Source organism: Carya illinoinensis, chromosome 12, assembly GCF_018687715.1.
Source record: "Carya illinoinensis cultivar Pawnee chromosome 12, C.illinoinensisPawnee_v1, whole genome shotgun sequence".
Taxonomy (NCBI): Eukaryota; Viridiplantae; Streptophyta; class Magnoliopsida; order Fagales; family Juglandaceae; genus Carya; species Carya illinoinensis.
In genome coordinates, this window is record NC_056763.1 from 28,211,361 (window position 1) to 28,264,353 (window position 52,993).

The 52,993-nt window shown below is 32.1% G+C and overlaps 4 protein-coding genes across 6 annotated transcripts in view; 3 read left to right on the forward strand and 1 right to left on the reverse strand.

The window, feature by feature from the left end:
* LOC122289042 overlaps positions 1-6,294 on the forward strand; it is a 7,542-nt gene extending 1,248 nt beyond the window's left edge. The window contains exons 2-7 of one of the 2 annotated variants that reach the window (XM_043095945.1): positions 1,241-1,480; positions 2,141-2,230; positions 3,502-3,651; positions 3,841-3,965; positions 5,103-5,232; positions 6,002-6,294. In XM_043095945.1, the coding sequence (XP_042951879.1) occupies positions 1,241-1,480; positions 2,141-2,230; positions 3,502-3,651; positions 3,841-3,965; positions 5,103-5,232; positions 6,002-6,127 (861 nt within the window). In that variant the 3' untranslated portion in view covers positions 6,128-6,294. The remainder of the gene's footprint in view (positions 1-1,240; positions 1,481-2,140; positions 2,231-3,501; positions 3,652-3,840; positions 3,966-5,102; positions 5,233-6,001) is intronic. The other variant, XM_043095946.1, reaches the window with a different exon arrangement.
* A 12,143-nt stretch (positions 6,295-18,437) lies between these two features.
* LOC122289039 (probable leucine-rich repeat receptor-like serine/threonine-protein kinase At3g14840) lies at positions 18,438-30,151 on the forward strand. Its single transcript, XM_043095937.1, has 25 exons — positions 18,438-18,771; positions 18,922-19,078; positions 19,800-19,838; positions 21,889-21,960; positions 22,052-22,123; positions 22,229-22,300; positions 22,401-22,472; positions 22,662-22,733; positions 22,881-22,952; positions 23,067-23,135; positions 23,368-23,442; positions 23,566-23,640; positions 23,838-23,906; positions 25,012-25,077; positions 25,690-25,758; positions 25,866-25,904; positions 26,276-26,316; positions 26,706-27,094; positions 27,212-27,410; positions 27,835-27,972; positions 28,134-28,252; positions 28,378-28,588; positions 28,739-28,976; positions 29,120-29,270; positions 29,608-30,151. Exons 1-25 carry the CDS (start codon positions 18,675-18,677, stop codon positions 29,986-29,988), a joined length of 3,054 nt encoding a protein of 1,017 aa, XP_042951871.1. The 5' UTR covers positions 18,438-18,674; the 3' UTR covers positions 29,989-30,151.
* A 2,253-nt stretch (positions 30,152-32,404) lies between these two features.
* On the forward strand, positions 32,405-34,824 carry LOC122289047. Its single transcript, XM_043095966.1, has 3 exons — positions 32,405-32,651; positions 33,315-33,404; positions 34,649-34,824. The coding sequence occupies exons 1-3, from the start codon at positions 32,406-32,408 to the stop codon at positions 34,802-34,804; spliced, it is 492 nt and encodes a 163-aa protein (XP_042951900.1). The 5' UTR covers position 32,405; the 3' UTR covers positions 34,805-34,824.
* Positions 34,825-35,801: 977 nt separating this feature from the next.
* LOC122289037 (probable LRR receptor-like serine/threonine-protein kinase At1g53430) lies at positions 35,802-50,772 on the reverse strand. 2 transcript variants are annotated; one of them, XM_043095933.1, is made up of 24 exons: positions 50,538-50,772; positions 43,664-43,838; positions 43,350-43,421; positions 42,715-42,783; positions 42,528-42,599; positions 42,378-42,449; positions 41,574-41,645; positions 41,418-41,489; positions 41,230-41,301; positions 41,067-41,138; positions 40,890-40,961; positions 40,587-40,655; positions 40,383-40,448; positions 40,233-40,295; positions 40,034-40,072; positions 39,888-39,937; positions 39,429-39,796; positions 39,096-39,291; positions 38,882-39,016; positions 38,233-38,351; positions 37,762-37,972; positions 37,425-37,662; positions 36,803-36,953; positions 35,802-36,686 (listed from the first exon to the last, which is right to left on the reverse strand). In XM_043095933.1, the coding sequence occupies exons 1-24, from the start codon at positions 50,647-50,649 to the stop codon at positions 36,258-36,260; spliced, it is 3,066 nt and encodes a 1,021-aa protein (XP_042951867.1). In that variant the 5' UTR covers positions 50,650-50,772; the 3' UTR covers positions 35,802-36,257. The 2 variants fall into 2 exon arrangements, with proteins under 2 accessions (XP_042951867.1, XP_042951866.1); XM_043095932.1 differs by lacking the exon at positions 50,538-50,772 and adding an exon at positions 45,129-45,485.
* Between the last annotated feature and the right edge of the window lie 2,221 nt (positions 50,773-52,993).

Here is a 52,993-nt window from a genome sequence, read left to right on the forward strand (position 1 = left end):
TTAAGTCAGGTAGACTAAGCAGTTCTTACGTCGACTTTGGTGAGGAAGAAGGTAGTTGATTATGTGCTTTTAACGGAGCATGCTACGATTATTGTAATGGAATTTTTATTTTCTAAGTCCATACTACCACGCATTTTTCAAATTGCACCCCAAACTATCAAAATAAAAAATTTGTTACCGTAAATTACCATTTTTTTTCCCCATTTTGCACCCTCCATCTAATTGAGCCGAAATCCTTAAGGCCCCGTTTGGTTATACAGGTGAGATGAGATGAGATGTTTTAAATAGTAATGAATAAAATATTGTTATAATATAATTTTGTAATATTAATTTTGTATTGGGATTTGAAAAAGTAAAGTTATTTATTATATTTTGTATGAGGAATTGAAAAAGTTGTAATGATGAATTGAGATGAGATGAGATGAGTTTTTTGGTTTTGTGTTACCAATCCGGGGCTTCAAATGAGTTTTTCTGAAAATGCCTTAGTTAAGATTTTAGTAAAAATAAAAATAAAGAAATGAAAACTTTTTTTTAAAGAAAAACAAAAAGATGGCCACTATGGCTGGCCACACATTTTTATTTTTACTCAATCTGAACTAAGATTTACTTGAATTGACTTGAATGAAACAGAAGGATTTGTAGATCACAAGTAAATTGGATAGATAAGACTTTTAGTTGGATGCTGTTTTTTTTTTTTTTTTTTTTTTTTTCCTTGAGGACAAGCTTCTTCCATTTGGAAATTATTGTATTGATGCAAAATACATTTAATCACATATGACCGTGAAACTTTTTGGCAATTTTTAGGTGCCCTCTTGTATCTATACAATTATTTGTGTTTTCCAATAATTTAATTGCATCATAGTGCCATTTTGTCACGAACTTTGTTTTCACGTGTGGTGTTTTTGGAAACTAACTCCCAAATATTTAATCAAGTATGTATCTTTCATCATGGAAAGGATTAAAAAATCTAGATCATTTAAATTCCCTGAGAAATGGGCATGACAGTTTCATTTATATGTGAAACTTGTAAAAATTGTAATGACCATCCTGCATGGCAATTGTTTTGTCTATTCTTCGTTCTAAAAAATTCGTCTGTTTGTCATAGCAGTCTCATTTATGAGCTTTTTTTTTACCAGATGTATGTAGGAGGAGGAAGTCATTTAAGATTTTCTTTCTTTAATTTGATGGCTGCTGTATTTTTTCAATTGTTTTGTAAGTGGTATGGTTTTATTTGATGCAGGGGATCATAAATATTACATCAACCTATGATAGCAGAACACATGACGTAGAAAGTTCTTTGGTTGCACGGGGAGATTTATGGAGGGTAGAGGCATCACACGGCAGTTCTACATCTGGAAATGACAATTCATCTCTCTTTCTTGTCCAGCTTGGACCAGTGCTCTTTATTCGTGATACAACTCTTCTTTTGCCTGTCCATTTGTCAAAGCAGCATTTGCTTTGGTATGGCTATGATAGAAAGGTATGATCAGCTTTAATTGTACTATTTTTTATTTTTATTTTTAAATTTATTTATTTGTAATGTACAACTTAATTCATGCAAGCCTAAATAAAGATCCTGTAGGCTCCACCCTACAATGCTGTTTTCATGGTGATTTAATGAAATTGCCTTCAAAGATATCCTGAATTTGCAGCATTATGAGCATCTTCCACTGATTTAAATTCAGAGTTTGCTACCCTACTCTGTGTGGGTGTGTGTGATATTATAACAGACATAAAGGGTGCAAAACTAATTGTGTAAGAAGGCAAATGCATATGTAAGCAACAAGTTTTGGCAACTTTTCTGTGCGCTTGTATTGTCACCTAGAAACAAGTCTTTTAAATGATGTTTTTAGTACTCTTAAATGAACACAATGCACTTTTTAACACTGACTTTGCATGTATTATGTGTAAGCTGCCTCATCTTCAACAACTTTTTAATGCGTGTGATGAATTAAATTATGACATTAATGGATTCAGTGGCTTCGCATTTCCTCTACTACTATGTGGCCTTTCCCTGTGATTCGTTACCATGGTATGATTGTTGTGGCTTAATTTGCGATATGAAGGAATTGCATCTTGATGCTTCTCCAGATTTTCCCTCCCTTGGTTTGTACTCATTTCTTATTTATTTAATTTTCAGAATGGAATGCACTCACTTTGTCCAGCTGTGTGGTCAAAGCATAGAAGGTGGCTGTTAATGTCAATGCTCTGTCTCAATCCCTTAGCTTGTGTAAGTTACTAATTTCTATTAGAACATTGTAATTAATTAGTGAAATTATTTATTTGATGCCTCCTTTGCAGGGTAAGTCTTTGGACAGTCTTCCTTATAACTACTTAATTCAAAACAGAATTTATGGTTTGAGTTTGTTTATCATTAATGCTTCCTTTTCATTTGTAGGACTTGGATGGTCTTGCTTTCTTGCTTGCCTTGCATAATTGAGGTTGAGAGTTCCAGTGAAGATTACTTAGGGCTCGTTTGGATACTAAGAATATATCAGAATAATAGTGAAATGGTTTGTGAATAGTAGTGAAATAGTTCGAGTTAAGATATTTTATTGGATTTTGGTAAACGAGAGAAAAAAAATTGAATAAAAATATTATAAAGTTAAAATATTGTTTGAATATAATTTTTTAATATAATTTTTGTTTGGAAGTTTGAGAGAGTTATATAGGGTTTTGTGTTTTTCTTTTTGAGAAAGTTATAATGACTAGGTAATGATTAGATGAAAAAGTTGAAAAGTTGAAAATTTGAAATTGAAAAGTGTGTTGTGTTTAAGTGATGTTTGAAAAGGAAATATATGAGAATACCTAAGAATAGTTGTATTCCCAAACGGGCCCACTAGTCTTTTGCATGGTACAATTGAACTCAGGACCCATCCCAACCATACCCCTCCCATTTACCACTTGAGCTAACTCAGCATGAGAGGCATGATTACAGAAAAACAACATACTCTAGATTGTAGAATCTAGTAATAAGTGGTGTGATTAAATCTATCAAAAAAAAAAAAGTGGTGTGATTAAAAAAGAAGTGTGAGCATTTATTACCCGGTTATAGTTTAGTGAAATTCTATAGTGCACTGAGTCTGAGGATATAAACTGAGCTGAGTTGGTCTCTATGTGATACTGGAGTCCATGAAAGTCATTTAAGTATGCTATCACATGGAAAGTAGACTAGACAATTTTATTGGAGTGCTAGCCTGAAATATTAATTTGATGGTATCAAATTAATTTTTTTTAAAAGGATTATCCATCAATATTCATTTATTGACTTCTAAATTTCTTGGAGATCCACTAAAATCTTACATGCCAAGTTTACTGATTGACTAACTGAAGGCATGAATGAAGTCCTCATTTCATTTGAAAATCAATTTCTATTATCATGTTCTCAAGTTGAACCATCTTGAGTTGGGGTAGCAGTTTGCTCATAATAAATTACGAAAATACGAGTAAGCTGCCAACTTCTTTGGGCGGAGATTGACACAATTTTTCTTCTCTATCTAGTCGTTTGTAGATTTACAGTTTCCAAATGGGAAGTTGACATATGTATCTGGAGAGGGGCTTACTACAAGTGCTTTCCTACCTATTTGTGGAGGCCTTCTACAGGCTCAGGGTCAATATCCAGGAGAAATGAGATTCAGCTTTTCTTGCAAGGTGAGATCGCAAATTCGGAACAAGCTATGGAAAAATAATTTTGGCAAAATTCATCTCATTGAATCTAAAAAATGAATTCTTACACTTTTTTCCTGTAGAAGATTGTGTAACAATTTGTTAGTAATTCTAAGTTGGTGCCAATGTGAATGGGCCCTAAGATTTCCATTTGGAATCCTTTTTATTTTTCAGAATAAGTGGGGAACATGCATCACACCGATGGTGCAATGGCCTGACAAGTCGTTTGCGTTTAGTCTTGCACAAGCCTTGGCTTGGAAGAGATCTGGTCTCATGGTGAAACCGACCATCCAATTCAGGTTAGATTATCTGCCTTGGCTTTTTTAAGTTTCCAATGGATAAGGCAATTTAATTTAGGCTAAATACATTTTTTTTTTTTATTTAAGTAAGAAAATTTTATTCATAGAATGAAATAAGCGAAACTCATATACACAGAAAGTGTACAAAAGAAACATCTAATTACATTTCAACGGCTAAATACACTAGTACTCGTTGCAAGTCTATCGGCTGGCACTAAAACTCCCAAGCTAAAATTTTAGTCAATTTTACCTTGAAACTTTCAAGAAGGTACAAGTAGACCCGTAGGTTAGGTTTGCATCCAACTTGATGTCAGATATGTCAATCTGTGAAACTAGATAATATTATAGAAAAACCGAAAAAAATAATAATAAAATTAAACGGTATTTAGATATGGTTTAAGTATGTTTGCTCAAATTATTATGTTAACGGTTATTTATAAAAATAGGTGGTAAGTTCATGCTATTTCCTTAATATCCGGCCGGTGTAGTTTGTCCATCTACCCTTACCTATATAAAATAAGAAGTTTGTCCATCTACCCTTACCTATATAAAATAAGAAGTTTGTCCATCTACCCTTCTGGGTAACCCAGGTTGCATGAATATTGCTGTCAAGATAATCTTAGTTCCACACGAGAGCCATTTTCCCAACTCTCTTCGAGAAAAAGATATAAAGCTGCAAGCAATGAGAGAGAGAGAGAGAGAGAGGAGCGCCATCATTTGGGTTCTGAGCTACTTGCAGAATTTAAAATCAGCGATGCAAGCATGTACAAGTCACTTATTAAAAAAAAAAAAGAAAAGAAAAGGGCAATGCCATAGTTTCCTGTCTCATATGTACAAGTCACTTATAAAAAAAAAAAAAAAAATCGGCAATGCCATAGTTTCCTGTCTCATATTGCTATTATGTATATGCCTTCTTTTGCTTTATGAGAAGATATACGCCTTCAGATTAGATATTTCTCTTTTCGGTTTTGGTTTGGTTTCTTAACTGTACACTGATTACATATGCAATCAGTTTTAGCTGTACCCAGTCAGTAGCATGCTAATGCTTTGCTTCCATATTTTTAAAGAAATTGATTTGCTCTCAAATCATAAGACTTGGTGGTTCACATATTTCTTGTTAAATGTTGCAATGGCCAGTTTATGCCCCACTTTTGGTGGAAGCAGTCCTGGGTTGCGGGCGGAGCTTATTCATACGGTGAAGGAGCAACTGAGTCTGATATTTGGATGTGCATTCATGACTCATCCTTCTGCATTTGCGTCTATTTCTGTAAGTCAGTGTTTCACAGTAGTGTTCTATCGATGTCTTGAGGGTATGGGCATTAGGTTTTCTCCTACCATTGCAAAAAATAAAGCACATATCACCTTTGCTTTTCTGAAGTTTTACTTGGTAAATTTAATTGTCAGAAGAGTATAATTTTTGACAAATAAATCTTATCAAAAAAATTTTGACAATTAAATTTCGTGTATGGAAACTATTGACAGCAAAGGGATTGACTTATAATCTTTAGTGGTGTTTTCGAAGGTTGTTATATTAAGATCTTATATGATGCTTATCATTATATCTGGTAATATATGGCGTGCTATCATATTTTCCTTGCTTTGTACTGATCTTGCAACTTGCTTAGGCTAAAGACTCGCTTCCAATACTTCTGAGTTGTTTAATTATATTGATGTTGGAGTTTTTGGTCTAGGTTGCTCTTCTCTCAACTCTGCCTTTAAATTATTGATGAGTAGGGCAATAACAACCCATTCATGCCTCATCCACTAGTTCTCAAGAAAATATTATTTTAAATTTATACACAACAAATTAATATAAAGTTCAAAAGAAATTTTGTAAAAAATATTATTTTATTCAACAGTTGTATAAGACCTTAATTAGCTGTCAATCATTTCTCTGGACTCTTTTTTTTCTCTTTTTACCTTTTTAATTATTGATATTGGACGTTTATTTTGTTATGACATTGCTCTGCCACTGTTCCTGCTAGTATAATTGAATTTCATTTTTCCTCTTCTTGTGGTGTATGTTCTATGCACAGCTTGGCAGGTCAAAGTGGAACGGAAATGTTGGGAGTTCTGGGATAGTTGTGAGAGTGGATACCCCTCTTTCCGGTGTTGGTCGACCTTCCTTCTCTGTTCAGATAAATTGTGGTGTTGAATTTTAAACGTGATCCCACATAAGCTCCAATCAAAGTGTACAGTCTCCAGCAGCTCAGAAACCATACAATAATACCACTTGTGAATATTTGAATGTTATTTAATGCCAGTTACATTGATATCATTATCTTTGTATTTGGAATATTTTAATACATTATCTCTCTCTTTTTTCCTAGTCCACTTGGGTAATGGGTTGCATTTTTTGAAAATTTTTTGGTATTTCTAGATATAGATGTTCTGTACATGTACAGATATACTACTCTTTTGTATCTTTGGAGTTCAAAAAAAAAGCCCAAAACCCCAAAAGAAAGGCCAAGATGTTTGAAGAATTTTTGGGGATGAGATTATGTGGAATGTGTTTGATAAAAGTCATGAACTGGATCTTTTTTATTTCGCATCTCTCTTGTAAATCGCAAGTGATAAAATTGGTAGAGCACAGTACTCGGTAGTTTCAACAGTATCACTGAACATTGGAAAAATTATAAATGATGGACGAATATACTGCCTGTCTGGTTTAAACTTGGCAATGTAGACTTGTGCTAAAACTTGTCGATTATTATTTTTTTAAGAAAAAAAATCTAAGAACTAAACTATAAAAAACATTGAATATGCTTGATGCTGAAAATAACTCGACATTAGTTGAGTTGAGATATTTTATTAAAAGTTGGATTAAATATTGTTATAATATAATTTTTTTAATATTAGTTTTATTTTTAGATTTGAAAAAGTTGAATTGTTTATTATATTTTATGTAAGAATTTGAAAAAATTATAATAATTATACGAGATGAAATGAGATAGATGGTTTAATTTTGTGTAACCAAATTAGCTTAAATGTCTTGAAATTGTCTTATTTTAAGGTTTGGACTAAAAAAAGAAAGAAAAAAACAAAGGCTAGAGCCACAAACAGCAAAAAATTTAATAAATTCTGAATGTTGAGTTCAACTCAGTATTATTCCTTCAAATCCTTTATGTTAGTAAGCCTTCTCTTCAGGTTCTTGTGTTCGGGAAGATGGTGTTTGAATGAGAATCCCTTGCAGTGAAACCAATCCTTGGCTTTCCTGATCCCAGGACAATCATAGGTTTGCAGAAGGCTAGGATGAACACCAACTCTGTGAGGAATGACATTATACTCCAAACAAATAGTGTTCTCCTCCAGTACCAAATAATCTTCTTCAACTTAGGGAGCTCAGATTCAAGCGCTACCGATGCAGCATATACTTAAGGTATACCGGCACCATGTTGGTATTCTGCTCGAGGTTCTAGTGTCATCTTCAAGCAGCAGTTGGCTCAAGCCCTTTAGTGAATTTGTTCATTTTTATGTTCAGAACTTGGGATTCTGATTGGAAACCAGCAATAAGTGGAGCACTCTTAAGGAAGGTTTCAACAAAGCGGATCGGCTGGCTTTTGAATCGCAGCATGCATGGATAACTGGAACTGGCTGTGATATTACCATTTCCTGACAGGAATTCAACCCTCACCTTCATGCAAAAATAATGGGGGATGAAATCACAAACTTGAATCAATTATCCGGAAAATCTAATAGTAATGATAAACCAATACAATTAGCACGGTACAAATTGTCGTCATATTTTCTCTAGCAGAAAATCTGGGGGAATCAGATATCATACCTGGAAGACACCGAGCTTTCGATTATACTCAAATTCAGGTACTGTTAATGAAACAATGAGCTGCAATTTATGGTTGTAAGGAATGAAACGACTGCCAATAACATAAGAAGAGATGATTGGCACCAAAGCAACAGGACTTATTTTGGTGTAGTCGAAATTCAGTGTCTCGACTGTCTGAATGGGCTTCTCAATTAGGTTTCTCATCATGAAACCCCCATATACGAACCCTAAAGCTTGCAACGCTAAAAGCATGCACAAAACGTAGATGACTGAGAAGATGGCCCGACCAACCCTCACTACCACTGATTTTTGTGCATTCATACACTCGGTCTAGTCCGGTTTGAGGAGGTTTTGCAAACCGGACTAGACCTATTCGGTCCAGGGTTTTCCCATCCTAGACCGGACCGAAATCCCTAAGGGTCGGCACGGTCTGGTCAGTCTATTCGGTCTACGGTTGACTCTTTTTTTTTTTTTTTTAATCCTATAACCTTTTGTTTAATACTTATATAATTATATTGTGATATATTTAATATATATATATAGTATACTATTATATATATTAATATATATTAGTGATATGCTAATACTATTAGTCTATTAGTATATAGTAAATTAGTAATAGTTATTAACTTATTTGCTATAACTAATAATACACTAGTATTAATATTATAACTAATAACTATATGAAATAATAGTAATACTATATGTAATATACTAGTATTGCTATATCTCTTCAAACACCACACATTTATTAATACTCTATGTCATACTATATTAAATAATAGTAATACTCTTATTACTAAATACTCTATGTAGTTATATTAAATACTATATTACTAATACTCTATGTAGTTATAGTGATTTAATACTAACATATTACATATTAAGTTAACTATACTAATACATTATAAATTTATACATATATGATATATTATAATTTATACCATAACTCTTATAATATGTTAATATTTTAATATATACTAGTACTATATATTATAGTTAATAGTTATACATTAAATAGTATAATAATACATTGATACTAAGTATATATAGTTATAAACCTATAATGATTTAGTTATTATGAATTTACGATTAGTTATAGACTATTAGTATAGTCTATATATTACGATTAGTAATATAGAAATACTATAGTCTATAGTTATAGACTTATACTAGTATTAATAATATTAGTTATGTTGAATCAATTAGTTAGTATAACTATCAGTAATTTGTATTAAGCTATTAGTAATTTAGTATAGCTATATTATATCAGTAATATTAGTTATGTTGAATCAATCAGTTAGTATAACTATTTTCTACATTATTAATATTAATAATATTAGTACCTTATATTAGACTTAAGAGTTTTAGACTATATAATAGACTAATAGTATTAGTACAATTGTATAGCTATATATTAATACTAATTATAGTGAAAAGTATAACTATATAATAGTACTAATAGTAGACTAATAGTATAGCTATATATTAATATTAGTTATATTGTTATAGTGATTTAGTATATTATAATTTCTATATTATAATTTATACTATAACTTTTATAATATGTTAATATATTAATATACAGTAGTACTATATATTATAGTTATACATTAAAGAATATAATAATACATTCATACTAAATATATATAGTTATACAGTTATACTTATAGTGATTTAGCTATATATTAGTATTAGTATTACTTATAGTATTTAATATAACTATATAGTCTATATTAGTATAAGTATAACTATAGTATATTATAATATTAGATTATTAGTATTATTTTTTTTAATACCATATTAGACTAGTAGAATTAGTATAGATATTAGTATTAGTATATAATTATAAATATTAGTATTAGTAAAAAATTATATAATTAATTTATAAAATTATTTATATAAATTATATATATATTTTTTCATTCGGTCCAATCCGGTCCGGTCTGGGATGGAAAACCCCTGAACCAGAACCGGACTGAATGAGTTCAGTCATCTTAAAATTGGATTGAAGTAGACCCAATTCGGTTTGGTCCAAAAATGACCGGTCTAGATCGGCCGATTCTCATCCATAGTCTCAGTACAATACATAAGGCAATCCGAATAGTCGCTTCCTAATCGCCTTTCAAACGCAAACGCGGGTTCTAATCTGGGTTCTATTTGTCCTATAGAACCAATTCCACTATCTCTCTCCACAGCTCCTTCTCTTTCTAGATTTGGAGAGAGAGAGAGAGAGAGAGAGAGAGAGAGAGAGAGAGAGAGAGAGAGAGAGAGAGATAAATAGGCATAAAGTGAATGTGGGAGGAGATGATAAGGTAGTGGCATTATTGAGCAAAATCTAGACGCATTACTTGTTGTACATGTCTTTGAGTCACAGATCGAAGTTAGAAAGAGAGGGCTATGGGAGAGAAGTGAGAGAGAAGTGTGGGAAAGAGGGCTACGGAAGTGAGAAGAAGAGGAAGTGCGGCCTCGAGGGTGAGAGATGGGAGTGAGGGCTATGAAAGAGGAGAACTGTAAAATAAGTGTAAAAATAATCTAGCGATGTACAATGCGAGAGAGAGAGAACCTCGAAGTTGTTGACGGCTCTTGAAAGTTTACATTGTCTTGACTTGAACACTGCAATCCGTGCTTGGGCGGAGGAGGGAGATCATAGACGGGGGAGGAAAAAAATATTTGAATGGGTATTCTAATGAGATGATTTGAGAATTTTTTTTTATTTATTTTTTGGATGGGGGTTAATACGGCTCGTTTTAAAAAAATAATTAAAAAAAGCTACCTCACCCAACGTGTGGTGTTGGTAATAAAAGTGGCTTAAGAGTATAATTACTCACTAATTAAAGTCTTTGTGGGGGAAAAAACGAAAAGGAGAGCAGCAACGCAAACAAACGCCCAAAGGAAGAGAGACATGGTGGTTGGAGCTTTGATGGCAAAGAATAAGAGGACGAGGTGTTAAATAATAAAGAGAATTGGAAACTTGCAAATGTTCTTTTTTTTTTTTTTTATATAGCATAAAGATGCAAACGTTAATCGAACAATGTTACCTATAATTCTCATTTAGATATTGTAATATAGATATAAGTAATTTTATCTTTAAAATTTTTAAAAGTTATTAAAATATCTGTTTTAAAATAATTTTTTTTTAATAAAATATTTGCATATATAATTTTTAAGTAATAACTGTAAATAAAATTTTTCATATTAAATATATGTGAAGCGAACTCTTAAAAAAAAAAAAAAAAAAAAAAAGGACCGAAGGTACTGACCGATTATTGCTTTTACTTTCGTAGAAAAGCAATTTGGAATGCGAAAAGTCGTTTAACTACGGCTGAAAGCAAGATTGAATGGATGACCGGGGGAGGGGTGGCGGGCTACGTACAGTTTTAATTTTAAAGTAACGTTTAGCAGATTTCTTATTTTTAATATAAAATTCTCATTTTATTATTATAATTTTTTTAATTTTTATATAAAATATAATAAATAATATAATTTTTTTAATTTTTTTAAAATTTTAAAATAATAATAATATTAAAATATAATATTTTAATATTTAATTTTAAATTTTAAATTTTTTTTAATTTTTATATAAAATATAATAAATAATATAATTTTTTTTAACTTTTTTAAATTTTAAAATAATAATAATATTAAAATATAATATTTTAATATTTAATCTTAAAATTTAAAATTTTTATCTAAAAAATCACAGTGCCAAAATCCAATCAGCCATTTGGACAATCTTGAAATTTTTTTTTTATTAATATATTCTATCGTCGTTATCTCAAAATTTACAACCATCGCTATCACCGAATTGAATATTTAAAAATAGTGTCATGCAATATGTACGTATTTTATGCATATATTAAGTGATAATTTTATTATCATATTTTTTTAATTTAAATTTTAAAATTTTCATGATTTTTAATAGTCGACGCATTATCATGATATTTGAATAATTTTTTTTACCGTACGAACGTACACCTCAAGACTGTGCACTCAGACGGAAAAAGTCGTACACGTTCTCCATATGCGGGAGCGCCCACAGCTATTGAAGAACCACAATTATGCTTAATTAATTATCATATTGACAGTCAAAATGCATTCACCACACGTACCTTGATTGATTGAATATTTGCACTAGTTGCCTATCATGTGCATGGCGCAAGATAAATCAAAGGGGACTGCATCGGTATATCATGCATGGCCTTCAAAAGACTTTTTTAAGCTATCTCTCTGGACGGTGGCTAGGAGCATTATGCCATTATGTGGGACTTCATTTGCACATACAATTAAATATCATTGACAGTTGGTCCAGTTTGATTACAGATATGATAAGACTTTTTATTAAAAATAAAATAAAATATTATTATAATATTAATTTTATTTTAAAATTAAAAAAAATAAATTATTTATAATATTCATGTGAAGATTTAAAAAAATTATAATAATAAAATAAGATAAAATAATTTAAATTTAGATAAACAAAGGAAAATTAAATTTCCTTGAACCAACTTCTTCAACCCTAGATGTCGTATATTTTTCTCTCATGTTAACAGGTAAAAGATGTTTGGGAGGACTTTATATGCAACTTCAATAGTTCTATACTCAGTCGGTAAATATAAACATGGTGCAGTCGACTGACGTGGCATCAACTGCTATTTATTATTAAAAAAGAAAAACGAATGAAAATGCGGAAGTTGGTTCCTAGGCTTCTGCAGTCCTTCCTTGTGGGTGCAGATTGCTTGTTATAGGTTGGGCATCAGGTTTGGGTGGGTTAATTTCAGGTCAGTCTACATTGGGTGGGTCAAGCCTGAGCATTGTTTAGGTGAGTTTGGTGGGCTAAGTTTAGGTCAGCTTCTTGGGCCATCACCTCGGGTCAGCTTCGTGGGCCAGCATTTTGGGTCAGCAACAATGGGTCAGCAATGTGGGTCAGTTTCGTGGGTTGGTCAACCTTTCGTGGGTCATCTTCTCACTTTACCGTCAACACCACCATGGCTAGGTTTTGGTTCTAATATGGATCTATCTCATTATGCTTCGGTAAACTTGGGACTTTCATAATATATAATTTGATATATATGTGGCTTTATTTCGTGTCATTTGCATGAACATGGTAAATATATATGTTGGAGCATTCATATGAGGATCAATATCTTTGTTTGAAAATGTTTGTTTACAGTTCTGGTTTGTTTTTGCTCTCGTTTGTTTCCTGTAGCAAGCCAATGTAAACTAAATAAATTGAGACTTCGGAAAGAAAAGGAAACAAAAACAAAAGCTCATTATGATGATATACAAGGATATGAATAACGTAAACACGTGACATGCTATTACTGCAAGTTCAATGCTTATTATATCACTCATGGAATGGCAGTCTTACATGCATTTAGTTGATAAAATCAAGTTGCAGGTTACAAAAGGCTGGCATGATAGAAGTAGATTTAATGATACATAATATTGTTCCTAAAAGACTTTTTTTTTTTAATTTTTAATTATGCTGACTGAATGGAGAAGATGAGAGCATTCTATTGGCTTTTCCTCCATATTTCGTGGTTCTTGTATATTTTGATTTACTGGATTCAGCCAACAATCTGTTAGTGCTTTTTTTTTTTTTTTTTTTTTTTTTTTTTAAATAAGTAACAATCTACTGGTGCTTTAAGGGAGAATTAGGTAAAATAAAACCAAGCCTCTTATAAGGAATCAATGAAGAATTAGAAACTTTTAGAATCATATATTGCTTCAAATAGTTCCTTAGCAATATGGTTATTTGTGTCATCAACTTGATTCCCTTATTTCTCATTGTGGTAAATGAAGATAGTGTTGTACTTGCGCTATTCTTCGAGTTTGGTTATTTCGGATTGCCTCCAGCCTATCATCTTTGCTTGTTCTCTGTCTATTATCTCTAGTCCTCGTACTGTTCTTCAACTTTGTCCTCTTTTGAATGGAATTTATGGATTGGGAAAGCTTTTCCTTGTACTTTTATGTTAACCCTACCTTTATCTTGTTGGCTATCATTGGATCTATGACACTATGTCTTGGTTAGTTAGATGATTGGGAGATTTAATAATTTTCTCGTGCAAAGGATTGAATACTAGTTCTCTATTTTTAACCCTACCTTCGATATAGTGCTTAAATGGGACGAGATAAATGCACTAATTGCATAATGCTAGTACTTCTAGGTTAAAAAGTTGGTTCGATAAGTCTACTGAAACAGTTGCAAAAAAATTATTGATGTGAGCAACATATAATTGCAAATAGAGCAAGGATAAGAAGATTGTTCAAAAGGTTGAGGAGGAGTCCCTTCAGACTATGAAGTACTTAAGCTCTTGGGGCCCCAACTGACCTCTAACCTTGATTTTCGAAGTGGCTTGGACCTCTCAGTTTTCAGTGGCTGCTTCTTTCTAAGTGATCTATTAATTAATGCAGCCTTTTGTGCATTTTTTGGAGGTATTATGTAAGATGTTCGACAAATAAGAGTCATTTGAATGAATGATATATCTATATTTCTTCTTCTATATATTAATAATCTTTAAAAAATACACTACTTTCTTCAAAAATTACAAGTTAAATGCCTATTTTGCATAATCCTTGTATTTGCTATCAGTGAGGTGAGCCAGCAATACTGTGTCCTATTTCCTAACTCTTTACATCAACGATATGCAATGATTTAACTTGCAAGAGAATATATCATCCTTCAATATTGACATGTCAGGATTTAATTAATTTGTAAGAAAATAAATTGACATGTCAATGATACGGAGGGAAAGAGCATTTATTTACTCAATATTGGCGGTTCTCTTTTACTAACCTATCAATACCAAGCTCTGGTTTACAATGTTGCAAAGCTTTTTCTTCAGTACTCAAACGTATAAATCAAGATGCTGAGGCAAATAAAAATAATGTTAGGTGGCTAGGCTGTAAGCATGTGTGTGTGTACCTCTCCCTCCATCATTTACATTACTCATCAACAAAAACATACCACACGGAACCAAATAGATTTCTTTTATAAAAATAACAAAGTTTCCTTTTTGCACATTGACATTTATCAAATCCAAATATTCATTATAGAAGATACTGAAATATAGAAATTGCAGAATACAAAAATACAAAAATCTAAAAATACAGAAATACAATAATATAAAAATATGAAATAATCTGGACAGGAGTGACTGATTACCAGATTCGGGATGAAGGGTTACGGTTAGATCTAGGCTGCTTAGGGTTAGGGTTTCGGTCTGGGATGAAGAGTGGGAGATGCTTGTTGAAGACGAAAAATGGGTCGGTCACTTTCTGGTCTTCGAAGGGAGCTGAGAAGATAACATGATGCAAAATGGTGCAAAAGGGAGAGCTAGCCTTCGGAGATCAGTGACATGGATGAGAGAGAGAGAGAGAGAGAGAGAGAGAGAGAGAGAGAGAGAGAGAGAGAGAGAGAAACGAATTCGTGGGTTCTGAGGGAGGAATCGAGAGAGAAGCTGAGAGGAGGGAATAACGCATCAAAATGGTGCGTTTTCGTTTTATCTCTGTCAACGCAGTCGTTTACACGCCGTTTACTCCAAACGACTGCATCTAGAGTTTTTCATGCAACTTGGGACAGATTTTCTTGAACAGCTGTGGACATCGAGTTGAGAACCTATGCTCCTTCATGCAACCACGCAGGCAGGTGCTATATTGCCCAAATATACAAAGTTGAGAACTGGTACGGATACAGCAAGAATGCAATATATATATGTATATATTTTAAAAGAGATGGCCATTGAGATAGTAATTATTAAAATATAAAATAAATAATAAAATTTATCTTTTTTATTAATTTATAATTTTAAAATAAATAATAATTTTGTCTAATATCAAATCAAAGGTCGTGATTCAATTATGACTCTATACTTTATTACTATAAAATAATTTATATATTCCCAAATAGACAAATCTTGGGCATGTTTTTATAAAAAGGTAAACCTCATTTTGAAAAAGTTAATAAAAATTATTATTTATTAGTAGAATCCACTTTTATATAAAGAGCTTGTACAAGACTTGTCTATTTGAGATTTATACATAAAATTACTTATTAATTAAATATTCAACTTGTCAAACTTAATTATTGAGAGAGAGTTTGACCTATACACAACAAGAAATACCGTGTTTTTCCATAAATTCTTTATATGGCAAAAAAATACATTTTTGTGAAAAAAATTATATTCTCATTAATTTTATTCATGGACAGCTCGTCGGATATAAGTCGCCACAAAAATATTTTATCTCATGAAAGGTCCAAGTCTTGGAAAATACCTAGGTGTTCCCACGACAAATCCCGCAGCAATAGCCTACTAAACTCACCGCAAAGATATGTTTACTTTCATTATTGCCCGTGGGAATATGATTAATTACCGTAAGAGGTATTGGTGAGTATTAGTATTACCCAGTAGAATATTTGGTGGAAAAAACTTCTTACGGTATTGCCGTGAAATATATTCATGGCAAATGCTAAAAGAATTAAAAAAAAAAACACACCTATAAAAGCTAGAAAAATGAGACCGAGAAAAAAATAATCATAAACAATTGTCTAATATAAGCTAAAAAAATATATACAAACCTTAAAGATTCAAATTGACAATAATAAAAATTTTAAAAAATAAAAAATAAAATTGTGCTAATATGTTTACAGGAAAAACTTCTAATGAGAACTCAAGATTAGGAAAGAGTTTAGTGCTTCGATACTAATGAGAGCGTTCAAGCGAAACACTCCATAAAAAAAAAACTAGCACTACTTAGGGATAACAATAAATATTGTATCAGAGTTTTAATTATCAATCCAAGTTACACACATGTAAAGAAAAAAAATAAATATTAGAAAGTAACATAAAGGTGTAAGTTGAAGAAGATTGGGAAAAATGGCTCATCCTTTTAACATGATAAAGACTCAAAATTCATGAATAAACAGTATACATCACAATAATAATTGAAAAATATTGAAATGAAAGAAATAAAAAGCCTAAAACGAGAGAATTATGGAAGGCTAGGCTACATTCTTACCTCAAACAAGCTATATCATAAACTGCAGGAGATAAAGTCTTCATGAGTAGAACAAATAATTTTACTTAATATCCTATACATCACATATATTTTAATTTTTTTTTATAATAAGTATATATTATATGGATAATTAGTAGAATAATTTAATCATTTAGAAAAAGATGAAGTATTTTTTCTTAAAAATTTGAGACTTGAATATTTTATAAAATGAAAGCATCACGTGGTATAATGTAATAAAGAAAAATATTCGGTATACACAAATTTTATATAAAGAAAGTTATAGGTTAATGTGATTTAAGTAATTTATTAGATTAAAAATATATTTTTATTATAAAATAGAAATGATATATTATGTAACATAATATTAATACATATATTTTTATATAAAATATGTGTAAATATAATAACTTAGGAATAAAGTATCCTTTTACATGGCCAAATAAAAAAAAAAGTATTATTTTACGGTAGGGGACTGCTAGAGTCACTTTTGAGTCTTCGCTAGACTTAGGTATGATTTGGCAGTAAGATGAGAATTTTGAATTTTAAAATAAAATATTAAAATATTATATTTTAATATTATTATTATTTTGAGATTTAAAAAGTTAAATTATTTATTATATTTTATATGATGATTTGAAAAAATTGTAATGATAAGATGAGAATTTTAAATTTGAGATAAAAATTTTGATGGACCAAACCGATTCTTAATTTTTTTTAATAAAATTTTATTTACATCATTTTTTAATATTTTTAAAATAATTATAATAATATTAAATAATTTTTTATTAAAAAACAGAAAAAAAGAAAAAAGAGAAAGCCGGGATCGCCGGGATCTAGCATTATTCTTTACGGTAACATGTGATATGTTCCTAATCTGACACTAATCACTTTAAAAATAAGGGCTCGATGCATCTTTGAGACAGCTATATTATAATATAGTTTACGAGGGAAACAGCAATGGCCTACCAAACAAGCTTTTATATTTTCAATTATTTCTTTTTTTTAGAACGCAAAGGAGATAAGGTCAAGATAAGGCAGCGTTATCTTTTTTTTCTTTATTTCTTTTAAAAAAAAAAAAAAAAAGATAAGGCAGCGTTGGGGCACCAATATCTGTTTGCTTATAGCTAAGCAGTAAGGCGGTATTTATCGTTTCAGAAAATTCTTCTTACAAGCGGGATTGAGTATCAAATCACACATTAATATTAATATGTAAGATATATATTTAATAAAAAAATATAAATTAAAAATAAAAATAATTTTTATGAGATAGAGGATATTTTTTTCTTTTAATTTTATTTTTTTAATATTTTTCAATAAAAAAAATGAATGGTACCTAACAAGACTTTTATTTTTATAGCTAGGCAATAAGCTACATTGAATGAGCTTTGCGTAGTGTTTAAAAAAAAAAAAAAAAAGCTATATTTTTTTTGGGGATCACCTCGTAAACTATATTAAAAATAAAGTATATTGTATTTGGGGATATCCCAAGATTCCCGAGTTACAACTCTGACACTAATCGATGGTTGGCCGAAAAAAGAGAAATAAAAAAATAATAATAAATTACAATTTTTGTTTTGGGAAATAATAAATGGCATTCAAAGAAGGCGGACGGTCCCACGCTGTGAGAGAGAGAGAGAGACAGAGAACCCCAAAATGTCAAGTCTGCGACCCCTCCCTACCCACATTTTCAAGTACCGCTGCGAGGGCCAGGGACTCACACTTCTGCCATTTTGCTTCATTTTCTCGTCTTCCCCTTTTCATCCTCTCTCCCTCTCCTACCCCTCTCCCCAGCCCTCTCTCTCTCTCTCTCTCGTCCTATCTTTCTCCAGTCAAAGGTCCTTCCTTTCATTTGCTAATTGGGTTGTTGTGAAGTCGTTCATGGTATTTTTCATTGGAAAATAAATATGTTTCTTGTTCGACTTCTTCTTGCTTCGACCGTCATGATGGTTTGCTTTGCGACGTTTGCTTCCGGAGCCTTTAAACTGCCCGTTGATGAAGAAGGTATACACACAGATATATCAAAGCCTTTTTGTTTTTGTTTTTGTTTATTTTTTTTATCGATTGACATATATAGATATATATAGTCCGTTAATCCAGGAGTGAATTTTCATTGGGTTTGCTTAATATATAATTGTGGATTTTAATTTACAGTGCAAGCTTTAAGTGTCATATTTAATACGTTGGGGAAGAAGGACTGGAACTTCTCTGATCCATGTACACAACCGACGGCCGTAACAGCTGTGATGGCTGCTGTTACCTGCAGCAACTGCGTCGTCAATGGCAACGAGTCATACCGCGTTGTGGGCATGTACGTTGTCATCTCTCTTTCTCTGATCATCTTCATGACGAGCTGTTTCATAAGTCTCAAATTAGAGATCAGTGTTAGATGTATGAAAAATAAATTTATAAACCAACACGAGTTAGCTTTTTATGTTTAATTTATTTTACAATAAAAAATATTTTATAATTTAAGGTATTCATATAATACTACTTGTATGAATCAATCATTTTACGGGAAAAAAAAAAAAAAAAGACTAAATACTTAGACAAGCGGTCAAAGAATAACACCGTCTCATTCTCAATTGACAATTTTAAAATACAATCATATCAATTTTTAAAAAAATTTTAAACTCATGAAATCAAAAGTAATTTTTAAATAAAAATTTTAAAATATATATTATTTTATTTCATAATTAATAAATAATTTATTTTTCTTTTGATTGGTTCTCACTTATGATCTCAACTCTCAAGCGGTGAAGCTAAAGGTAAGAATTGCCTTCAAAAAGCTGCACGCTTAAATTAGAGAAAGGATGAACCTAATACTTTTTATAATATTTTGTATAATTATATTTTAAAATAAAAAATATTTTGTAAAATACCTCATAAAAATATTCTTATTTTAAAATATAATTGCGAAATATACAGTAAAATTAACGATAGCTTGCCCAATCATGCAGTGAGCCACCAACACCGAATTAATTTTTTTTTTTTAGATATCCAAACTTACATTAAAAATCATCATTACACAGCGGCTTGATCAATCCAAAGAGCTTGATCCGCACAAGCAGGTACAAAATCCCACCGTACTTGAATATCAACTATATGCCAAGCATATCTAGTTAAACAATGAGCTCAGGAAATCTGTGCATCAAATGCTTTACATCTTAATCAGATTACCATTCCATGAAGATGACTCCTGTGTAGCCTGCAATTCCTCTACTAGCTGTAAACAATCGGACTCTATTATCAATTTTGGTATCCCAAGAGGCCGTATGCAAAGCTGTAAACCTCTTAAAACAGCCAATAATTCAATTGTATTAGTCCCATCCACTTCCTCTTCCATCTTACTCACATCCATTACAACCTTGCCTGTAGCATCTCTCAATATCAAACCGACTCCTGCTAATTTCCCGTCCTTTTCAAATAATAATTTTTTAATATTAAGCATGATATATATTTTTTTTTTCTTAACGCAAACCCCGTAACATTATGTCAAGGAAGTTCTAATATTTTAAATGCATTAATTGTATCAAAACTCCAATTGGTTTAGATGGGCTCAAAATGAAGCCCATACTTTAAGGATTGGTTTGGATACCCAAATTTAAACTATCTTATTTTATCTCATCTCATATAATTATTATAACTTTCATAAATTTTCACACAAAATATAATAAATAATTCAATTTTTTTAAATTTGAAAATAAAATTAATATTAAAAAATTATATTATAACAATATTTTATTCAATTTAAAAAAAACATTTTATCTCATCTAAACTGTGTTACCAAACGAAGCCTAAATTGAAGATAAAGGTTTTTCTTTTTTAGATAAATTTAAAATTCGGTTAATTAAATTATCTATTACAAGTGTAGTGCTACTATACCTCCTTAATTTGTCCACTTGGTGTGCTCTTAGTGCAAATTGCACTTATCTTTTTTTTTAAGTATTTTTTAAACATGTTTATACATTTTTAAAAGTTAAAAAAAATATCAATATACTAATAGTCACTTTCTTAATTAGTAAGTAATTTTTTTTAAAAAAAATTAAATACATGAGTGGCCAAAATGAGGGGACAAAATAGAGGGGCTCAAGACCAAGCCCATACTTTAAATTGAAGATAAAGGTTTTTCTTTTTTACATAAATTTAAAAATAGATAAACTACATAATACAAAATAGTTTCTTTATACAGGGATGTGTGTTGTTCATTATAGATTTTGTCACGATCAATTATACTTTTTTATATGATATATTTTAAATAATTATCTATTCAAATAGTGAAATCATTCCCCGCATGTCAAGTATAATTGTATTTAATAAAATTAAAGATGGAGAAAAGTATTACTATTTTAATATGGCTATTGTATTAAAAAAGAGTAGTGATAGAAAAATACTTTAAAACTTTGTTTTAAATTGATGTCATCTTTAATAAATAATGATACTTGAGTTTATTTTATTAAAATGTCCTCTATTTAAGATAAAGTTATTATGAACAGTGCTTGTAAAAAATGGTTCTGTTTTTATCATTTTCTCCTGATAAAAACATAATTATTTAACAACTTTGTTTTAAATTGCAGGTAAAGGTTTTTCTCTTTTAGATAAATTAAAAAATGGTTAAACTATATATTACAAAATAGTTTCTTTATCTAGATATGTATGTTGTTCATTATAGATTTTGTCATCATCAATTACACCTTTTGATATGATATATTGTAAATAATTATCTAGTCAAGTGGTGAAATCATTCCATGCATGTCACGTAAAGTATACAAAGATGAAAAATAGTATTACGTATTCTTTTAATATGGCTATACTACTTTAAAAAAAAGAGTAGTGATAGAAAAATCTTTTACAACTTTGTTTTAAATTGAAAACAATGAAACTTAAGTTTGTTTTATTAAAATGTCCTCCAATAAAGTTGTGAAACAGTACTTGTACAAAATGGTTCTTTTTTAATATCATTTTTTCGTGATAGAAACATATAATTATTTAGCAACTCTGTTCTAAATTGATGGCGTGCATTTTTATAAATAATGATATATGCTCTACAGTTGCAATGATGTTTTATAAAAACATTTTTGTCCTTATCATTCTCCTTTAAGAAAACCGTTCGAATTTCAGATTTCTCAAACGGCAGAATCTATCAGGCACTCTTCCTCCAGATTTGGTGAAGTTACCTTGCCTGAAAGATTTGTAAGTTTATTGTACGTGTATTGTTTTCTTTCATCAACTAACTTACCTATAGAACTCATTTCTTCATCTCCCTGATCTCTCATATCTGCAGTGATCTTAGTGGCAACTACCTTAACGGTTCAATCTCTTTGGCATGGGGCTCCATGCAGCAGCTGGTCAACATGTACTCTCACTCCCTCTGATATTCATGTGTCTATTTGGGTTAACGTTGTTCCATGTGTGCGCATAGCTGTACGTTATATATTTAAGATATGGGGTCTTATCGCAGTTCCCTTTTAGGAAACCGATTAACAGGTCCTATCCCTAGAGATCTTGCAGACATCAAAACTCTCAAAAGCTTGTGAGTTTCGATCGCACCCAATCTTGTTTCAATATTTGAAGAGTTTTTTTAGAGTATTACTAATTAATGTTATCGAGGAATTCGGTTTTCTTCTTCGTAGGACGGTTGAGTTCAATCAGCTTTCTGGAAATCTTCCTCCAGAGCTTGGGAATATGTCCTCCATAGAAAGACTGTAAGATGAGTTTTATATTCTCAATTGCAAGTTCCATCTGATCTCTTATTTTAGGCAAGAATTATGTGGATTGAATTCTTTGTAGAAAAAAATGTTGAATCCTGATAATATTGCTGATAATTAAGCCATTGGATGGATTAGTACTTTTACTTGTATATTTATATTTTTATCTGTTGTTTTCGATTGTAGTTTACTCAGCTCGAATTATTTTACCGGGGAGCTACCTCCTTCATTTGCAAACTTGACCTCATTGAAATATTTGTAAGCTTCTAATTATTTCTTTTTATATACATCAAGTTTAATTTCCACATGCTGAAATTTCAAGTTACTAATTTTTGTTCCTTTTGAGATACCCATGACATATTTTTTTTTTTTTTTGCATCCATCAATGATCAAACGGAAATGCAGTCGGATCAACGACAATCTTTTTTCTGGACAGATTCCCAGTTATATTCAAAATTGGAAAAATCTTAATGCACTGTGAGACCTTATATATTCCTTGTTTGTTTGTTTTTGTTTTTTAATTTTTGAAAGATCTTATTATTACGAAAATTGTGTATTATCACTCATAAAATCCAAAAATGGCAACAATAGATCCATTCAGGCAAGTGGTTTGAAGGGACCAATTCCTTCCCTTGATCTTTTGAAAAGCTTATCTGACTTGTAAGTATGAATCCTTATTAATCCCTCAGCTATATAATATAATCGAAACATACACTAGAAGAAAGACGATTATTTGCAATGAAAATAATTATTTATAGAGAGAATGGACTCATTTTAATAAAAAAAATTATTATTTTCATTGTAAATAATCAACCAACCATGTATAAATTTTGTCTTGTAATATATGATTTGAATAACGTATAATTGTTCTTTGTTGAATTTTGATATACAGGAGAATTAGTGACTTGAATGGATCTGACGTAACTTTTCCGTTGAAAAACATTAACGTATCACAATGGATCGTACTGTGAGTTAAATATTTGTATATATATATACACATATATGTTTTGACCGGTAACATAATTTTCCAAAGTAACAATCCTTATATGTGGCTACTAAAGTTTTACATGATTATTTACTTTTTTGCAAGGATACTGAGGAATTGCAATCTCACTGGACCGCTACCCGATCAAATATTACCTGGGAGAACGGATTTTCAAATCTTGTTAGTATAGTACTTCTTGATCATCTTCCACTATTTCCTTGCCAGTTTTGTGATATTTTAGAAACCTTCGTGAAATATTTTGATTGAAAGAAAATTTATTTGTACTGCTTGAAAGGATTGCATGGAGTTGTTTGTAAAATCTTTTAGGGTTCTATATATTTATTTTCTAATTCAGCTAGTTATAAATTCTCCTGCAGAGATCTCAGCTTCAACGGACTAAGTGGAGAAATTCCAAGCAACTTTACAGAACTACAAACTGTAAACATGTAAGCAATATTGTAGAAAGAAATTATAGATTGATTTCATTCAAAAGCTGACGATTAGTGGCATCAGCATGGGGATGTAAAAGGCCGGCCGGCCATTAGAATAGCCTGATCAATTAAGCAATCTCTTAACTCACTTTTCTAATTGAATAATAAGAATGTTTCGAAAGATTTGAGAATTGTGAGAATTTGTTTGAGAATAGGTTTTGAGAAATGAAAGAGAAGAAAATGATTAATTTTTTTTTAAATTAATTAAATATTGTATAGGCATTTGTGGAAGTGGATATATAAATAATTTTTTTTTTTAAATATACTTTTTTAATATTAGTTTTATTTTGAAAATATGTAAAACTTGTATTGATTTTTGTATTTGAGTAATGAATTAGGTTAATGATTAGATGGAAATCTTAATATTTAAAATAGAAATTTTTTTCAATGTTTAAATAATGTTTTAAAAAAAGTTAACAAAATTTTGAAAATTTTATGGCTTGCGAAACATGGTCTAAGTCCACTCTACTTTCTGTCATTTTATGTAATTTATCATATTCACTCTTAATACGTGTAGAAACACTCATTTATCCTTTTAAAAGGCCTAATAAGAGGAGTAGAGTAATTTCTTATAAAGTCCAAGATGAATTTGTTCCTAAACCATGTGGGACTTCTCAATACGCCCCCTCACATGTGGGCCGGTATTTCCGGTACCATCATCGTGGGTAGGTCGTGGAAGTCCATCATCGGTCATAGTTTAACCTGGCTCTAATACTATGTAGAAACACTCATTTCTCCTCTTAAAAGGCCTAATAAGAGGAGTAGAGTAATTTCTTATAAAGCTTAGGATGAATTTGTTCCTAAATCATATGGGACTTCTCAATAATATGTAATTATCAAAATGTGTGCCCTGTACCATTATTGATATTTTTAGCATTTTGAGCCGTGAGGTACAGCATTGACTTGGCTCATGACATTATAAATACTGATTTAGCCATTTCAATGATCTGTTCATAGATTTGCCTCATCAGGGACAAATTTACCCAGTCAACGCTGTAATAATGCACAAAACTACGTACGTAACGATCGATGCTGACTGGTTAACACTGATTCTGTACAGATACTTAGCCGGCAACTTGTTAACTGGACCAATACCTGCTTGGATGCTGAAATCTAGAAAAGCCATGTAAGCTTCTCTGCCAAATTCCATATCTATATTTGAGCTTTCTTGGAATATTGCGTACGTGTTAGGCTAGCATTTAAGACTATAAAATTAAGAAACGTTCACTTTGTGAGAGTTTTTCCTTGATCCCTATATTTAAAACTTGATTTCTAAGCTCAAAGAAGAGTACATAGATCTAGCACTGGAAAATTCTACACGATCATAAATACACTACTGATCAGTATCACATCCCGACTTAAAAATGGATGAAAGAAAAAGTGTTCTCACTGAAACCGAGTTCTGCACAATTTTGCCAATTATATATTCCAGTATCTCATTTTAAATTCGAGGATCATATATTTGTATTGCTGTATTTGGTCATCCAAGTTGAAGGGAAAGAGCTAGCCTCCTTATCCTGGTTTCAAATCGAAGCTTGTTTTGGTATTTGTTTATGTGATTAGAAGCAAACATAATTATCATTTTAGGCAGTATATTTGCTAATCTTTTGTATAATGCATTGAATATGATATCATTTTTCCAAGAATTTGATGATCTATCATGTATGGTAAAGTTATGATGATCTGATCATGCTACATCACGGAAGTTGATGAAACATGTTGCTTCTTTTGTGTGCAGTGATCTTTCATTTAACAACTTTACAATTGACAAATCGGAATTATCATCATCAAGTACTTGTCAAAATCGGTAATATCCCCAGTAAGATCGACTTTCATCTAATAATGAGACGCGCTTGCATGCATGGTCACATACATATCCTCACTGAACTTTTATCTTGATGTTATTTTCCTCAGGATCAATTTATTCAAGAGCTCTTTAATGGGCAATGAAACGTAAGTATTAGCTTCACCTATCGAAAGTATGTTTCGTAAATTTTTCTGAGGTAAAATTTCTTGTGGGATATATTTAAGAGTAATATTATATACCACACTCTTATTCTATTTTCATCCTACTAAGTGAGATGTGGTACATTCATTACTATTAAACGATAAAAAAATGCAATAAATGATCATTCAATTGTAATAAATGTGCCACATCATATTTAATGAGATGAAAGTATGATGGTAATATAGTATATAGAATTTTCCATATATATAATATATATATATCTATGTCACAAATCTAATTTCGTTGATGTTACATTAATGCTAACTTGTTGATCTGGACTTTCATCGTGCTATGTATGTACGTACCGGTGCAATAGCATTGTTTCATGTTCGGGGAGCTTACCGGATTGTCCACAAAGTAAGTTGAAATGTCATATACTTCCTCTAGATTGTCAAATTCTCGTGGTTACAATTGGGTCAGCAGTGTAACATCCTAATTTGCTTTTCCTTGTCTCGGCGGAAGAAGGGATTAGGACCTTATATTTATAGCCAAAATGCGTATAATTTCTGATCAACAATACCATATTGTTCTTAACAAAACTTCTTAAAGTTAGTAAATATATAGATTTAAAAAAAAAACAAAAGAAAAATGACGGAAAGAAATAGGCGAAAGATCATATGTTGAAATTTCGTATGAAATTGTAAGGGTTTTCTTCTTTTTACCCCCACCTTTTTTTAATGAAATTAGGCCTATTTTGTCTTCCCGATGAACAAGTACTGTGGCTAAAATGTTGCTTTTTGTCTCAGATCGCCAGTACAAGCTTCATATAAATTGTGGCGGAGGAAAAGTAACCATTAATGAAACTACTGTATTTGATGCTGATAAAGATCCAGGGGGACCTTCAAATTTCTTCCTCGCGCAAGAGTACTGGTCGTCTAGTAGCACTGGTCAACTCATAGACGATGCCCACCTCAACAAAGATTTCATTTTGTCAAATTTATCCAAACTCTCTATGAACACGCCCGATGCCGAACTGTACATGACAGCGCGCTTTTCTCCTCTCTCTCTTACTTATTATGCCTTTTGTTTGGTAAATGGGAATTACAGAGTAAGGCTCCACTTTGCGGAGATAGTGTTCACTGATGATAAAACGTATAGCAGTTTGGGAAGACGTATATTTGATGTTTACATTCAGGTTATTTGTTATTACCACATGATACTTCCATGCACCTTCTTCTTTAACCAATTTCCTATGTTAACAATGTTGCTACCATGAAACAGTATTTGTTAATGCATGAACATGAACATATAGGGAGAGCGAGTGCTGAAGGATTTCGATATTGTAAAAGCGGCAGGTGGGGTTCGTAAACCAAATATACAAAGTTTTAATGCTGTCGTCGTGACTAATGGTACCCTAGAGATCCGTTTCTACTGGGCTGGGAAGGGGACAACTGATATCCCATCCAAAGGAGACTATGGTCCTCTTATTTCAGCCATTTCTGTGGATTCTGGTAGGTTTTCTGTTGAATATTGAGCTCTTACATTCACTTCTAATGGGCTGGTTTGCTCACGCATCTATGCTTTTGATTTTACTTTTGTTTCTGTGGATAATTTAAGGCAGCATGATGATGCTTTATAAAGCGTTTAATTTCTTTACGGAAAACATTGATGGGTGCATGCCAAACTCATTAAATTCCATCAATCCGTTTATTTTTTTATGGTGTTCATTTTAATGTTTTCCTTATTTTGAAAAAAAATCATGCAAACTATTAAAATTCCAAATTAAGTAGTGAAAGAAAATAATTGTCTTGATTTTTAACTTTTGCAACTATCGGTCATATATTTCTTAGTGGGGATGGCTGATGATTTCTTCTATCAATTGCCTTGACATTCATTTTAAACTATAACTCCTAAATATATATATTTTCAATGCAGACGATGAAGCTTCAGGTATGTCTATAGGAGCAGTGGTTGGAATTCTTGTTGCTGGAGCTTTTGTTATAATATTATTTGTTGTGGCTATCCTCTGGTGGAAAGGCTGTCTAGGACACAGATCAAGTGCTACAGATCATGGTAGTTTCAAGGCTATTAATATTGTTATTATCAATCTGTTTTCCTTCCCTACAATTAATAGAAGTTTCATTAAAATATTTTCATCTGTATCATGAGGAGTGTCAATTCTTCAAATTTCCTAGACATACTTGCCTATCTAACTTGGCATGCACTTACCTCAGATTTAAGAGACCTAGACCTGAAAACTGGAACATTCACCTTAAGGCAAATCAAAACAGCCACAAACAACTTTGATGCGGCGAATAAAATTGGGGAAGGTGGTTTTGGTCCTGTTTATAAGGTAAGTCCGAGAAAATAATTTCTTTTGATTGATGTGATTTGAACTCTTCTTAACTATATCTCTTTCTTTTTGAAGTGTCATTATTTAAGCATGAAAAGAAGTTCATGTTTTCTGTATGCATGTAGGGCCTTATGTCTGATGGCACCATGATGGCAGTCAAACAACTTTCTTCCAAATCAAAGCAAGGAAATCGTGAGTTTTTGAATGAGATCGGCATGATTTCTGCTTTGCAGCACCCTCATCTTGTAAAGCTCTATGGATGCTGTGTTGAAGGAAATCAATTGTTGCTGGTATATGAGTACATGGAAAATAATAGCCTTGCTCGTGCTTTGTTTGGTAAAATTTTATCTTCATGCACGTAATTGCTTTGTTTACTTGTATGCATATTTACATGCAACCAATGATAACGTACATGCATGTATCATGCATGCATAATAATGGTAATAATCCTAGTTAAATGCTTTCTATTAACTTGATTGATTGAAGGGCCAGAAGAATATCAGTTGCAATTGGATTGGCCAACAAGACATAGGATTTGTGTTGGTATAGCAAGAGGTTTGGCCTATCTCCATGACGAATCAAGGTTGAAGATTGTCCATAGAGACATCAAGGCTACTAATGTCTTGCTTGATAAAAATCTCAACCCTAAGATATCTGACTTTGGTATGGCCAAGCTTGATGAAGAGGATAATACTCATATCAGCACGCGAATTGCTGGAACTTAGTGAGTTGTATTTTATAATGCATCTAAGATCTTTGCTTTAAAGAAAAAAAAAACAATTAGAGAGATGATTAATGCCTTTGATTATAGCAATGTTCTAAATTCCTGATGCTAAGAATGCCGCATGTTGATATGTGATTTTGCAGTGGTTATATGGCACCTGAGTATGCATTGCATGGTTATTTAACTGACAAAGCAGATGTTTATAGTTTTGGAATTGTTGCCTTGGAAATTGTCAGTGGGAAGAGCAACACGAGTCACCGGCCTAAGGGGGAATCTCTACATCTTCTTGATTGGGTGATTTGAATCACTTTTTTGTCTTGCATTTCTTGACTCTCCTGTTTTATTTTATTTTCTTGTGTTTGCTAATATAAAAAATGTGGACTAGGTAGAAAAATATTTCACTGACAAATATAAAATATCCAATTGCCACACTTGCACAGCAAGAATGAAGAATCAACTCCGACTTCTATTATCTGTTTCCACTTCTTCTTCTTCTTCTTCTTTTTTTTTTTTTTTTCTAAGAGTCTACAAATTATTCATTACCAGTATCCCGTTGTTACAGATTTCTCAAGTTAAAAGGAGCCATTTTCCCTCTATAATTGGCAGCTTATTCTTTGATCTATTTATGCAGGCACTTGTTTTGAAAGAGAAGGGAAATTTGTTGGATCTGGCTGATCCAAGATTAGGCTCAAACTACAGGAAGGAAGACGTTATGCGCATGATTAATGTGGCTCTCCTATGCGCTAATGTTTCTGCAGCAGTTAGGCCTACCATGTCCTCAGTGGTGAGCATGCTTGAGGGCAACGCTGTTATTCCTGAGTTGGGTCCAAATTTAAGTATCGTTGATGATGAAATGAAAGTGAAGGCACTATGGGATCATTTTCAAGATAAGAAAGAATCAAGTAGGGGAAATAGCCAGACCCAAAGTGTATTAACGGATGACCCATTCACCGGTACTACTTCATCTACATCTGCCGTTGATCTATATCCAATCAATATGGATTCTAGTTAGTGGGAGAAAAGAGTTTAGATAAATGAGCAATACTACTTTCTATTCTTAATTAGAGTGTGTCTTTAATCGCACTAATTGTTGCGACATATTTTAAGTACTTGTTGCATGGGTTAAGTTTTCTTGGATTCAAACGTTGTGGATAAAAAAGGAACGATTGGAGCTAGAAGTTTTCCTGTGGCGCAATAAATGTGAGTTGCTAGCATAGGCATATGAAAAACCATAAACTTTTATGAAAAAATCTATTTATCATTTATTTTTTTATCATCTTCACATCATCCAATGACGTGATATTAGATGATAAGTTCATAAATAAAAAATAATAAATAGTCTTTAATAATTTAATGTCACATCATGAAATAATGCGAGGATAATGAGTAGTATTACTCAACTTTTATATATGTGATACTGGTCTAGGATTATATTTCATGTTTTACAATTTACATTTCCTGATCTTGATGTTTAATTTCCTCATAGATATTGCATTCTGATTAGCTTTTGTAAATCCTATTAATTTGGTCCATAAAATCAAAAGATTTATAGCCATAACTGGCAATTTTTGACGCGTCCCCTTTTGATTTTTCCAGATTATAAGATAAAACAATATTTATGAATTTGAAAAAAACATAAATTCTCCTTAAACTATCATTTAATTTCTGAATCACTCCACAAACTATAAAATAATAATAATAATAATCTACCGCATGAAATGTAGTGTGCCACCCAATCGGGCAGCTGTGATTTCTTTCAAGGAAGAATATGGGTTTATGATGATTCATATCCTTTGCACAAATCAACAACATGCCCCTGTGTTATGAAAGAATTTGACTGTCCGAAAAATGGAAGACCTGATATTGATTATCACAAATACGGATGGAAGCATGTTTCAAAAATGGGCAGGATTAATTTAAGTAAAAAAAAAAAAGGAGCCAGCTACTACAATTATCGAGCATCGAGAATCCTCACCGAACGTTAAAAATTTTCTTTATACATTATTTTAAAATTTTTAAATATTAAAAAATCACAAAATTATTAAAAATAATTCCTTAACTATTAGGTAAAAAAAAAAAAAATTAGAGACTTAGCATTCTTTTTATTTAAATGCAATCAACCAGTTTCTTTTAGAGCACTAGCATTGGTTTCTCTATATGCATCTTTAAAATTACATTTTTTGAAAATTAGTTTTGCATATCAAGAAAAACTTCTACATTGTATCGTGCATCTTTGAACCAGATAATAATAAAATATTATTATTATTATTATTATTATTTATTTTTTTAAAATTATTGTTTTTTATATATTTTACAATCAATACTATGTGTTCAAAAATAGCAATTTCATATATCTAAATATTATTAATTTCATATATCAAAATGATGAATTTTATCAATAAATATTAATATGTAGTAAAAAACACTTTGTATCCTCAACTTAATACAAATTTCATATATCAAAACCATCTTAATACAAATTCCACAAAGTTGATTTAATGGAATTTTATTTTCTAACTCCATACTACCACACATTTTTCAAATTGCACCCCAAACTATCAAAATAAAAAATTTGTTACCGTAAATTACCTTTTTTTTTTTTCTTTTTTTTTCCCATTTTGCATCCTCCATCTAATTGAGCCGAAATCCTTAACTTTTCAAATGAGTTTTTCTTAAAATGCCTTAGTTAAGATTTAGTACAAATAAAAATAAAGAAATGAAAACTTTTTTTTTAAAGAAAAACAAAAAGATGGCCACTATGGCTGGCCACATATTTTTATTTTTACTCAATCTTAACTAAGATTTACTTGAATAGACTTGAATGAAACAGAAGGATTTGTAGATCACAAGTAAATTGGATAGATGAGACTTTTAGTTGGATGCTGTTTATTCAATCTTTTTTTTTCCTTGAGGACAATCTACTTCCATTTGGAAATTATTGTATTGATGCAAAATACATTTAATCACATATGACCGTGAAACTTTTTGGCATTTTTTTGGTGCCCTCTCGTATCTATACAATTATTTGTGTTTTCCAATAATTTAATTACATCATAGTGCCTTTTTTTCAGGAACTTTGTTTTCACGTGTGGTGCTTTTGGAAACTGACTCCCAAATATTTAATCAAGTATGTATCTTTCATCATGGAAAGGATTAAAAAATCTAGATCATTTAAATTCCCTGAGAAATGGGCATGACAGTTTCATTTATATGTGAAACTTGTAAAAATTGTAATGACCATCCTGCATGGCAATTGTTTTGTCTATTCTTCGTTCTAAAAAATTCGTCTGTTTGTCATAGCAGTCTCACTTAGGAGCTTGTTTTTACCACATGTATGTAGGAGGAGGAAGTAATTTAAGATTTTCTTTCTTTAATTTGATGGCTGCTGCTATTTTTTCAATTGCTTTGTAAGTGGTATGGTTTTATTTGATGCAGGGGATCATAAATATTACATCAACCTATGATAGCAGAACACATGACGTAGAAAGTTCTTTGGTTGCACGGGGAGATTTATGGAGGGTAGAGGCATCACACGGCAGTTCTACATCTGGAAATGACAATTCATCTCTCTTTCTTGTCCAAGCTGGACCAGTGCTCTTTATTCGTGATACAACTCTTCTTTTGCCTGTCCATTTGTCAAAGCAGCATTTGCTTTGGTATGGCTATGATAGGAAGGTATGATCAGCTTTAATTGTACTATTTTTTATTTATTTTTTAATATTTATTTATTTGTAATGTACAACTTAATTCATGCAAGCCTAAATAAAGAAGATCCTGTAAGCTCCACCCTACAATGCTGTTTTCATGGTGATTTAATGAAACTGCCTCCAAAGATATCCTGAATTTGCAGCATTATGAGCATCTTCCACTGATTTAAATTCAGAGTTTACTACCCTACTCTGTGTGGGTGTGTGTGATATTATAACTGACATAAAGAGTGCAAAACTAATTGTGTAAGAAGGCAAATAAATATATAAGCAACAAGTTTTGGCAACTTTTCTGTGCGCTTATATTGTCACCTAAAAATAAGTCTTTTAAATGATGTTTTTAGTACTCTTAAATGAACACAATGCACTTTTAACACTGACTTTGCATGCATTATGTGTAAGCTGCCTCATCTTCAACAACTTTTTAATGCGTGTGGTGAATTAAATTATGACATTAATGGATTCAGTGGCTTCCCATTTCCTCTACCACTATGTGGCCTTTCCCTGTGATTCATTACCATGGTGCTATTGTTGTGGCTTAATTTGCAATATGAAGGGATTGCATCTTGATGCTTTTCCAGATTTTCCCTCCCTTGGTTTGTACTCATTTCTTCATTTATTTAATTTTCAGAATGGAATGCACTCACTTTGTCCAGCTGTGTGGTCAAAGCATAGAAGGTGGCTGTTAATGTCAATGCTCTGTCTCAATCCCTTAGCTTGTGTAAGTTACTAATTTCTATTAGAACATTGTAATTAATAAGTGAAATTATTTATTTGATGCCTCCTTTGCAGGGTAAGTCTTTGGAGAGTCTTCCTTATAACTACTTAACTCAAAACAGAATTTATGGTTTGAGTTTGTTTATCATTAATGCTTCCTTTTCATTTGTAGGACTTTGGATGGTCCTGGTTTCTTGCTTGCCTTGCATAAATGAGGTTGAGAGTTCCAGTGAAGATTACTTAGGGCTCATTTAGATACGAAGAATATCTCAGAATAATAGTGAAATGGTTTGTGAATAATAGTGAAATAATTCGACTTAAAATGTTTTATTGAATTTTGGTAAACGAGAGAAAAAAAAATTGAATAAAAATATTATAAAGTTAAAATATTGTTTGAATATAATTTTTTAATATAATTTTTGTTTGGAAGTTTGAGAAAGTTATATAGGGTTTTGTGTTTTTTTTTTTTTAAGAAAGTTATAATGATTAGGTAATGATTAGATGAAAAAGTTGAAAATTTGAAATTAAAAAGTGTTGTGTTTAAGTGATGTTTGGAAAGGAAATATCTAAGAATATCTAAGAACAGTTGTATTTCCAAACGGGCCCACTAGTCTTTTGCATGGCACAATTGAACTCAGGACCCATCCCAACCATACCCCTCCCATTTACCACTTGAGCTAACTCAGCATGAGAGGCATGAGTACAGAAAAACAACAAACTCTAGATTGTAGAATCAATTAATGAGTGGCGTGATTAAAAAAGAAGTATGAGCATTTATTACCCGGTTATAGTTTAGTGAAATTCTATAGTACACTGAGTCTGAGGATATAAACTGAAAAAAATGAGCTGAGTTGGTCTCTATGTGATACTGGAGTCCATGAAAGTCATTTAAGTATGCTATCACATGGAAAGTAGACTAGACAATTTTACTGGAGTGCTAGCCTGAAATATTGAACTTGATACCATCAAATTCAATCTTTTTTAAAAGGATTATCCATCAATATTCATTTATTGACTTCTAAATTTCTTGGAGATCCACTAAAATCTTACGTGCCAAGTTTACTGATTGACTAACTGAAGGCATGAATGAAGTCCCCATTTCATTTGAAAATCAATTTCTATTATCATGTTCTCAAGTTGAACCATCTTGAGTTGGGGTAGCAGTTTGCTCATAATAAATTACGAAAATACGAGTAAGCTGCCAACTTCTTTGGGCGGAGATTGACACAATTTTTCTTCTCTATCTAGTCGTTTGTAGATTTACAGTTTCCAAATGGGAAGTTGACATATGTATCTGGAGAGGGGCTTACTACCTATTTGTGGAGGCCATCTACAGGCTCAGGGTCAATATCCAGGAGAAATGAGATTCAGCTTTTCTTGCAAGGTGAGATCGCAAATTCGTAACAAGCTATGGAAAAATAATTTTGGCAAAATTCATCTCATTGAATCTAAACAATGGATTCTTACACTTATGTTTTTGTAATGGAAGAAAACGTAGAAAGTTTAAAGGAAAATGATCATAATAGCTTCCTGATGGAACATTGGCATGTTCGTTATCCCAAGCGCTCGTGGCATTGAATCGATCTCTCCTCAAATCGACCTGACGATCATCACAATTCGAGCATACCCTTTCAATTTCTTGCATAGTAGAACTTGCTCTATCTCTTTTTGCTTGATAAGTACTTTCTGCACAATCCTGGCAACTCTGTGAAGTAGTATTCCAACCACTACCATTTTGATCAGTCGATGAACCCAGCGGATTGTCACGCAGTTTTCCAACGCCACTTGCAAAGGGGTTAGATTTCAGCGATTTCTGATCCTTAAACACCATGTCTACTCCATCTATAGTCCATTTGATCAGACGACACTTCAGCACATCAAGCACTCAAATCTCGGGAACTCATCCCGATTATGCAGGAACCCATGATCGATGTTGGAATCAAGAACATTTTCCGGACTTTTGGGTTCGGCTTGCGAAGATTGAGGAAGGCTAGAGAGTTCGTCAGGAAGTGGCACTCGAAACGAGAGAGAGAGAGAGGGACCAGTGTCACAATGGACGAAACTGTATGTAGAAAAGGCAACTTTATCGCACGGAAATGACGAGATGGCACGACATTATTTCCCTGGGATTCTAAAATATTGGGGCTTCTGGTTGGCTACTGCATGATCCAACGAATGATTTTGGTGGTCTTAATCTAAGGAAAGCTTTAGGGGTCGGAGGAGGTCAGAAATCAGGATTAGTTTTGTTGCAGCATGTCACACACTTCTATGTTGCCCCTGTTCTTTTACCTGTAATTTCAGCCCTATGCGCTCGTGGTCATGGATGTTGCAAATCAATTATTCATCATTGCCCTGGCTGCTGCGCAGCTGAACAAACAGAGAGATAGAAAGAGAGGACAAATAAATAAATAAACTACATCAAATGTCACGATTTTATAGTACAATCAAGAGATATTCAACACTCTGTATTTGCATGCCTAGTTCATCATTCAACACGACAGTAAAACTGTTATTTGTATGCCGAGTTTTCCATCCAACACCAAGGCAAAACTGACACCATTTCGCTGTAACCAGAAATAATTCTTCTCATCACTCACTATTCACCATCCACACCCCCACATCCTATGAAAAAGATTCATACACCCTATGAAAAGCAATTCCTTATCTTATGAAAAGCTAGAAGTGTGAGATGTGTGATGTGAATAGTGGCTAATTTGTAGCAAATATTCGTGAACTAGCACATTCTCTAACTGTTGTTCTGGAAGTATAAATAATTCGTGAAATAGCTACAATGGAATCAAAAGAAAACAAGAAATCCATCCATTCATGAATCTTTGTTTTTTTCCTTAGAAAAGAATCACTCTAAATGAACATCCTTATGTTCCTCCAAAAGCTTGCTCGATGAAGAATGGTCTCGGATCTCGTCTTTACTTTGGAGAGAAACAGAGGAATCAATCCATGGCCCATCCATTGACATGCCTCTTTGCATTTGACTGTCATGCAACCATGTAGAGACATGTGTTTGGCTATCTTGTGATAGCTTCTCGAAGGCTTTGAACCGAGCATCTGGGTTCGTTTCACTACGCTTGATTATTGGTGTTTGAACAGCAATTTTTCCTTCAAGCATACTTACAACGGAAGACATTAATGGCCTGAGAGTGGGAGAAGGGTTGGTGCATAAGAGAGCCAAATTGAGCATTCTCATTGCTTCTTCAGAGGAGTAGCTTGACCCGAGACTTGGATCCACAAGTTCTAGAAGGTTCCCTTGTTCTTGTAGGACATAGGCCTTCAGTTACATGTAAAAGCAAAGTAACAAAACAAAACATGCATAAGTATGCAGACACAAAGTAACAAAACATAATTAAAATCAATATGTACAGAAAGAAGGTTTGAGGTGTTTACCCAGTCCAGAAGATAAACGAACTCCTCCTTTGGCCTGTAATTTGTGTTGCTTTTCCCACTAACAATCTCCAAAGCAACTACTCCAAAGCTGTAGACATCCGCTTTGTCAGTCAAGTAACCCCTCATTGCATATTCAGGAGCCATATAACCTCTGAGAGAACCAGACAGCACTAGAATAGTGAGTAAATGTGCCATTATACAGAATGAATGCCAGCTAAGAAAACCTTCTAATATCCATTGCAAAAGCACCTAAATATTCGCTAAATAATGTGCAAGGTTTTCTGTTCACACATTGGCCAGCATATGTGAAAGTGCAACCCATTACGTCACATCACTACGCAATATTGAGCGCACTAGGACAATATTTGGGTTTAAACAGCAAATGCTCTATGAAAATGTGATGCAGAACAGACTTGGTAGGTGACATTTTTTTAACAAAAGTAGGCTGCATCTTCTATACATTACATATGTCCAAACTAATTATATCCTTGGGTCTATTATGAAAATCATGAGTACTATTGTTTTCAGTACCCATGTTTAGAATCTGTCTTACAAGAAACAAGCCCTATTTAGAGAAGCTAAATACACGGCACTCCGGAGGACAGACAGAGATAGAACTCACATTGTTCCTGCAATTCGAGTGCTGATATGCGTGTTCTCTTCTTCATCAAGCTTAGCTAAACCAAAGTCAGATATCTTGGCATTTAGATCCTTATCAAGGAGAACATTTGTTGCTTTAATATCTCTGTGAACGATTTTCAACCTCGATTCCTCATGGAGATAAGCTAATCCCCTGGCTATTCCCAGGCATATCTTATTCCTTGTAGGCCAATTCAAGTGTAGCTTCTGCTCCTCACGACCTAAATTGGAAACCAAAATAAAAGGGAGAGCTTTCGGTTATGTCTTACTGGTCTTACTCTTTAAATAATAAAAAGGGTGGATGCTAGTAAAGGATTTACCAAAAAGAGCACGGGCAAGACTATTGTTTTCCATGTATTCATATATAAGTAACAACTGGTTTCCTTCGATGCAGCATCCGAAAAGCCTCACTAGATTGGGATGTTGTAATGCAGATATCATGCCTATCTCAGTGACGAACTCACGGTTCCCTTGCTTCGATTTGGAGGATAGCTGCTTAACAGCAATGACAGCACCATCTGATAGTATACCCTAAGACAATGCTAAACAATTTCAGAATCATATATTCAAGTTGGATCTTCTACGATTTCTAACTACTTAGCTTGTGGTAAGCTCACACCATTTGCAAATGATCAAACTTACCAGAGATAGAAGGATAATGAAACACGTAATTATGTCACCTCAGTAAAAATAATTTCAATCTTACATAACTACCATCCACTTAAAATAGAGTGGTGAAAGAGTTGCGAGTTTATCATTTTTCAAGATTTAAAAAAAGAAATCATAATTACCTTGTAAACGGGTCCAAAACCTCCTTCACCTATCTTATTTGCAGGGTCAAAGTTACTGGTCGCAGCTTTAATTTGTCTTAAGGTAAAAAAACCTGTTTGTAGATCTAGTCCACGTAGTTCTGTAAGAAGAGAAGGAAATAAGAAAACTTCCACAAATGAGAGAGAGATTGAAACAAAAGAAAAGAAGGAAAAAAAAAAAAAAAAAAAAGCTGTGCTAGAATGAATTTCCACAGGTACACAATGAAACAGGCAAATATAGCCATGAAAAAGGACGATTACTTTGTCTTTCAATTGGGCCGTTAATCAGTGTCCGACTCTTCTGAATTACTAGAATATCGGGACCTTTTATTAGCGAGTAATACCATTAAGGAAGAGACTTTGCAACTCTTACTTCAAAATAGTATCTTGTTCCCGCAATATATTGGAATTTTGTTTGGGGAGAGAGAGAGAGAGAGAGAGAGAGAGAGATTATGTGGTCAATCGTCTATTCGTCATTAAAGCCAAAGCTATACGAATAAAGGAGCATCTTCTGTCCATAGTCTCTCCCTTGGTGTTTGTCTGTTTGTACGTTTTATACAAAGAAAGATAAAGACTTCAAAGCTTAATCATCAATGGGTGGCTAGACAATACTTTATGTGATTAATATTACCTTTATCTTCAAGGTCTTTACCCCCAAGGTAACCCTTCATTCTGAGAACTACCAAAATCAGTACAAGGACCACACATGATGCAAGTACAATTCCGACAATAGCTCCAGCAGATAGGCCACTTGAAACGTCAAAGTCTACAAGAAGATGATGAATGCTTAGATGACAACTTCATCATACAAACGATAGAGATCCTAAATCACGAGAAAAACTTACTAGGTGTCACTGAAATGGCAGAAATTAGAGGTCCATAGACACCTTTGTCAGGAATGGCAGTAGTTCCTTTCCCTGCCCAGTATAAATGAATCTCCAGAGTACTACCATTAACAAGAGCATCGAATTCCCTTACAATTCCTTTACCAACACCCCCAGCTTTCTCCATAATGTTAAAATCCTCCAAGACTAATTTCCCCTGTGAGAACAAAAAAAAAAAAAAAAGCCTCGTAAACTTCAGAAAAAATGGCATCCTTCCTCTTTTAAAGCTAAAACCTTGGAAGAAAATCATATGACATACTACAGCCTCATCTTATAAAATATCTATCAACTCACTTGAATTGAGACATCAAATATGCGCTTCCCCAAGCTGCTAGATTTCTGATCATCAGAATACATTATTTCAGCAAAGTAGAGCTTTACTTTGTAGCTTCCCTTCCGCAAGCAAAGACCATAGTACTTAAGTGATAGAGGGGAAAGTCGGGCTGTTTGGTAGAAGTCTGGTCCACTCACATTCAAGGAAAATGTATTCGTTGCAAGGTAGGGAGCCTCAGACTTACCCATGTGAACCCCTGTACTACTATAAGCCCATTTTTCAGAAACAGAACTAAAGTGCGACCCGCCCTCTTTGCTTAAGTCATCTTCATATTCATTCCCCTCAAAACTCATCTCTTGCCCTCCACAATTAATAAACAAGGAATGATCTGCGGATATAGAAGTAATCGCGTCATACAATATTTACTCGTAAGCTACTGCAGTTCATGAAAGCACAATCACATCTGCATCAATGCTTACAACTTGCTTTTCCAGAACAGGGAAGGTCCTTCTTCAAACACCAACGACTCCTAGAAGTTGAGAATTCAGGTTCAGTCAAATAAATTTGGTCTTAATGCAATTCAAACATGCAAAATAAATGTGTCTTAAAATGGCAAAGAACTTACGAATTGCTGTCAAGAGATGAATGACTGGAAATCAAGTTCCTGTATGATTATTAAACTAATTTAGAACGATCCAAGAGGAATGAATATGTCAGTCATGTGTATGTATAGATTAGCATGGAGATAAGAGAAACTAATATTAGATGTATTTTCTTCTATCTTTGACAGGACAATCTGTGATTAGTGAATTAAAGAAACTTACACAGGTGACTGTACTTGGCAACTAACATCAGGCGACCCTGAAAAATTGTTGTAAGATATATCCCTGCGATACAGAGAAACATATTATCATTGTGTATAGACAGATTTACAGCCAAATAAAATGAAAATTCTCAGCTTAAAGGAGACTTACAACTTATTTGGGCTGTACAATATCCCAGTAGGGACTTCCCCATTCAATGAGTTGTTGGTTAGAAACCTACATCCATAAAATATATGTCAACTCGTTTCTTGCCAAGAGAGCAGTCTCAGAGAAGTATACACATGGAGACAATCTGAGAAACATTATAAAGACAACATTTGAAAGATTGATCAAAATTTTGCGTTATCAGCTTACATGAAATCTAGATCCAAGCTCACAAGTTGCTCTGGAATTGGACCACTTAAACGATTGAAGCTCAGGTCTCTACAAGAAATAAAAAATTCATATGAGCATACATTGTAGTTGATATTACAATATCCTGACAGGGAAAAAAAATGGACATGCGTTGTGTGACTTATATGTGATAGTCTCAGTTCAAAAGCAAGTGCATAAATAGAGCATAACATAGGAAATGAAACAGGATTGCAGGCTGGACATAGAAAAAGAACTTCATAAGTAAAAACATCTCAAGGAGTATGCTCATTTTAAGCAACTTACAATTCTTTCAAAGCTTTCAACTCTCCAATATAATCTGGGATTGGACCAGTGATTAAACAATTTCTAAGCCACCTGAGGGCACAACACAAGAATAAGAATATAAAAAAATAAACCACAAAGTTGGTCACAATAGGATTAATCGTTGCAGATAATATGAAGTACATATATAGAACTTACAAAAATTTCAATTTTTTCAAATTTTGCAAATTGGGGAATCCAATACTTGATCCTTGCAAATCAGATATCCTCCTGAAAAACTTGACAGATCAGTAAAAATAATTGTATCATCTTCGACATTTCCCACTTCTAATCAATTTCCAGTAAAGGAACATGTACTCACAGTTGAGTTAAGTTTGTCAAACGGGATATGTTAGAAGGGATGGGGCCCTCCATGGACGTGCCTTGCATATCACTGCAAAAAGAGTCCTTAGATAATAGATAATAAAGAAAGATAAGAAAAAAAAACTCAAATTCATATATCAAAGAGGGAAAAGATGGCAGATAAAAGGAATGGAGTACAATACTCACAGTCTGTCAAGTTCCGTCCAATTCCCAATCAAATCAGGTATTTTCCCTGATATTCTGCTCCCATCTATCCTACTGCAGAGAGTAGATTAAGTTTTAAGAATCTCTTAATTCTAAAAGCTATATCTCCATATAATAATGTCAAAAAGCATCACTTACAAATCCACCAAGTTCTTCAAGTTTCCAAATGTTTCTGGTATTGTGCCGTTAAAATCGTTTGCAGAAAGAACGCTGCAAGATATTGAAATATTCAGTCACTCATTTACTTGATGCAATATGGCAAAAAGTGTTGGTGCAATACAAAGTGTGGTGTCAATATTTAGCATGGATACGAAGTCTTAGCCCCATCTACCTTATATCCAAAACAATTGAGTCATAATTATCAAAGGATTACAATTTTAAAGCCTAGTTCCAACTAGTACACACTCGATACTTGATAGAGGACTTAAAGCATTATATTTGAATGATTGTTTCCAAAAGATTTAAAAAAAAAAAAAAGAAACAGAAAGAAGTACATAACTAGAATGACTGCAAAGATGAAACAACATTGCATACAATAAAATACTGTTGTGCCTTCGGCCTGTCCAAAAAAATCACACAAGACGATATTTAAGTGGTTCAGCAAATTGCCCACGTCCACTGGAGCCTCTTTTATAGAATTTGTACGAGATTTACAAAAACTTTACAAATTCTCTTTTCCTCTCTCACGTACCCTCTTTCTCTCTTCTTTTCTTCTCCCCCCCACTGCACCTTCTGCACATTTAAGCTCTCCTATTTATAGGAGAGCAGACCTCTACGGTGCAGCAATCTGCTGCATAATGTTTGGAGAGGTGCCTAACAAAACAAAAGCACCAAACGGTGCCTAATAAACCAAAGCACCAAACGGTGCATGTTTCTCACACGCGTAGGGTGGCTTTTAACAAATACAAGGGAAGTAAGGGAGGATGAAGACTGCATTCTTACAGTCTTTTCAAGTTGCTCAATTTTCCGAGGCTTTCCGGAAGAGGTCCACTGAGCTGATTATCTTCCAAGACCCTGTAAAAAATTCAACTTAAACTGTAATCCAAGTTGCACTTCATTAATCTTCTTTCAGTTCAGGTGATCAGGACTTACAGCTGCTCAAGTGAAGTAATGTCACCAATTTCCTTTGGAATTGTACCACTTAGCCGGTTTCCCAGAAGAGACCTGCAGGGTACCAATTACCTTTACAAACTGACCAACCCATTGACCCTTAGCCAACACCTGAATGGAAAATAAAAAGATATGCTTTCGTAGATACAAAATGCAAATAATTACTCACAGATTGACAAGAGGGAGCTGAGCAAAACTTGGAGGAATTGATCCATTGATATAATTGCGAGTGAGATCACTGTTTAATGGAAGAAACTTCGCTACTTAGTACTGAGCTTTCTCAACATCGAATCATTGGGAAAAAAGGATCCCAATATTCCATGAAATTTTGTCAAAATCTAATGAAATATTAACGGACTTCATATATTCTAGAATAAAAAAAAGTGGTCATCACTGATAATGCAATTTTTCTATTGTCATGGTCCTCATCGGTAGCTTGCCTGGTACATCGCATTGCCATTTACCGTATTTACCATTTGTCTCTATTACAATGAATAATGCTATTGATTTTTAAAAGTTCTAAGAAAAACCAATTCAGATCCTATGTCAAATTTCTTAGTCTTTGGAGCGCAATGGCCTATTCAAAAGTGTTGGGCTTACAAAAAAATCAAAGTAAACTTATAAATTGAAATGGCTCCATATGAGATGGCAAATCTAGTACTGTATAATAAAAGAGTTTTAGAATTTAACATATTATATCAAGTCATGTCAATTTATAAATTTTTTTTATTTATTTGTAAGAGAGAATTTTTCACTTGAGTTCTCTAATGCATAAAATTAAAGCACTCATGTTTCTGATCTTACAGTTGTATCAGATTAGTAAGATTTCCGAATTCAGCCGGTAGAACTCCATTTAAAGCAAGATCCTTTAGTTGGCTGTCACCAAAAAGAAAAATCATAAAAATATGTCAAAGTTCAAGTACTATTTAGAACAGGAAAACATCATGATGTGGTCATACGTATTTTTGCATGCTTATATATATATATATTGTTGCTGTATACCAGAACGATTAATACATATCAATGCCGAAAAGATTGCTAGACATATCGACAAACATTTAGGTTGATGTTTATTTATCAAGAAAATGTGGGGAGGAATAGAAAAGGAAAGCTCATACATGCTCGTGATTCCGCAAACAGTGCCATTTTCGAGAGTGCAGTCGCATGTGACATTGCTTAGAGTTTCGATACCGTCGATAATGGATATGTCGACACTTGTATTATGACAAAAATTCTCGTCGATCCTCCAATTTAAGTTCTGCAATTTTGTGGTTATTGCTTCGAGAGCTTTCACTGTTGATCAACAAAATAAATTTGAATGTTAAATCAAATCTACGGATTATCCAAGTCAAAAGGAAACGAAAAGCAAAAATTGAGAGAGAAAGAGGTAAGTCTGTAATTAGCTGTCACGTAATATAAGTCCATATTTTAAAAAAATTAATCAATAGTATAATTAAAATTCAGAATATATATCTCTCCTAAACAATGTGGTATTCTATATACTATTTACATTCATCAGTAAATATTAAATTAACTAAAATACCAGTCTTATACAGTGGAAAAAGGTTCATGAAAAAGAAAAAAGTTCAAATTAATTTTAAAAAATTCTAGATAATCACGATTCTTCTCATTTAAATAGAACCAAGCAACTAAAAAAAATAAAAATAGAAACAAGCAGTTCAATCTAGGTAATCATGATTATTCTGCAGTCTGCATATATGCATTGATTGACGATAAGATTTTTTTATTTTTTTATTTAAAGCGGATTGATGATAAGACCTGTCACCTCCATTATTATTAGATGGGGTCCGGCTAAAATGCCGCCCCCCATTCTTTAATATTTTTTTTTATTTCACATTTTTTAATATTTTTTAATTATTAAATAAAAAAAAAACATCAATTCTATTAAAATCACTTTTTTAATAATTAAGTTAAAAAAATAAAAAATAAAAAAATTTGCCAGCGGTCAACCGCAGGCGGCAAAGACGGCAAAGAGGCTTTATCCTTTAGCAATAACATATATAACTTTTTTAATACGTAAACTCAAGTCCGATCACGTACAATATTGAACTGCAATCAATCGTACTGGCCTACAGAGACAAATTAAAAGATGGAATCAATAAAGGGGATCAATATTCCACGTGAGTAATGAAATGTCATATCAACTCGATCGGCCGTCACTACAGTGGCTGATCATGTGGATCCATATCACATGCATGCATATGGTTCTGTATTTTTCGCTATTCATGCGGATGGGGCAATCACGGAAGAATAATTCTAAATAATTGAGAACAAAGAAGAAGAAAAAACTATAACTTCGGAGGGCAACTCGCACGCAAACAGCGTAAAAGGCATAGTTTCACTAGACATTCATCATGAAAGTTGCCCTGAATTTCGGAAATGAAACAAAAATCTCAAAGAAACTGCTTTCACAGAACTGAAAAAACAGGTGTATATACAAAACACAGGTACAGCGCAATTCTGAAAACAAAACTGCCGCACTACGGCTACGAAGAAAGCGCGCTGGTAAAAATAAAATATATCCACAGAAAATTAAACAGATGCCTAGCGTGAGAAAAGTACCTTCATTCTGTGCCAAAGGTTGAGCGTTTGTTCCAAACTCAGTGAGGCAATTCAAAACCGAAATGGAAAGAACAAGAACATAGACAATCTTATCTGAGATCAAGAACCCCATTTTCCTCCTCCGACTAACTCAAACTGCCAGTGCTAATTAAGGTCCTTTATTGGGGGAAAGGATGAAGGAGAGCAGCAACACAAACTAACGCCGAGAGGGAGAGAGACAGGGTGGTTGGAGCGCGTTGGTGGCAAAGAATAAGATCAGGACGAGGTGCTAAATAATAAACGTACGTGAAGGGAACTCTTCCAAAAAATAAAAATGAAAAAATCCCGGAAAGTAATATATATACACGTATGCGAATACAAAAGTAAAGATGTGAAATGCTTTTACTTTTATAGAAAAGCACTTTGGAACGCGAAAAGTCGTTTTAAGTACGGCCGTAAGCAGATTTTTTTGTTTTGTTTGCAGCCGTCAGCAGATGTAGTGGACTGATAAGATTGAGAATTGACGACCGGAGGAGGGGGTGGCGGGCGACGTATAGTTTGATCTTTTTTTCAATCAGCCATTTGGACCATTTTAATTTTTTTTAATATATTCGTAGATATTTTATGCATTTATTAAGTGACAATTATTATCTTATTTTTTTTAATTTAAACTTTAAATTTTAAAATTTTCATAATTTTTAATTGTCTTAACACATTAACATAATATTTTTGAATAATTTTGTTTTCTTACGGTACGAACGGTACAGGTCAAGACCGTGTACTCAAACGGGAAAAGTCGTAATCGACGAAGCGTTATCCATTTGCGACAGCGCCCACAACTATTGAAAAATGACAATTATACTTAATTAATTATTATATTGACAGTCAAAATGCATTTACCACACGTACCTTGATTGATTGAATATTTGTAAGACTAGTTGGCTATCATTAATGCAGCTTCATACAAAAGTTATCAGGCAAGCTAGAACTAGAAGATCCTGAACGTGCATGGCCCACATGATAAGTCAATGGGGACTGCAAAAGACTTTTCTAACCTGCCTCTCTGGATGGTGGCTAGAAGCGTTATGCCATTATGGGACGTGGACTTCATTTGCCCATAACAATTAAATATCATTGACAGCTTACCTCGAACCAGCTTTTCTTTTATAACAATGCTATTCAATCTCTCCAAACTCTATATATTATAATTTTTTAATATTTATAATTTTTTTAATTACTTTTTTTAAATTAATTAAATTTTTTATTCATTATTTATATATTAAATATTTTATAAAAAATAAAATAAAATGTAATGTATGAAAATTGTATGAATGATAAGAAGTGTATAAATTTTTTCCTTCTTTTATATGCAAGTTGGTCTTGAGGGAGATTTTCTTGAACAGCTGTGGACATCGAGTTGAGAACCTGTGGTCCTTCATGCAGCCACGCAGGCAGGTGCTACATTGCCTATATATACAAAGTTGAGAACTGGTACGGAAACAGCCAGAGTGCAATTTTATTTTTTTATTTTTTTAAGAAATGGCAATTGAGATAATTATTGTTAAAATATAAAATAAATAATAAAATTTACTTATTTTATTAATTTATAATTTTAGAATAAATAATAATTTTGTATAATATCACATCAAAGGTCATAATTCAATCATGATTCTATACTTTATCACTATAAAATGATTTATACATATCCCAAATATATAAGTCGCGGACATTTTAAAAAAGGTAAATTTCATCTTGAAAAAGTTTTAAAAGAAAATTATTATTTTTAATAAGATTTACTTTTGTACAAAGAGTTTAAATATTATTTGTCTACTTGATACTTGTACTTAGAATTATTTATTAATTAAATATTTAACTTGGAGACTCATTTATTGAAATAGAGTTTGGGCCACGCATAACAAGAAATACTTTGTTTTTCCATAAATTCTTTATGTGGCCCAAAACATCATTTTTGTGGGAAAAAATTATATTCTCATCAATTTTATTCGTGGAAGGCTCGGGAGATATAAGTTGCCACAAAAATATTTTATTCTATATAAAGTTCAAGTCGTGAAAAATACCTGGGTGTTCCCATGACAAATCCCACAGCAATAGCCTACTAAGCTCACCACAAAAAATTGTTTATTTTTGTTATTGCTAGTAGGAATTGGATCAATTACCGCAACAGGTATTGGTCGATATTAGTATTACCCACTATAATATTTGGTGAAAAAAACTTATTCCGACATTGTGTTAAAAGAATTCAAAAAAAAAAAAAAAATTGTAAAAGCCAAAAATAATCATAAACAATTATCTAATATAAACCAAAAAAATATATACAAATATTGGAGATTCAAATTGACAATAATAACAATTTCAAAAAAATAATTAAAATTGTGCTAACATATTTATAAGAAAAACTCCTAATGAGAACCCAAGAGTAACAAAGAGTTAATGCTATGATACTAATGAGAGCATTGGAAACAATCCAAAAAAAAAAAGCCTAGAACCACTTGAAGTCTTGGAGATAACAATAAATCTTTTATCAGAGTTTTAATTATCAATCCAAGTAACGACATGTAAAGAAAAATATAAATATTAGAAAGTAACATAAAGATGTAAGTTGAAGAATATTGGGAAAAATGGCTCATCCTTTAACATGATAAAGACTCAAAATTCATGAATAAACAGTATACATCACAATAATAATTGAAAAATATTGAAATGAAAGAAATCAAAACTAAAACGAGATAACTATGAAAGGCTAGGCTAAACAAGCTATCATAAGCTGGAGGAGATAAATGCTTGACGATTAGAACAACTAATTTTACTTGGCATTTCACATATAATTTATCTTTTAATTTTTTTCTCATAACAAATATATGGTACGTGAATGATAATGATAAGTATAATAATTCAATTAATTTTATAAATAAAATGTTTAAAAAATTAAATATTTTATAAAATAAAAGCATCACGCGGTATCATACAATAAAGAAAAATGTCCAACATACACACAATTTCTATATAAAAAAATTATAAATTATAAATATTTAATCTAATTTATTAGATTAAAAATATTTTTTTATTATAAATTAGATATAATATATTATATTAAATAATATTAATATATTTTTTATAATTAATATATATTTTTTATAATAAAATATATGTGTGAATATAAGAACTTAAGAATAAAGTATCCTTTTACGGTAACATGTGATGTAACTAATCCCAAGATTCCCAAGTTCCAAGAGACGAACTAATTTTTTTTTTTTTTTAACTATATAATAAGGAAAATAAGAATAAAATATGATGGATTACAATTTGAACAAATTTTGATAAACTTTGACCTAAGTGAAGGCAATAAATTGATCTCTTTTTAAAATTAGATTTGAAAGATCTAATAGTGATCCAGTGCTTGTGGCTAAAAGGCTATTAGAATGGGTGGTGTCTGAAAACTATGCACAATTGTGAGCAACTAGTGACAATCACGTGTGGTGATTTCTGTAAAATCGTTACTATCTTTCTAATAACTTATAGCCTGTGAGTTTTTTTTATGCCGTACATATCTCTTAAAAGTTGTCAAAAAATTATAAATCTGAATTTTTTAGTGTTAAAAAGAAGAAAAATAAAATAAGGAATCAGGAAAAATAAAAGGAAAATGAAAAGAAAAAATGAGAAATGGGAGGGACAAGGAAGAGACTGTAAAAATGTAGATGATTTTTTATTTTTTTTAAAGTCAGAGAGTTCCGAAAGGAGAGGGGGATAGATCAACTTTTGGTATTAGTTGTTCTTATTAATTTTAAACTTTTTACATAAATTAATTTCAATCATTTTAACAATAACATATATAACTTTTTAATACGTAAACTCAAGTTCGATCATGTACAATATTGAACTTCAATCAATAGTACTGGCCTACAGATACAAATTAAAAGATGGAGTGCCATTCTAGGGGATCAATTTTGCACATAAAGTAATGAAATGTTAGAGCATTGGCATTGGATTAGCTATCCTAATCTTTAAAATTTGAAGAATATTTGACTTTTTATTTTTTAGCTAATCACTTAACTCTTAAAACCTACATTGGATTAGCTATCACATTCTCTATAATAATAAAATTCTATATATATAATATTAAAAAAAAAAGAAACCTTGACAGCAGAAGGCCCTAAAATAGCCCTGAAATTCACGAATACAATTGCAGGAGAAAGCCCTTCGGAATCACAACAATTAAAAAGTGAAAATATCAAGGATTTAAATTAAATCTCAAACCCAATAAGTTCCAGCAACTATTAAAAAGCTTGAATTATCCTTGAAAAAAAAAACCTATAATTCAGTTTTACAACAGAAGTATAATAATTGAAAATACGAAGAAATTTGAAGGATTGAGCAGTTTGGTGGCAGAAAAAATCAAGTTCGTAAAATTAGAGAAAAAAGCCACCAAAAAAATCCCAACAACATCAATAAAATCAAACCCAAACAACAAAATCAAGAGCAGGAATCAGTAGTTAGGGTTTCAGATTTTACCGTATTGTTGGGTGTCGGTGCCGTGCTCGAGAGAAGGAAGTGAAAGATGAAAGATAGTAACTGCGTGAGAGAAAGAGGGAAGACGAAGAGAAACAACAGGAAAAAAAATAGAAGAAGAGAGAAGGGAGAGACACGGGAGAGGGAAGAAGAAAAGAGAGAAGAAAAAAAATTGGAAGAAGAAAAGAGGAAGAAAAGAGAGAAGAAAAAAAAAAACTAGAAGAAGAAGAGGATGCGCGGGAGTAAAGAGAAATGAAGATAAACCGCGGGAGAGGAGTTGAAATAATAAATAAAGTATTTGAATTTGCTATAAGACTTTTTAAAAATGAAAAATAAGATAAAAATACTGTAACTAATAATTGATATGAAAAGGTTTAAACCAATTTGACGTAAGCCATTTTTTGATAAAATCCTTTAAATTTAAAGATAAAAAATAGTTTGAATAAACTGATGTGGATGCTCTTATTTCGACTCGATCGGCCTACAGTGGCTGATCACGTGGACCCATATCACATGCATGCATATGGTTCTGTGTTTTTCGCTATTCATGCGGATGGGGGCAATCGCGGCAGAATAATTCTAAATAATTGAGAAAAAAAAAAAAGAAAAAAAAAAAAACTGGAACTTCGGAGAGCAACTCGCACGCAAACAGCGTAAAAGGCATAGTTTAACTAGACATTCATCGTTAAAGTTGCCCTGAATTTCGAAAATGAAACAAAAATTCCAAAGAAACTGCTTTCACAGAACGGTAAAAACGGGTGTATATACAAAACACAGGAACAGCGCAATTCTGAAAACAAAACTGCCGCACTGTGAACATGAAGAAAGCGCACTCGTAACAACAAAATATATCCACAGAAAATTAAACAGATGCCCAAGATCAGTGTAGCGTGAGAAAAGTACCTTCATTCTGTGCCAAAGGTTGAGCGTTTGTTCCAAACTCAGTGAGGCAATTCAAAACCAAAATGGCAAGAACAAGAACATAGACAATCTTATCTGAGATCAAGAACCCCATTTTCCTCCCCCGACTAACTCAAACTGCCAGCGCTAATTAAGGTCCTTTATGGGGGAAAAACCAGATGGAGAGCAGCAAACTAACAAACGCCGAAAGGGAGAGAGACAGGGTGGTTGGAGCATTGGTGGCAAAGAATAAGAGGCCGAGCCACGAGGTGTTAAATAATAGAGAGAATTTTTTTTTTTTTGTTTCATTCATCAATAATAAGCAAATGCAAATATTTTTTATTTTTAACAATTGTTAAAGCTTTTAAAAGATTATATAAAATAAATTTATAAATTAGTATGACTTTCTTAAATTTATTATATCGACTTTTTAACAAAAAAATAATTTTATAATCTAACATAAAACATTAAATTATATTAATTTATAGATTTATTTTTATGTAATTAATTTGTGATTAAATTTTTTTATAGTTAAAATATATTTTAAAGCATAAACTTGCAAATGTTAAACGTTTAACATACGAGAAGGGAATTCTTCAAAAAAAAAAAAACCGTGAAGAGATGTAATATATATGAGAAAATATATTTGTAAATGTGAATTATATAAATACCATTTCATCATTTAAAAACATAAATAAAATATGAAATTTATATGAAAAAATTAATTTTTTAATAATAAAATTAATTTTTTTAAATAATTACATAATATTTATATATTTTATAATTATATATAAAATTATTCTTTATATATACATACACGTACGTATATATCAAGGAATACAAAAGTAAATATGAGAAAATGCTTTTACTTTTATAGAAAGAAAAAAGATAGATTCTGCTGGGACATTTCAGTTGCAATTATTGTATTTTTTTATGATTTTTTTCTCAGTAATTAAGAAAATATTATTTAATAATATTGTGAATATATTTTTAAAAAGATTAAAAAATAAATTAAAATATATATATATTAAAAAAGAATATTAAAACGCTAGCGGAACTCCAGGTTGGCGTAGACCCGCCCTTGTAGAAAAGCACTTGGAACGCGAAAAGTCGTCTAGGTGCGGCCGTAAGCAGATTGGGTGGACTGATAAGATTGAATTGAGGACCGGGGGAGGGGATCCCACTCCAATCCGTCATTTGGACCATCTTGAATTTTTTTTTAATACATTTTATTATTGTCTCATGGTTTAGAGCTACTGTCGCCACCGAATAAATATCTAAGGATATGTACATATTTTATGCATTTATTAAGTGATAATTTTATTATCGTATTTTTTAATTTAAACTTTAAATTTTAAATTTTCATAATTTTTAACAGTCAATACATTAACATAATATTTTTGAATAATTTTGTTTACTTTTATTTATTTATTTATTTTTACGGTACGAACGCACAGGCCAAGACCGTACACTTAAACAGGCAAAGTCGTAATCGTTATCCATTTGCGGCAGCGCCCACAGCTATTGAAGAACCACAATTAATTACCAAATTGACAGTCAAGACTCAAAATGCATTCACCAGACGTATCTTGATTGATTGAATATTTGTAAGACCAGTTGCCTAGCTTCATGTGCATGGCCCACATGATAAATCAAAAGGGACTGCGTCGGTATAGCATGCAGCATGGCCTCTAAAAGACTTTTCCAACCTTCTCCGGGATGGTGGCTAGAGCATTATGGGACGTGGACTTCATTTGCCGACGACAATTAAATATCATTCTCAGCTTAATTTCCTCGACCCCGCGATGTCGTATCCTTTTTTCTCACGTTAATTTCATGGTAAAAGATGTTTGGGAGTACTTTTATATGCAACTTGGGACAGATTTTCTTGAACATCTGTGGACATCGAGTTGAGAACCTGTGGTCCTTCATGCGGCCACGAAGGCAGGTGCTTTGCTGTCTTCGAGTTTTGTTAAATATGAATAAGGTTACCTATTAATTTAAATATTAATATTAATATATTTATATTTAAAATTTAAATTAATATTATTTTTAATAAAATTTATTTTTTAACTAATCACATTAGATTAATATATATATTAATATATAATTATATTTATAATAAGATTTTTTCACTACCTATATATACAAAGTTGAGAACTGGTATCGATATAGATAATGTAATATTTTTTATTTTTTCCTAAGAATGACATTTGAGATGATAATAATTAAAATATAAAATAAATAATAAAAATTGTCTACTTTCATTAATATAAGATTTTAAAAAAAGTAATAATTTTGTATAATATCATATGATATGTCGTGATTGAATCATAACTCTATACTTCACTATTATAAAATAATTTATATATGTCTCAAATAAACAAGACTTATTTATATTATTTTTTAGTAAAACTCCCTTTTTTTACACAGTTTATTCAAGATTTATTTATTTGGGA

Excerpts from the sequence above, each read along its gene's own strand:
- LOC122289039 (XM_043095937.1), top strand. The coding sequence starts at position 18,675 with ATGTTTCTTGTTCGACTTCTTCTTGCTTCGACCGTCATGATGGTTTGC. Across the intron at positions 23,907-25,011 it reads GAACTACAAACTGTAAACAT|ATACTTAGCCGGCAACTTGT; the intron begins GTAAGCAATATT and ends GATTCTGTACAG. Across the intron at positions 25,078-25,689 it reads CTGAAATCTAGAAAAGCCAT|TGATCTTTCATTTAACAACT; the intron begins GTAAGCTTCTCT and ends TTTTGTGTGCAG.
- LOC122289047 (XM_043095966.1), top strand. The coding sequence starts at position 32,406 with ATGCAGGGGATCATAAATATTACATCAACCTATGATAGCAGAACACAT. Across the intron at positions 32,652-33,314 it reads GGTATGGCTATGATAGGAAG|AATGGAATGCACTCACTTTG; the intron begins GTATGATCAGCT and ends TTTAATTTTCAG. Across the intron at positions 33,405-34,648 it reads GTCTCAATCCCTTAGCTTGT|TCGTTTGTAGATTTACAGTT; the intron begins GTAAGTTACTAA and ends TTCTCTATCTAG.
- LOC122289037 (XM_043095933.1), bottom strand. The coding sequence starts at position 50,649 with ATGGGGTTCTTGATCTCAGATAAGATTGTCTATGTTCTTGTTCTTGCC. Across the intron at positions 40,656-40,889 it reads TTGAAAGCTTTGAAAGAATT|AGACCTGAGCTTCAATCGTT; the intron begins GTAAGTTGCTTA and ends TATTTCTTGTAG. Across the intron at positions 37,973-38,232 it reads GTTTTGGACCCGTTTACAAG|GGTATACTATCAGATGGTGC; the intron begins GTAATTATGATT and ends GCATTGTCTTAG.